Source organism: Teleopsis dalmanni, chromosome X (assembly GCF_002237135.1).
Source record: "Teleopsis dalmanni isolate 2A chromosome X, ASM223713v2, whole genome shotgun sequence".
NCBI classification, from domain to species: domain Eukaryota; kingdom Metazoa; phylum Arthropoda; class Insecta; order Diptera; family Diopsidae; genus Teleopsis; species Teleopsis dalmanni.
In genome coordinates, this window is record NC_051848.1 from 28,274,995 (window position 1) to 28,347,083 (window position 72,089).

Here is a 72,089-nt window from a genome sequence, read left to right on the forward strand (position 1 = left end):
TTGCCCAAGTCTGCACCAATTCTAGCATTTTCTGTCGCACATTCTCGTGCGGTGTTTGCTCCAAAAATTGACTGAACATTTCACAATTTTCTTTAGTGAAAATTTCCTCATGGACGGGTGTGCCGCAATTCTTTACGACACTCTCCAGTACCAAAAGTGCATAACACGCCGAATGCGGATTTGGTGAATTCATTTTCTTTTTGATTGCAGTAAATGCAGTTTTTGGATTCACATCTTTCTGATTGATTTCATCACAAATTGACAAAATTGTTGGCCAATCCGGTTCCAAACGTAAATGACTGGTGGCGTTATCTGCAAAATATATAAATCATTAAACGAATATCTTTACAACATATTATTAATAAAATCATTTAATAATTTGCCAATTTGTCAACAAAAGTATGAGGTTGGTGACTTTTGAAAATATTTTCTCTTTTGTGATTGTTTTTATCAGCTGCTATTATTTATTGATGATTCATATTCTTTCGAATTGTTTGATTTGCAAGAAAAAGCAACGAAAAAACGAAATTTGTTACTTTCATTTATATCATTTTATTAACTAACCTAAACTCTTTTCAAAATTTGATTTAAACATATTTTATATTAAAGAGTATTTAATCAACTGAAAATTTTATTATTTATTTCTTTATTAAAAATCTTTGCTTCTTCCAAGTTTCTTCACGAATACTCTACTGAAACTATTTGGAAAAGGAACAAAAACTGCTGTTCTATTGGAAATGTCAGCGCACTGGAATTTTGTACCACAATTGATTAGATAAGCACAGTTTGTAGCTTAAACACTCTTAACTCATTTCGGACCACACAGTTAGCTTTGAATATTTTTTAATAATCAAAGCATATTTTATATTTTTTAGGTAAAGATAAAGTAAGAATAATCTTTCAAATAAATATTAAACTTTTCTCATATACTTAAACTTGTTTTATTTTACTATTAACTATCTAAAATTGCCTGGTACTCAATGGGTTAAATTGAACTAACTACAAATATTCATTTCGCAGGACATAAAATTGTTTTTCTTGCATACGTATCTCAATTCTTTACAGACACATTCAATTATTATTACTATTAAGAAAATACTAATAGCATTTCTATGTAGTTTTTATACATGTTATATACATATTCCTCAACGTTGTGCAGTCATTTTTTATGAGCAACAACCTACACAAAAAAACATTTTACAACAGGTGTAAATACAACTGTCCAAAAAGAGACATAAACAAAAGGTCTCTTGTTGGCATATTGGCATCACTGTTGCAATCTGTCAATTATTAGGCACTTTAGCAACAAAATTGTTACTTTTTTCCGTATGGTACTATGGTACTCGTTCTAATAAAATGGTACTTTTTTTTACTTATTAGCGCAAACTTAATTGTAAATACGATTATATTATCCAATTAAATTTATTTATAGATGCAACTGTGCACTATGGAACTAATAATAATAATTTTATGTTTTTATATAGTAAAAATATTGAAACTGCAAAAAGTAAAAGAAAATTTCGATTGAAATGAATTTTAAAACTTTAAACAATATTATGTTATGCAAAGAACTATTTCATAAAAAAGGCAATAAAGTAATCCCGTTTAAAGAAAATAAAAATTAAATGTTTTTTATTTTTTAAAAAAGAATGTCATAAAATATTTACTTATATAAGTTAAATCAGCAGACTTAGTTGGTTTGTGTCAAAACTAAATGTGTGTGTCAGACTTGATCGGATTACGTATAGAATAAAGTTGAGAAGAAAAATATAATATAGTTTTTATTAACTGTAATAAATCGAAATAAATACATTACACACCAAACTCCAAAAATAGTGATTTAATAATAAACAGCTCTTACGTTTTATCAGTAAACTAATAACCATATTTAATTAAATTATTTGTTTATGGATGTTAGAATCTCCTTGTATCATATGGACTTTGCTATTATTTTAAAATGTCATCAAATTACATATTACACCCAACTCTTTTTTTACACGGTTTCTTTTTACACGGATTTGAAGTTACACGGTTGAAAAAAAAAATTTTTTTGTAAAAAATTTTTAATTTAGTACGGTCTCAAAATCACTGTCTTGTTTGATATTTGGCATTTTTTTTACACGGTTTTTTTTTACACGGAATTCTGAGGAACGTATCTACCGTGTAAAAAAAGAGTTGGGTGTATTTAAGTTATTATTGTTCTTCGTGATGTACTGTATACATTGAGATTTGCGTGAAAGTAACTCGACATTTAGTTCAAATCGTAATACTAGAAAGAGGATCTGCTTCATGTAAATTCATGTAAATAGCACATCTGTATGATTTGTCAAATATTAATCACCACAACGTTGGTGTTTTTCTTTACAAACGGAACTTCAATAGCATAATGACAAACAAAATTAAGATTTTCTATGTGAATAAGTTTTTAGCAAATACAGTTAAACGTATAAAATTATAATCAACACTGTGGTTACTTGTATTGTCTAGATACTCCATCTATATTTTTCTACACATTGTATTCTGACAAATCTATTATATTTTATATAACTCCAATAAAATAATTAAGGTACTCGTATGTAATTAAAAATTAATAATATAGCTTTTGCTATTTAGTAACATAATTGATACGTGACAAATTCAGTGTACCAAAGTGAACTAAACCAATCTACAAATTTCAGAGGAACCTCTAATAATCAATTATATTAAAATTATAAACACCTTTTCTAGTTAGCAAACCGACTTCTTATATACCTAAAATTGTTAAAAAGAAGTGCTGTTGTGAAGCATATTAAACCATTTTCATATACCACATTGATTACACAATGGTAACAAAAATTATGTAGTATTTCCTTACCTAATTTAATGGTTTTCATCTAATTAAATTTTCTACGATTTGAAACAGAAAGTCAGTTTTAAGCGCCAAAGAAGTTAAAGTATATAAAATTACTTCTGGATTAAAGAAATGATGAACTTAGTCAGCAAAACAAAATCTCTACATTCAGGATTTACATAGAATTAAGTACATGCTTCGTCCTATTAGTGTATGTAATTTATTTATTTTTTCAGCTCGGTGATGAAAGAGGCCTCGCAATTTTGATAACGCCGACGACTAAATTTGGCTTAGCTCCGCCACTAACTCAAATGAATGTTGTAAATGTGATTTGGTACTCAAATACAAGTCGACTTCAAAATTGAACGTCGGCGGTTCTCAAAATTACGGAATTCGAAATAAACTCCTTTTCAAGTTGTTTCAAAAATTTTTGTTTTTTGTAATTAATTATTTAAGTGCTTCAAGAGAATATTTTATAAATTGAATATAAATATATTTTGGAAGCTAAATGATTATTAATCAGGTTTAAGTTGAAATCTTATGTTAATATACTGGAATAATGCGTGAAGAGAATTCGAATATATGTATGTTTTCACCCCACTGAGTTCCATACGTAAAGGTCTCAATGAAATAATTTTTAAGTTATTTTGACATTTTGGATGTTTCTGCAATTGTATCTTTTTGGATGAATTTAAATAAATATTCATAATGATTAGCAATGGTTATCACGGATTATGCCGTGACCGTATCAAGGAGTGTATTCCATTTACTTTTGTAGCTAAAATTATTTAAATCTCGATCTAGACCTCATTAGTTTTTATTATCTACCTTGATATCTGTCAATATTATTTTAATATGCATATTTTATTGAACAATCAGTAAGTACTAAATTTTATAGACCAATTAATATTATAATATTCATATTAACATTTTAAACTGACAATGTAGTCGGAAAACGAAACTCTGGGCGTCCCTTATAATTCACTATTACGAGCATCTGAAGTAGATTTTGTATTATGCAAAATCGACAATTATAATTCAATAAATATTCAATAATTTTGAAAATAAAATTTCAAATGAAATTGTATTTTTATGTCTGCTATTTTACATGATACATTTTAAAAAAATTAAAAAATTTACCTAACAAAGTTTATTACCCTTATTTGATTTATATCCGCAATTAACTCCTTATATGGTATTTTGCAATAATATTTTTATTTCGAAATAAATAATTTCATTTTATTTTTGACGTTTTAAAAACAAAACGTATTCTAAAGTTAACTCAACGTGAATAAATTATTTTTTGATTTCATTGTATGATGAAAATCATTTGATTTATTGCATTAATAAAGAATAAATAATATATTTATGTATATGGGTGCTCTCTTTATTTAATAATGTTTATCACTAACTTCTGAGTTTAGATGAAAAAGAAGAATCATTGTTGTTATAAGTGACAACCCGATAACATCATCAGAACTTGTCCATGAATGTAGGTTGAATGTTATGTCGGTAGACACAAGAGCTTAACCTTTTAATTGGTTCCTGGCTATTTCAGCTTATAAAGAAGCAAAATTGCGGACTAACTTTTAAGCACAGATTGTAATAAGGTACCTTCTGAACCGCAAACATTTCTTGACTTAACTAAATTTGTTGTGAGACTACTTATTGGTGGTTGGATTCCAGTTAATCGTACAACAAATGACAAAACCATGATGCCTGAAAAAACTCAAATTGGTTCAACCTACAATCAGTAAAAAGGCTACATGGTTCTTCAATCACTGAGACTGTTAATTGTTAATTGGTGCAATAAGTGGCCACACTAATAGCGTCAAATGCATCTTTCTTCTTATTTTCGCTCACAACGATTATGCTACTGTCATTCTCTCTCCAGACTTAGCATTAGTTATTATGCTACTGTCATTCTCTCTCAAGACTTAGAATTAGACGACATAAGTACTTCTAATATTAGCTCCTTACCACTTTTAAATGCCCTCCACTTCTATAAAAGTTTCAAAAATTTTGTAACTATCGGCAGATTGTTCAAGAAACCTTCACAGTGTGAGAATGTTGGGTTTCTCCCTATAAATTATTTTTATTAGGTAAGTTTAGTGCTTTAAAATTTTATACGTTGAGTTTTGATAGTTTTCACCTACTAAAAAAAAAACTCTGAATTGACCTACACAGACGACTTAAATTTCTAATGGTATTTGCTAAACTCAAATTTCTTTCATTATATTTTATTAATTAATTTTTGAATTTATTTCTGCACCTGATTTTTTATTAATGTTCTTTATATACTTTATATTCGATTACAGACATTTCGACTCTCCTTGAAAGTTATCATCAGGGTAGGAACTAATAAATAAACATTATTTGATATTAATAAAATCTGTATCTATTCGATATGTTTTTGGTTCCGTTATCCAAATTTAATTTTTAGTTTATTTAACAAAAAGGTGACTGTTTCCGGATGTAAATTAAATAAAAAAAACATTATATATTAATAGAATATAAAAAATACATAAGGGACAGAGCCCTGAAGTTATATGCGAAAATTGACAGGCTATCCTACTTACCACTATCTAATCTTAGAGCAATCAGTCTCCGCACGGGGAGGTACGCAGATCTTAGATCAATCACTGAATGATTAGGAAGTTTATGAGTGATATACAATTTAATCAATGAGATGGGTGGGACCCTGTAGTACCCCCAGCTATCAAAGAGTAAAAGTGCCCAGTTGAGCTGACACGAAAAAAAGAATCAACAACATAAAGTTAACCACTTATTTAAAAGCTCTGATCTACGTAAGCGTTTATCATACAGAAAAATTTTCTGTATATATAATAAGTGGCGCCTATATAATTTAGGCCACAAGTCCTAGCAACCTTACAGTCCATACGATTAGTTCTTTAAATATACGCGACCTCAATGATTAATGCATCTATATTCTTAAACAATTTACACATTGGAATTTTTGTTGTCGTGTCGGTCGCATTTATATTAATTTCAAGGAGGCTTTATCTGATAGTACTTGATATAGTTGTACAGTAAGACCCCGATTTGCGTCGTTAATTAGGACCGACAAAATGCGATGCAAGTCGAAACAATGCAAATCGGTTCACATCTATCCATTTAATTTCCAAAAATATTTTAGTTTTCGATCACTTGTTGATGGAGAATTACTTTTTAACTCATTGAATATCGACAGAGCCTTATTCTGAAGTCCCATTTGGCTTAATGGCATTCTTCTTTGATTCTTCTTATTTTTTTTTTTTGGCAACACAATTCGAATCAAAGCAAGTCGGGGTATTAGTGTATATCTTTTCGAACCCAATTTTCTTTTTCTACTAAGAATCCTTTAAATCTACAAAATAATTAAAACAACAAATGCATATAAACGTTTTTATGAAAATTTTTATTACGCATATATAAATATTTGTTTTTTCTTTTATAAAATTGTATAATTATATTTACTTAGATTTCCAACTCCTCTCAAATCCCCACAAATAATGATTATATACAACTTTTTTTTTTACAACTTTTTGTTTTTTTGCTTTGTGAAATTCTTTTAAATTTTTACTTAAAATTAATACTCTACTAAATATTTGACTACAATATTTTATATATATAATATTATTATCCTAAATAAAACTTAACCACTTAAATTTGTTATAAGTACAATTATTTTATTGTAAATTAAAAAAATTATTTTTTAATTATTTTATCACGGCTACATTAACGTACAATTTGGATTGTCTTTGATAAAAGACTGCAAGCAAGAATAGGTGAAGCAGTATACGTAATACTTTTGTAATCGAAATATTATTAATTTTTAATTATAATTAATTAGAACTAATTAATTATTTTCTGTTTAGTACTATTATCTACTTGGCATACAAATCATTAAGATATTGTTTCTAATATGAAACAATAATATAAAACTTTTTACTATAAATATTTGCATATAGGACATCTAACAATATTCACAGGATAATGTCATATGTATAAAACTAATATTCTATATCACTTTTTGAAAACTTTTCACAACTTACAAAGTGGAAAACTTTATAGCAAATTACTGCGTTAATTTCCGTTTCAATGTGTAATAGGCGAGACTTTTGAAAAATGTCACTTGTAAAATAATCATTAAAATATTAAAACCGAAATTTCCATTTTCCATACCAAAACTTTTGAGAATTGTGGCAGCATTTCTAAATGAGAACACATAATATAATTAATTATTATATAGAATATAGAATATAGAAATAATTAACAGCGATCTAAAACAGTGATCGCAACTTACTTGAAATGACAATATATGACATTCTCCGGACAAATCGTGTCTTCTCGGTTATTCGCATAGACTGAAAGTATCATACCCTCAACTCCATATCTCAGTGGTGAAAAATAAGAAACAAATTTCATTAACTGTGACATATGCGTTAACAGTATTAGAACTCCGGAATATATAAGCATAAAGCAAGTTAGCACTGCGCCTACGAAAGTGCCATTCTAAAATTAAAATAAAAAACACATATTTAATTCTAATGAATTTTATTAAAAAGGTGTAAATATATATATATCTGAAGTGGATTTAGTTTAATTGAGATTTTAAATTTTTTATATACAATGCTATATACAACCACAGGTGTCGCCAGAAAGGAATTATTCTATCTATCTAAAAGTTGTTATCCCTTTGTTACACTCTTGCTACTGACGTTGATACTCAGTAATGACGTCAGAGATTTTTATAACTATAATGCCAATCTAGATAGCCAATCTAGATAATTAAATGTAAAGCAATATACATATTAATTTTGTTAATTATTTTCGTTCGTTATGTCTGTAATTTTTATTTATTGTTACTTTTCTTTTCACTAAACTGCGTAATTATACGAAACCACAACTTATTTTCATTAGGAAATATTTTATAATATGACTATTTTACGACTCAATGGATGTATGCTCACTTACAATTGGATTTAATATGGTGCCCAACAAAATACCCAAACTATCTGCGCAGATTGTGACCACAATCGCCGTCAGCATGCATTTCACGTAACGCTCTACTTCGAACGGTTGATCAGTTAAGAGGTAAGTAATTGTTATATAAACCATGGAAAATATTATCTAAAATACAAAGAAAATATTAAAAGAAAATTATATTTTATTGCATTTCTTTTATTTTTCAAAATAAATAACTTTTAACGAAACTTACATGAACCGGTGTGGATGTTATAATTGTGGCTAAGTAATACGTTTTCAGTTTGTACCAATTATTGAACGTTTCTTTTTTAATAATATTCATTTCTTGCGGAACTAGGAAGCGGATTAAATTTAGAGATTAAAAGTTAATAGAACTCTTGTTTGTTGTTGTATATTTATACTTACAACGCAGCACACCCGGCATCATTGTTGTATACCAGAGATAAACGCAATGTATAAGGAAGGAGGTGAGATTAGATACTTGTTTTGTCGCATTCGAACCCGAATCTCCATAAAGAAAACCAACAAGGATGGCACAAAGGATATGCATTATCAATTTTAAATAAGTAACTGTCTGTAATAAGAATTTAAGTATGTATTAAATATAATATATTAAAAATGTTAATAAACAATATTCATATACAAAAATAGAATAAATAAAAGTGTAAGGAATAGATAGCTCCGTAGTTTTTACATATGTGAGAGAAACTAATATCTGAAACTTAAATTTTAATCTTTGGCGTTTTGTGCTACAACCCGAAACAGTATAATCTAAATACTTATTCATCTATAAACTTATAATTTAAACTAGCTCCTAAAGCCGCTTTGTATCCCATACCTCGTTAGGGGGTACATGTGCAACGATTAATTCTCCCATTTCGACGGCTGGCATATGAATTTTGGGAGTGTCGAGTTTATGTTCAGCAAACGAAAATACAGCTGTTACCTTAAAAAGAGGTCCTTTAGATTTAAAAGAAATAATGCTGATAATAATTACAACTTTTACTATAATAAACCCAAAAAGTTGACTTTGATGAATACAGCTTCAATTATTGTTTCATTATATTGTTTTTATATGAAATTATATATTTTCACATATAACGTTTATAAAAATAAATAAAGCAAATAAACTAATAAATCGCTTTTTATTAAACAGTTGAGCTCGTGAGCTCTCGGCTCGTGAGACCTCATGATTAGCTCTTCAATATGAGCAACTTGAAGGCTAACACTAGTGAGCAGCTCTTCAATATGAGCCAATTATGGGCTCACGCTCATGAGCCAATTTTGGGCTCACATAAGAATTGGCTCTTGCTTATGAGCCTGAGCTGCTTATGAGTGAGCAAATACGAACCCTGCTTTTGACACAATTTTTGAGGACGTGTCGACTCATGCGTAGCTGGCCTAGGTTCAACCATAACTTAAAAGATTTTCATTTTAAAAACGTAGAGAGTTTGAAGATTATCCGTATAAACATGATCTATTTATTTTGATGATCAATTCACGTCATGAAAGCTTGAAATTAGACATACGGAAAATTTTTCGCTCAAGTAAGTCAAAAAATAAATAATGTATATGACTTATGATACTATTTTGGTAGAACCACAGAGCATCTACATCCATATCATTCCATTTTAGGTCAAGAATATATGTAATTATGTAGCTGTAGCAAATAAAATCAATGATTTGTATCACAGGACTATTTTTATAAAAAATATGTCACTCACATTCCCAGACTAAAACCTACTACAAGTATAGTAGTTACTTGTAGATTTTAACGCTCCCTAATGAGACAATTTCGATTGTTTATATACACGCCTGGGGAAAAAAGAGCATCATTATTGAAGATGTTGGAAATTGTCACCGGTTTGATACTAACTCATTCAAAGTAAATGGTAAATGATCTATATTTTAAAGTGGCGAAACTTGTTTAATATGTCGCAGTTATAGTACTACACAGTGAGAACTACTAAAAGAATAACCCCTTACCTATCTATTAAATTTGGATTATTTTTGACAATTATATTATAAAAACTCTGAATGATATAATCAATCAATTTTTCATATTCTTATCAATAGTATTTACAAACAAGGTTTTATGCTAAGTTTAATTCTATTGGTTAATAAACTGAAAGATAGATTTTTCTACACTTAGATAGCCAGACAGATGAATGAGTATCACTAAATCAATTTGTCCTCGTCAAACTCAAATAGAACATTTCATTCTAATAAAATTTATTTTTCTAATTGATTGATTATTTAATAAATTTTTATTAATTTTGTCATATTTTCCATTTGTCTCTTAACATCATTTCATCGTTTGATAATTTTACTTACCCAATCTCTAAAGAACAACACATGACATCGTCCTATTAAAATCCATAAACGCATCCATTCTGGCGGTGGGTATACATGCTGTGTAGAGTCCATTGGTGGGGTTAGAGAGATTTTATGATTTCGTACATCATTTACATTGGCCATTTGTACAATTTGGACATCATGGAAGAGATCGTTTTGTTCACAATTTTGATCGTTACGCCATTGGGGATTTTGTGCACTATCCGCTAAAGCCTGTGTATGGTTCCCATAATCACCATTTACACATTCAAGCACTAAAAAATAGTTCACATATGCAATTTATTAATATCATTCAAAATTATTATAACTACAAATTATATTAAATGGAAATTTATGACACTAGCTACCAGGTTTTGTTATTAGATAATGTAAATTAATTATACAGGAAAAGGATTATTTGGCACATTATTTTAATTGTGATTATTACTTGTTTAAGTAACTGATGATCAAGTAGTGATAAAGCGATTAAGTTACTCGAAGCTTATTAATTCCATTATTCTATCTCAGTGTTTATAGGAGGCAAGCAGTTGAACTGACAGCACTAAAAACTAATATACTATATACTTCATTATATGAGTGTATAATTATAATTTTTAATAACATAAGTACTTTAATTTATATTATAGTATATATATATATATATATAAATACTTGTATTTATTTAAATACGCAAAATTTATCCACAATAGAATAGCAACCGTTTATGGCTGTTATTATGAATATTGAAGTGTTTCCTTATCAAAGTTCACTGTGCTACAATATAAAGTAAAAATTTCTTATTTAATAGTAAAAATATTCAAATCAAAATGTTATATTTACAATAAATTTTAAAAAACAAGTTTGTGAACCGATTAGGAGTACTTTACAAAGACTATAATCGTAGCTTTGGATCAGAGTAGTTCGGCGTAATTCTTGCCGGAAACACATATGCACTCTGAATAATACTTTACATATAAGTTTTTTCCGGTACAATTCAAAGATTAAATAGCATTTCTCATCACCTCACATTATATAGCATTTTAAGCTTTGTCAAAGATTCAAGATGGTTTCAAATCTCTGAGTTTGTCTCCTATATGGTCACACAATAGGCGAATAAACCTAACTGAATCCTTTTGGATTACCAGTAGAACCTAACCTAACCTAATTAAGAGATAGTACCAGCGCCAAAAACTAGCCTCTTTACTTTTTCATTCAGTAATCGTCGAACTTTGTGCCTAAAAAAGAAGATTTGCGGTAAGCATTGTTTTTTTTTATTCCATCAAAAGAAAAGGCAGTTGAAAGTCACCGTTTGCTTTTGAACATCAAAATGAGAACAACTAGAACAATTTAGCACAATTAGAAAAGGTTTCTAACAACATTAGTGTGGTTTGAAATAAAAGTCTCTCTAGCTGCATTTAAGTCTTGGTATCAGTAGCACTACGGTATCTGTGCTGACGGGACACTGCGTAATAGAAAGGCACGCTATGAGACTGGGTCTCCCCTTTAACGACTTTTGTCGAGGTTGTGGCTCTGAGGATAAGGAGGAGACTGTACTCCATCTCATGTGTCAGTGCTCTTCCCTAGCCAGAAGAAGATTAAAAATCCTTGGATCTCCTTTTCTAACTGACCTGACTGAGTTGTCATCCTGTAATGTTAGGGACCTAGCCAAGTTCATAGAACTGTCAGGTTGGTTTTCCTTTACCTAATAGGGGAGTCGTTACCTTTCTTCGGCGTTAAATGTATACTGATTAAAATCTATATACAAATAACGTAACTCCTGTGGTACCACAATGGGCCTTTATTTGTGCTTAAGTGGGCTTTTTGGGATACAAGGCCGCCACTCCAACCTATACCTAGTCTTGGTACACTGATATGAAGTTATCAGTGTTGGTTTAAGTTACTATAAGTGAAGAGCTGATAATAAGATTTATGGAATCAGAATTTGTGTTGTTATATATAATTCCAAAATTTTTTAAACCTAAACTTCACCCACAAAAGCTGCATATTTGAATGCTATGGTAGCGGACTTAAGTTGCTAGAACCTAAATATTCAACATATAAAAGACATTCATAAAATTAATTTGACTCTGGCGCTGGACCTTATTTTCAATAGGATGAAAAAATTTCTCAGACCAAATTTGACAATAGTAAGACAACAGAAACAAGGTTCTTCTATAAAAATGGGATAAGATATTATTTTAAAACAAGTGAAACAGCATTAAAAATAATACAACCAACTGCAGGCTTTAGTAAAAATTTAATAAACATATTCTTAATATCCGTAGAATCTAGTATTATTTTGACGTAAAAATCTTGTTCATGGTTAGATGGAATTATCTACAAATAGATAATTCTGCTAAGATATTTGCACTGAAATGTGAATACGACTAATACTTGTTATTAACTTTAAATTGCGTTTATATAAAATTGAATTTAATAGATAATAGCAGGCATGTTAATATTAATGGCGTCTAAAATTATATATAATTAACATCAGAAAATAAATTAACTACCTTATATTGAATCATTACTATTATCATAAAATATCTAGTCACTTTTGCAGAAGATAGAGATGTTTGAAATTAATAACAGTCTTTAAAATACACTATCACAAACCGTAGTAATAGTTCAGGAGGCTATTTACTAATAGATATTATTAAAATCACATGTAAGTAATTTGAGGAAAGTATATAAGAATGTTCCAAGTTAATGGATTTCCAACCTATTTTCTTTTTTTTTAAATAAATCAAAGATTGAATTAATAGTTTGAGAATTTAAGTTAAGATCTGATGTTGAAAAAACTTCTAAAGTAAATATTAATCTATAAATTTTCACTTACAAAAATCGGCGGGATTATGATATGGTGGGCAATCCAAGTTAACTGACTTCAAAAACTCAATTGTATTATATGGTGTACCCTGATAAGTACAGTGACCTTGACTCATCACATAGATCTGATTGAACATATGATATATATTTGTTGAAGGCTGATGTATAGTACAAACAATGGTACGACCTTCATTGGCTAAGGTTTGCAGCAATTGTATTGTATCGCTTGACGATGAACTATCTAATCCACTGAAAATAATATATAAAATATTAAAGAAAATTTTCAACAATATACACATATATAAATTTGTTAGAATGAACTTACGTTGTGGGTTCGTCCAAAAATAGTACAGCTGGATTATCAATTAACTCTAAAGCTATAGATAGACGTTTCTTCTGACCACCAGACAATTTACTACAACGCGTTAATTTTGTCTTCGAGAGTTTCAGAGTATCTAAGATGTGTTCTATCTATAAAAGCCAAAAATTATTTTCAATTTATTTTAATCATTTGCTGATATAATAATTTATTTATAAAAATATTGATAGTCGTATATATATATATATATAACTAATAATTAAAAGCAAAGTTACTCAAGTGTTGTTAACCTACCAACATTTTCTTTTCCTTAAGATTCATTGAATTGTTTGATATTTTAAGTGTGGCAGCGAGCATCATCGTTTCTTCTACTGTAAAAAATGAATAGAAGTGATCGTCTTGCATTATATAACAGCAGAGCTTTCGTGATTTCAGTGCTTCCCCGAATTTTACTGTGCCGGTCACACCATTTTTACTGCAAAAACATACATAAGATATATTAATTTTTTTTAGTTGTTATATATGATATATAATATAGCATTAGATATAATTAGAAATAAGTAATTTATACACAATTTATATTTATATGTATGTATAATTGCTATCTTATATGAAATCGGTTTATTAGATTTGGATTTGTTATATTATTTGAATTCAATTATCTGATATTCGTATAGTTTTCTAATAACGCGATATATTTATCGGTATTTATAAAAGGATTCAAGAGTTTAATTCTTAATCCGATTATTTATGATTTTGTACTTTTGACTATTAGTACAAATTTTTTGTCATCTCCATACTTAATGGGGACATCTTTCCTCAAAATTCTGAATGTTAATAATTTCCTTTAGCACCATAGCACCTGAGCCGTGGTATATAGTACTCCTGCTAAGTAAATTCCTTTAGATCAGCGAATCTTATTTGCAATTTTTAAAAAAAATTAGATATATTCAATATATAGGTATTGATATATAGATTATATAGATTATTTTTTTAAAAGACTGAAAGCTGATCATAACAGCATTTAAAGTTTAGATGAGTTTTGTCTTAGAGATTAGATAAGTATAACAAATACATTTACAATCAAATAGGTAAGTTTATCTATATATGTCAATAGTATAAATATTTTAAAATAAATTAGTTATCATCTAAACATGTTGCTTTAAAATGAAGAGTGGAAGAGAAGTGATTATCTACTGGAGAGAACTGCAGATACGGTAATCTCTAACACTTGCAACGTTATTCAAACTAAAACACACGCAATCGATAAATCAATTAAATTAAATGCTTTCCTAGAAAATTTCTGGGTTCCTGGACATAGGAATATTGAAGAGAATGATTTAGTATATAGTTCTGAAGCGGTTCTGAAATGTAAATAAATCAAGAATAAGTCATCGGTACAAGTTAATATATGTGAACTATATGAACATTACGAACTCTACAAAAAATTCACCATTGTGGTAATAAATGACTTGTGGATAAGAAATAAAAACTGTGAGGTTACCAGAGTCGTATAGCCGAGATAGACATTCAATTTAATAGCCATTTAGGCTTAAGCAAGATTGTAGTTCGCGTAGTTACTACAATGTTAACATGGCACTATATCATTTCACCGATACATCAATGGTGGTGTTTGTTGACAAATAACGATTAGTGTCACTAGTATTTCCTAGCTAATTTTAAGCGCATCACAGAAGAGAAAGGTAAATTGCAACGTCCCTTCTGCACTTGTCCAGCTCTACTGAAATTCAGATAAAATTTTTTATCCATTTTTGTCTTAAGTTATTTTACAGAATCGCTTAGATTTAAAATAGCCAGCGTTTTATTAGACTCTCGAAATGGTTCCATAATTAACTAGCAATAACGGTCACATTTTAAGTTGTGGTATCGCAAGGGATCATAGGGTCTCATAGGGATCATATGACCAATTAAATTGACTGTTATAGTAACCTAACCCAACGTGTCTAAAGAACAGAGATATATATAAAATAATAATTAGGTTTATTATTAATGACATTATTTCTTTAAAAATGTAATAAAGTAAAGTAAAGTACTTACTAAAAGAAGAAAAGTAAAAGTAAAACTAATATAAAGACAAAAAATTATATATTCACTTACGTGAATCCGGTTAATATATTTAATAGACTTGATTTTCCTGCACCGGAAGGTCCCATAATTGCAGTTAACTGACCAGATTTGAAGCATCCCGAAATAGTTTTAAGTACGGTTTTCTTCTCTGAAAAAAAAAAAAATTATTTTTTTTTTATAAAATTATTAACAAAATATATAAAAATATTAAGTGCAAATATATAAAAAAATTGTTTAAATAAATACACTGTATAACTATAGTGAATTCCACACATTTCTCAAATATGAGGCAATCTACTTTTAAAAATGTTTAAATATTTTGTATAAACAAATGTTATAAATTAGTAATTTAATTTGTTTATCAATTTGTTTATGTGCGAAATATTAGTCAGTAATTTAGTCGAATTTACATTGTAAATATTTAGATAATAAATTTAGATAATGAGTAATGCACGAGAGAATAAAGTGTGAATATTATCTATTTTTTTCAATACACTTTTGAACATTCTGAAGTGAAGTAATTACATTATTTGGCATAAATAAGTATGGTTGAGGTTAAATCATTAATAATAATAAAAAATATTAATAATAATATAAACAGTTGTAGTTTACTTTACAAATCCATGTATCAAATTTCTAATAAACAATCAATTTCGTTGAATGGGTTATATTTTATGTTGAATAATAAATCGATGCGCCTCTCTGTGAATGCCCAGCTTTCGCGTCCAGAAGACATAGGTTCTTAGGAAGACACTTCTTTGATAGTTTATCACACTGTTCATCGGTGAAGTCGAAACACCTATTAAATTATTTAAATTCGGCGGTATGAATTCAACCTCTACTCTTCTATACTAGGGTTCTTGCGAGCGATATGGTAGCAAAATGGTGAAAGATCGCTAATTGAGGTACATGGAAGTTATCTAATGACCTGCCACTACAACCAACCAACCAAGTGGATGCAACTTTTAATTTTAAGGATTTCGTTAGATACAGTTGAAATTCCGAAAATTATAAGTTAAGTTATAATTAAAAAATAAAACTTTCGTGTCATGAGGTAAATTTATTATTATATATATGGGTCATTCTTAAACAAATCGGACAAATTATGGCAAAAAAATGTCCTGATCACCTGCGATTTGGTTGATATTTTTTTTATAAGCACATTTTATAAAATAAGAAGACCCGTATCTCGGGAAACATTTTTTTTAGGAGATTTGAAGCAATGGGGTTTTGAGAATTAGCTTTGTAGACACATTTTTAAATGGCTATATCTCAAGCTATATAAATGATAGAAATTTGAACATTTTTGTAGGGTTTAAGGATAATTTATTGAACTTTTAAGAAATAGTTTAAACAAATAAGATTGTTTATATTTAAGTACTAATAATAGCCGTTAAATTTCACAAAAAAAAATTTTCTCCAAATATATAAGAGAAATTTTCATTTTTTATATTTTATTAAGATTCAATTTTAAATTTTATTGCGAAATAAAAATTTTTAAGATGGCATTATGTTTTGAAATTTTTTAATATTTTTTTTCTGCCGCTGAACACCTCAAACATGCGTACTATATTTCTATTAAATGAATTTTCAAATAATATACAATAAAAATTTTTATATAATATTTTTGATTTCGATTAGTCATAAACTTCTACATTAAACTCAAAAATTTCCAGACAATAATGTCCTTAGAAATACTTCTTAAAAATTAATTCATCCTTCACATCACACCAACTACATACACATGGTTTCTTAGTAAAAAAAAAAGTACTTCTGATTTACATTAAGCAATAAATTTTTCTTAAAAAACAAATATTTTTAATGTGGCATAGCTTTTAGAAGTAATAAAAAAAAATTTATTTATCATGCGTCCTAAACGTTACTCATACGCACCATAGTAACATTATACCATATTATTTTTATTTCTGAATTGATTTATCATTATATTCTATATAAAAATGAAACTTTTTCGGAAGTTATTGTATTTAAAATTTTTAATATTCCTCCTGATGACTCTAACAACAATAAAGAAGATGACCCGCATCAATTTTAAAGGATCTACAGGATTTCGATGATCAATGAATAAATAAATCGATTTGATCAAAAACACTTGCGTATAAAAAGTTCATTGCATTTAAAAGCAATCAAGATGTGGTGGAAGATTTGCCTTTGAGAATTCTTGACTTTTCTAATAAACTGAAAAACTGTTTTAACATGTGACCTCTACTTGTAAATAAGGGTGCAAAATATTATATATACTGGTGGAACTAATGCCTAGAATTCCCTCAATCTCATAGTATGTCACATGACGACATACAGTTGTATTATCAGTTTTTGCACATCATCAATGTTTTCCGGCATAACACAACTGATTTTGGACAACCTTAACAAATTTGAGTGAGGTCAGTGAGCGAATTGCAGCCACGCTTAAAATCATTGTAGCAACATTTCACAGTAGCAAAGGATGGAGCTTCATCGTCAAATGTAGAAGTAAGTTGATCGAGTTAATCGATGCACTCTTGTATTGGTAATCCACGTCGAAAGCCATAATAAATCATAGCACGAAAATTTTCACGCGTTAATTTCATTTTTTCGCAAATACTCAATTTACAAAACACTATAAATACGAGTAACACAAATAACGCTCTTTTGATAAAAAGTCTAAGGTATATTGTGTTTAGGTTAGGTTAGGTTTGGTTATACTTCCGATCCCAGAGAGATTCACTTAGGCCTATAGGCTCATTGTGCTACCGTATTATTAAAAACCCAAGAGTTTAAATCATCTAGAGCCTTTGGAGGTCCTAAAGTTCGCATAGATCCTCAAAAAAGAAAGCCTCTAAAATGTTAAGGTGGCGTGGAGCATGTACCGGACAGGTGGAAGGTACTTTCATCATTTTCACCACAACTACGGCAGATATGGTTAAAAGGAAGATTTAGTCTCCTACCACGGTTACCTAGAATACAATGGCCTGTAAGTACACCAACTGCAAGACTGATGTCTTTACGAGGCATCTCTATGAGTGAGTTCGATTTTCTTGTATTGGTGTGCGGCCAACTTGCATACGTAGAGTCTTTTATTAAAAAGTTCAGCACAGGAAGAACTCAATAATAATAATGTCAAACTTTCGTATTGAAACGTCAGATAACACCTGACAACAATCAGTGCTACAAAGAATCAAAATATGAATAGTGACCTTTGTATAATCTTCAGTTTTAAATAAATTAAGCATACAATACATTTATCTACTATTGCAATAACATATTTTAGTACTAATGATCTAATTTCAAGATGACCCTTTTTTGTGGTAGACTTCAATTGTAATTTAAGGTAATTATCAACCGTTCACATATAATTTGTTAAGTCCTATTTGGAAACATGATGGTGAACAACTGATCAATTGATGGAATTGTTTACATCTACACTGATTTATATTGAAAGATACTGCATTTAAATAGACAGTTTAAAAATTAGTTTATGTTGAGCCTTTTCCGAGTTAGTGCATCTGGGCACTTTTATTCTATGATAACTGGGGGGTTACTGCAGAGTCACACCCATCTCACTGACTAATTTGAGTATTCCTCATAAATCATTAGAAAAAGTCTTGAACTGAATTTGCATTTAGATCAAATCTAGAACTGAAATGAAATTAAAGGAATGTGATAATTATCGCCAAGTGAATTATATCAGTTATATGTGCACAAAGCTAGATAATCTATAAATGTTTATAATTTATTTGGAATTTTTGTTAAAAAATTATTTCGAATTATTTGTCGGTATTTTTTTCGGATTTATTAAGTGGATTAACTGTAAATATTATTTTAAAATATTTAAGCGAATGTTTAATGTGAATTTACAAATTAATTGATTTAATTGCTCAAAAACTGTTTTGTTTAACTGATGGAGTAATAAAGTACTTAATAGACGTAATTAGTAACACTTTATTTAAAGAGAATTATATTGCTATAAAAAAGTTATTAAATGGCAAAATTGACAACAATAATTTACTATTTGATTAATTAACGTTTTAGAATTAACGTTGCAGCTGCTTCAGATGCTACTTAAAATTCATCAAAATTCATCAAAATTTTTTTTTGAGAAACAATTATTAATATTTTTCGATCACGATTTGCCATTTTTTTTCTATAATTTCTTATAATATAATAATTTACACCGTCCTCTAGATCGATTTCATGTCAAAATAATAGTTTTACCGAGATCAGAACCAATTGCAATTCGATCTAACAATATGAACATTACTAATACTTAATCAAGTTTTCACAATTTTGTTAAATAACAAAATTTAAAGTCCATCCTTGTCAGGATAAAAAAAAAAACTGCTCTTTTAATTGAATCCATCCTGTGTTATTATCTTGCTTAAACCGCAAATGGACGAAAGCCTCAATTTAAAACTGCTTAGTGATAACTATTGTAAATCCTACCATAAATATATAACTATATATAAACCTATAATTAACAATATAATTGTGTTCTAGGCTCTAGGAAAAAATATCAGTAGTTTACTTTAAAACCTACTATAAATATATAATTATATAAATAACCATATGTTATATATTACTATAATTTACAGTATAATTGTCTTCTAGGCTCTATGTTTTGGTAGCAGAAAAAGTACAAACTAGAAAAAAAATAACAGAAGTTTACTTTAAAACTGGCTTTGACTCTCATTTGTTTTCTCCATTAAACGTATATAAATTGTGGATTGACCCTCATTGTTCTAAAACGTTCCATTTTTTAACGTGCTCTGAAATAATACTTCCCCAAGTTGTTTGCAGTTTTAAACAAATTCTTGGAAGTTCCATAATAAAAACTCCATACTTCTTCCCACTATATCAAACGTCTCATCTTGGTACATGATCACATCCTCATAGTTTGCTCTACTGCAGTTTTTTATTAACCAATACAAGTTTAATAAAATTTTTATTTCGATTCAGTGCATTTGTTGGCACGATTCCGATTCCCTAGTCACACCTATTTAACAATAGATTTTAATAAAATCAGCTATTCTGAATAACTTTTTTTTATATGAAATATGTATTTCTCAATAAAGCCTACCTTTAGGAATGTTCGACTTTAAAGTAGAAGAGTTTACATATTGTCATCAGTTGCTCGTGTAATCAATGAACAACTGCATATGATAAGATATGATAAGTTTCAATGCCCCTATTTAGCATTAGATGACGTGTGTATTTTTTTGTTAGTATAATCTGAGTAAAAAGTTTACAATTTTAAACTTTGAAATCATGAAAAGCAAGCTATATCGGCATGTAATACCGTAGAAAAACCTGACATTATTATAATCCACTATTAAATGTGCGCAAAATCGGTCTATGATCTAGAAAATCTAAATTGCACCTATTTTACAAGTAAGTTTGAACAGTAGAGGCTATCATCAAACTAAAAACATGTTTTTCTATTACCTACTCTTCAATGTGGTGAATGAGTGTAAAGGTAATTGGACTTATAAACACAGTTCCAGTTGAGAGTATCCACTAAACAACAGATTATATTTTTACTGATATTATTTAGTACCCAAAAACCATCCACAGTTTTTTGATTTATCGGCGATGTCACCTCTTGTCTGTTATTAAGGCGTCTAAGCTCTTTTTTATGTGTGTGCAGTAAAATTTTTTTAGCAATAACACAGATCGTATCATTTGACACTGTTCTATAAAAGCAGACGACATGCAGCATACCTCATCTGTGAATCTGTGGACCTGTGCGGAATGTCATGTCTGCTTAGTTTTTTCTACTGTCCATTTAGATACGGCAAAGAATATGGTGGAGTCTATAACTACTATATTGACAGAATAAATTTCATTTTATTTTGAGAATGACTTCTCTTGAAGAAAATACACTTAAGCGCCACATACCGGTTTATATGTCTATAACTCTATTCAATATGTCTCTGATAGGTATTGCTAAGGATCCGGAAATCTATGTACGGAAACTTGATGTCATGACTGCTTAGTTTTTTGTACTGTCCATTTAGGTGCAGCATAAAATATGGTAGAGTCCACAATAACTATATTGACAGAATAAATTTCATTTTATTTTGAGAATGACTTATCTTGAAGAAAATACACTTAAGCGCCACATACCGGTTTATATGTCTATTACTCTATTAAATATAGGTATTTAAATATATGTATTGCTAAGGATCCGGAAGTCTATACACGGAAACTTGATGTCATAACTGCTAAGTTTTTTCTAATGTCCATTTAGGTGGAGCATAAAATATGGTGCAGTCCACAACTATTATATTCACAGAATATATCTCATTTTACTTTGAGAATGACTTATCTTGAAGAAAATACACTTAAGCGCCACATTGTGGTTTATATGTGTATAACTCTATTAAATACATATGTCTCTGATAGGTATTGCTAAGGATCCGGAAGTCTATGTACGGAAATTTGATGAGAACCAATGCTAAGTATCTAGCTACTATTTTACTTATGAAATATGAGTATGTAGAAAATCTGTAGTATATGAAATGAGTTTCAAGGTAAATCAGTTTGTGTTTAAATATTTAAGTATTGAAATAGTTTGAGTTATTTTCAATGATTTACTGATTATTAAATGTGTGGCAGTTAGGTTTCAACTAAACTAACTCTTTTTCAATATTTCATTACAAGTATTTTATATCAATGTTTTGTATGCTCGTAATATGCATATTAATTGATTAGTTAGCAATTATTTTACAAAAATTTAAATATTATGCCAATTAGTTGACAACAAATATTTTAATGATTTTTTATAACAAGACCTAGACCGGAGTATAAGCAGCAACTGAAGTGATTTCACATTATACACATTTGCATATAGTATAAATTCTAAGCGTTCGTATTTAGATATTACTGCCCAGATGTCACATGTAATGCATAAACAAATAAAATTCTTAGAATAACAAAAAAGTAAATAATTTATATAAATGAAGCCGTACTGAGCCATAGTTAGGTCAATAACTCCACTGGCTATTTATATTCCAAACAATGGCGAACAGTACAATACACTTTCGGTTTCTATGAAAATCACTTGCCATAAGTGAATAATAATAAAACTAATATAAATATAACAAAGATAAACATAGAGTATAAAAAAGATACAAAAAAATGAAATAAAAAGTGTTGATATAGACCTGCAAGTATTTTAAAATTCTAATAGCGTAAACAATCTAACACTATCTAGCAATGATATTGAAGTTTTTATTGATGGTTTTTTAATTGTCTGAATAGGAATTAATTGTCATTTAAAAAAAATTACACTGTGAACATATTTAATAAACTTTTAATATTTTCACATTAATAAAAACTTAACATATATGTGACTAAATAACCATAAACTAATCTGTAATTAAGATTTGAATAATAAGCTTTTAAATAATTATTGTGATTAAGCGAAGGAGCAGCACCTATAGAACAATATCACTTTAGTGCAGCCTTTAGTATAGCTAATAACTCAGAAAGCAAAGTCAAACTCAAGTGTTCTTATATATAATCGTAATCACATCATTATGTAAAACTGAAGCTTGATGAGAATATAGTTTCACAAAGGAATATCGGAAACATTACTAATTTACTTCAATTATAAAATGAGTTTTAATTAATAGGTAATGCCAAACAAAATCCAATTTTTAATTATAATTTAGTATTAAAATTTGTCAGAAAATATATTCCTATAAATTAGTACACGTAAATAAGCAAATTAATATGTCGAATCATGCAATGAATTTTCGAAATTTTCTGAAAGTCATATTGCAATGGAAATAACATAGTAGGTACGAGTATTTCATAAAGACTATACATTATACAACTGAAATTAGTAATTACCTGTTCCTATGTTTATTTCGTAACCAAGTAGTTTTAATTAAAATGGCATAGGTAATTAGAATTCCAGTGAAGCAAGACACAGTGACAGTATTTCATCATTCATATTGCCTCAGAACCGAACAGAACGTCTTCTATCTGCGTAAATATAACCAATGTATATTTTGTTGATTCGTATCTGATTACTAACGCACTCAAGACAACACCGTCTAATTATTTTTACACCTATTTAAACAGAGATGTACGTACCATCTGAAAACATAAATAATTCTCTTAGCTGAAATCGTAGCAATTAGAGAAGCCTGTCGGCAAATTGCAAGTCACATCGCGGACAGATGTAGCGTTGCCATTTTCATTGACAGCCAGGAAGCAATCAAAACCCTTGAATCTTTCATATCAAAATCAAAAATAGTAAAAATATGTAGAGAAGCAATTGACAAGATAAATCGGTTGACTGATATCATCTCCATCTGGGTTCCAAGACATAGGAACATCGAAGAGAACGAGAAAGCTGACAGTTTAGCCCGCTAAACCGCTATGGTTTATATTATCCTAGAGACCATTAAGAGAAGTACCTTCCTCTACTTTCTGCAACTTGCCAATAATAGATGGAAAGCACTTAAGTCAACTCTCAACTTCCAGGTTAACATGGCCCACTTATAATAAAAATATATCCTCGGAACTCATCACCGAATATTCGAAGATTCCGGATTTACAAAAAATCCAATTTTATTTTCAACTCCGAAGTTTTCGTTGAAATCCGATTAATCGAATAATCAGAGAACTTCAGTTTTTAAAATATCCAAATAATAAGAACAGCACTAGCAAGTATATAGTATAAGACTAATATTACTTTTAGACAAAACATCATTCTCTCATTTCAGACAGTCACATCTCGTTGATATGGTAGCATTGGCGAAAATATTACTACCTATTAGCCATTTGCTATTTCCATTGAAGCTGGTAATTCTGCAGTAGGAATATTTTGCATTGAGCTATCCTCACTGCGAAGAATTCTTTTAAGCTTTATGGATATGTCAACAAATAAACTTATTGCATCCGGAGCAGTAGAAATCCACAAGTAACTGTCGAAGCACTATTATATTCACAAGATATCACTATACAGTGTGGCATTTAGTCTTGACGGTGATAGGCCATCAATTCTGATCACTACAACCACATGATTACCAAGTTTCTTATGTCAAGAAATTTTAAATATGGATGTAAGAGACACGTGATTTGAACAGATCGATAACATATTTGACGTGAAATAGTCGATATGGATGTAAAAGCTATATAGTTTCAACAGGTAGCACAAAATGTCCGGGCTTGACTTTTATCTATTGGTGATGTGAACTCGCCAACAAGATGATATCATTTCTTTCCATGTTATGCAAATGATTGTATTTATATAGACAATCTTCAAATTTTCGAAGCAAGTTATGACCTACTAAAGCTAGATGTGTGCTATAAAGCTACTCAAAATAATCTAGTACTATAAGATGATACCTGGAGATGATACTTACTGACAAAATTCACGGATACATTGTTAAAAAAGTTTTTGTCTAAATTTTTACTATAAATTGTGTAACCGTAGTCTTGATACCATACTGGGTATAATAATATAGTATAGTGCTATCAGACAATAAAAAAAATTGTAGAAGTATCTTGGTTTTTGAATTATAAATTCCTGTTACTTTTTTCGCAGAATGGGACAAAGAGCTGTGTGAATTGTATTGAGCATATAAAGATCAAATGATTATTTAACTTTTTTAGAATATCCTCCATTTTATAGAAAAAAAACGGTTTAATCAATACTTGATTATTATGATCACTTCAGCATGCATATGTCTAATGAGTCATTGTAAAAACAAATTTAAGTTCGAATAATTTTTAAAACTATAATCAATATTAATTAAATTAAAGTATATCCATTTGACACTTTATTTATTTATTACATATTCTTTATTTTGTATATACTTATACCTATTTTGCATATAGAAAACTTTCTAGATAAAGACATGTACTTGCACTTTTGTAATAATGCCACTAAAGTAATAAGTGTTGTGTATATTTAAATGCAGATTTAATAAAGTAATTTTATTTTGTTATTCGGTATAATAAATCTAAAATTTGCTTTCTTTTTAAAAAAACATATAAATTCTTAAAATCTATTTTGCGATCTCTAGATTTTATCTAAAAGCTACCCTCCGATGCTAAATATTTAATGTATCTTTACATTTTATTATTTGCACATAAAAAACGCTATTTAATTAATATTTTATAATTTAAAAAATTTATATAAACATACCTTTTTGTTTTTGTACACTGACTACATAAGTTAGATCCTTGAAGGATATGTCAACAGGTCTCACGCGATTCTTAAGTAGTTTATTACTTGATTGAACATTCATTTTGTTAATTTCAATAAATATATTTTGATTAAGAATCAAACAAATTTATCATAAAAATTTAAATACTTTGCAAATAATTAAAAATAAACAAAAATTATAATTAAATAATTTTAGATAATTATTTTGCTTTTTTTAATCTAACGCATTACTACACCATTAGGCAGACCCAGTGAAAGCTGAAAAAAAAAATGTATTAATTAGTTTTTACAGAAATTTTTGGTTAAATACTAATATATAATATTAAAAATAAGTTTAACATAGGTAAAATTATTATTGGATAGGTTAAGCCAAGTTGTCGTAGTAATAACTGTACATTACATATATGATCCATAAGAATGATATAAATATTCACGTTATCATAAGAAATGTTTTTTTGCCTAATTTTATTTTTAATTTTGTACTTATAACAAGTGATAAAACTGCAATAATTTAATATATTTTCTAAAATATTTTAACTTAAGAACTTGTGTCTAAAGAATTCATTCGTGTGAATGTTTGATTAGAATTTGTCAAATAAGAGAAACCAAATTAGTTCCAACACCATATAAATTTGGTTGGACTACTTAATACTGCATCTGAATCAGTATGTCCAGCAACTTTAACGATATAGGTTTCAGTATTGAGTAATACTGATATTTAATGGTTTAAGTCATGGTTTAGTGAATCACCAAACCTACATTTTTTTGGGACACTGATCGTGTCCACCATTTTATTGCGTTAACTGTATCTTAACAATCACTGAGTTATTTACTACAACTGATTCAATTATTGCATCTATAATATATATTATAGATTCCTTTATTCCACACTCTATCACTCATATATTGCGATAATTTTATATTTCACTACCTATTCTACTTTCAAAATAAGAAAATTATATTATATTGTAATTAAAATTATTATTATACCAGAATTGTTCATTTGTTTATTCGACATAGCAAATCATGCACAAATATCCTCCATACAACAACAATGCAGTTTCTACTACATACTATCTCAAGAAGATGAAGTTATTTGAGATGGCAGAAAGCCGCCTCTTCCAAAAAAAGGATGAGGAAAGGGGGTATCAGTCTTGCAGTAGGTTTACTTATAGGTTATTGTATTCTAGGTAAACGTGCTAAGAGACTAAATCTCCCTTTCAACCATATCTGCCGTAGTTGTGGTGAGGATGAAGAAAGTACCTCCCACCTGCTTTGCTTCGGAACATGCACTTTTAGAAACCTCCCTTTAAATAGCTTGATAAGCTTTACCAGAGATGGTTTACTTTTAGATGGTTTTAACCTCTGGGTTTTTAGTAGTATGGTAGCACAATAAGCCTATAGGCCTAAGTGGATCCCCCTGAAATCGCTGGTACAACCTAACCTAAAAGCAGGCAACTAAGCCTACAACTCATGGGTTTTATAATAAAAATAGCTTTTATTCCGAAAAGATTCACAAAACTTTAATCATCTAGAAAATTGGTTGGCGTTCGTAAAAGAAATCTCGTTTTTTATGTTATTTTAAGGTTTAAGGTTAGTTGTGAAAGCGTGTATTGCAATGTAATTTTACTTCACTTCTAAGGTTTTAAGGTTTACTTATTTAACACATTTCTTAGTAAAATTATATGCTGAATCTAAAAAATTCAGCACAAACAAGCTTTTTAAAAATCACTATGATATATGCGTATAATACAAAAAAATTAATAACATATAATTCAAAGATTCCACTAGTTTTCACTAGATATTTATAGCATTTAATTAGGCATTGAGATTTATTACTTAAGTAGATAATTAAGTGAACTGCAGGTGTTCTTGTAGTTGTAGTAGGTTGTTGAGATTGTATCTACAAAACTGTACTAAGTTTACTATACAACTTTCATCCCTAATTGCCCATTGATAACAAGTTGAACACGTTTACAAAACACTATGGATACTTCCAGTATTCACTGCTCAGTTAAACATGTTTTAATCAATATCTAGAACACGCAAACCTACACCTGCTGCGACGGAAGATAATGTACTTTATTATGGTCCCAATATTATTCTTCGTCAATTTAAGGTACCTGTTTGCCCTGAAATAACTCATATAAGGAATGAGAAACTCGTAGTTGTTATGAGTAAAAGAAACTTCCGACGGTTGCTTATAGTTTATGTATTTATTTTACGTTTTACAAATCTAAATCTAAATATTTTACAAAATCAATTTAAATAATTGATAATTAATGATTAATAAGTTTGAGATAGGTTTGATATTGGGTTTTTTTTTGTTTTTTTGCATATACTCGTCGAAATTAAAAGGTGCACTTTGTATACTTAATGTAATTGCTACAATTTTGAATAGAATTATCATTAATTAAATTGACAACAACAACTGTACGACAACATTAACATTTGCGGACGATACTGCCATTCTCAGCCATAGTGACGACCCATTCGCAGCCACAAAATCAGTTTAAGACCACCTCAACAAACTGCAAAAATGGCTCGATCTCTGGAGAATAAAAGTTATCGAATCGAAAAGTGTACACATAACTTTCACTTTACGACGAGATACCTGCCCTGCCCTTCGTATTAATGGAAAAGTAATACCACAATGCAATGACACAAAATACTTAGGAATGCATCTCGACCGAAGGCTTACGTGGAAAAAGCATATAGAAACCAAAGTAACCCAAATTAAACTCAAACAACAAGAACTAAACTGGCTGATAAGCAAAAATTCTAAACTTAATCTCACCTATAAAGTGCAACTTTGCAATACAATGATAAAACCCATATGGACCTACGGAATTGAAATGTGGAGCTCTGCTTTTCCATCAAACATTGAAAAACTCCAAAGAACTCAATCAAAAATCCTCCGGCAAATAGTCGGTGCCCCCTGGTATATAAAAAATGCAAATATTCATAGAGATCTTCGAATTGACACAGTCACAGATGTAATTATCAGCAACACAGAAAAGTACAAAATCAAACTCAGGAACCATCAAAATCCACTTGCAAGCAACCTTACCGAAAGCGCTGGTACTCAGCGACTCAAAATAAACTATATAAACCCGGCTATTCAAGAATAATCCCCGACATGTTAACGAAATTGGACGAAGCTTTGGCTAAGGACAATTAATTATCTATTTTTCTTTTTTTTCAAATATTTTAATACAGCAATTAGCAGCGAAAATTTATTGTTAGTTCTAAGTTGATTTTTAGAAGATTCAATAAAAATCAAAATCAAATTTAAAAAAAAAAAAAAAAAAATTAAATTGAAAATAATTAACACGAGTAATGTTTTGACTTTACAAAGCCTATATTATTTTAAATATACATGAATCAAAATATTTTTATCAAAACTTGCATATTTAATCAAACCTGATTGCAATTATTTCAGTCTCCGCATGTCATAAATATGATATCCATTAAACATTTAATATGCAAATTTCTGCATATTAATAGACTTTTAAAATTATACGTTATAAATATTTATACTGATAAAAATTTATTCTTGATTCAAATCTAATACACACAATTAATAATCAAAAGTATTTCTAACTTAGTTTTTTTTTAATTACAATCAGCCCACTTTCCCTTTTGTGACCAAAATAGATTCTACCTTGAAAATTTTAATCTATAACACATAGAACATATAACCTCTTTGAAAACACAAGAACTTCTATTGAACAACAAACTACAAAAAGAGTTTTCAAAGAATTTTCGATATGAAACCGATTTACCGATTTGCGGGGAACGACCATATAACAACGTATTTTAATAAAGTTCGCTGTTCTGAACCAGTTTTTCTACAAAGCCTTACTTCAAATATCGAAAACTACCAACAAGAAGCATCTATTCGTCATCTGGTATTTAAATTGCAAGTATGTAACTTTTGTTAGTGTAAAAAATATATAATATAAGTATATTATATATTTCAAGTATGTTAGTCGTTTATACCTTCAGACCTTTATGTCTCAGAAAATAGGCTATAGAAGTATATGGTGTGGTGCAAAAAATTTGCTCAAAACAGCTCATATCAAAACGGAATAGTTCTAATAAAAAGGGTCGTGCACGGTTAATCGAAATCTTACCGAATTTACCAATTACCAGAAACTGTTTTTCTTATAATCGATCTTTTAAATAACTTCCTATAATATTTTACAAAAAAAAACATTTGATATTTGATATTATACATTAATAGTTATAGGCAGTACCAAATTAATTTATTTCTAGTGAAAAAGCAGTAGATCACTCGCTGCAGAGAACGATTACTGGAATATGATACAGTATATACCATATATATATTATGTTGTGTATGTATTGTAAAAATATTGTATATGATCCACTACAAATTTCATTCCCAACAATTAACTTAGGACAAACACTTTATTTGAAAACTTCAATAACTTTTTATAAAAGCACTACGGAAGTGGACGGATTCAATCAGGTGATATCAACAAACTGTAACGCCAAACAGATTTTCGTTAGCAATTATATACGGCCCAATTTTCGAATAATATTTAGGACATGTGCGAGTTAGGCTAAGTTGCGTTCTAAATGAGGGAAATTCTAAGATGAGCCGATAATGTAGTGATGGGTCGATACGTGTTGATAAATGGCTAAATGTGTGCAGTGCACAAAATCCCAAAAAATCTCCCATTTGGTTTAGCATCAACTTTGCCTAACTCGCACACGACCTTAGTACAGCATTTAAATTCAATAATGGAGTAATAAAAGACGCCATCAAATAAATCAGATATATTAACAAAAATATTCACGCCTTAAAATTAGTTTCAATGCTGTTACATATAGTAGTTCAAAAATTTTACGAGTTAATAAGTTGTATTTTAATGCTATATTATTATTTATTATTATTATTATTATGACATGTTCTATAAATTACAATTAATTTATAGAATTAAAATTCTATAAATTTATTTACATATCCAGAGACCCCTATTACGCGCTAATACTCTAAGCTCGCTAAATAATTTGTTAGTTTCCCTGTTTATGGATCTTCTCCATGTGCTTTTCGACCGTTCACAATTCCTTCTACTTTGTGGGTTCTATTTTTATGCTAAGTGTGCAATTTCACTAACCGGTTTACGCAGTATATGTCCCAACCAGCCATATTTCCGTTTCATTATCTGCTTTTCAATCGGCTGCTGATTTGTAATTTCCCATAGCCGATTATTACTTATGGCTCTCGACCACCAAATGTTTAGAATCTGACGAAGGCTTCTGTTAACGTATGCCTGCAGTTTTTGTGGTGCTATACAGCACCATTTAAGTAATCTCTAATAAGACATCAAATAGAAATTAAGGTCAATCTTTCGAAAGATGTAAAATAAATCCAATTATTAATAAAAATCTATTAAAAATATATTCTAACAAACTTTAATATATACATTTAAATTATTTTGTTTTTACTAAATATTAAAATAATGAATTGTTCTTACATAAAGACCAGAAATTATAGTTTAAAATAAATTAAAAAAATTATTTCCAACTTTTTAATTAAACTTACTAAATGCGTTTAAATAATTTTTACAATATTTTGAAAACATTTATTTAAAAACTTTATTCATTATTATTACTCAACTAAATACTCAACTTTTATTAATTATTTAATCAACTCAATTCATTTAGAAAATCTTAATTTAAGCGCCTGCCATGCAATTTGAGTTTATAGATGTCGCTGCACTCATAGTTGGCTTCTTGCCATTCTTATCAGAAATTAAGTAATCAAAACAAACCACCAGAGACGATAGTTTTTTTTGCTGTATCGTTTATACATAATAGTAAAAATTTTTTTTATATATTTAATCAGAAGTCAGAGCTTATCTACATTTTATTTCCAACAGTCACATATGCATGAACTAATTACTAGGAATTAGTACTCAAGATGTGATGCACGACATTTTTATCAGTAATTTATTTTTAAACTTTCAATTTTTAATCAATATTTAACTACCAATCCAGACTTCATAAACTAGTTTTAAATACTAAATAAGTCACATAAACACTAAGCATAATATTGTGGGCATAATAATATTAATAAGGCAGTAATTAACTCGCTTGAGAGACCTATAATAAACAAACGGTGCGTGTTAGAAGGAAATTTGTTTTGCACAAAATTTTCATATGATAAAAAGATATTAAAAAACGATATCCAAATACCCGAATATTTTGAATCATTTTCCAAAAACATCGGCGCTGGGAACGCCGATCTCAGTTTACTTCTCGAGATGTCAATATCTCGAAAACTAATCTATATTGATATAAAACAAAGTAAAAAAATATTTGACTCTACTAAAATCCATTACCAATTGTGAGTGCCTACACCATAAATAAAGTCATACTAAAAATTAAACCAATTTAACAAATAAAAATAACTATTATTAATTAAATTAATCAGTCTATAAATGGTTTATAATTTTGTTCTACTATAACAAAGCAAGTAAATTTATTAATAAAACTTTTACAATAAATTAACAAAACTTCAAGTTAGAACATACAACAGAAGTACGGCTTTGGGTCAGTTGGATAAGTAACACTGGCTCTGAGTTTTAAATTTGGCAGGGTATGAGTTCAACCCTTGGCATTTGCAGTCTTAAAATGTTATTTACCAATAATTATATACATGACATATTTCAAAAAGACCACTGATAATAAGTATTTGGCAATACTCGAAACAGCTCGAAATAAATAATAAATAAAAAATGTTTGTTGTTGTGATTTACAACTGTTCAAAGTACCTCCCTATTAAAGCAATTGTTTATATTAAGAAAGAAACATGGTTTCTTTCGTCATAATTGACTTTAAAAATCAAATTAAATAAACCACTTTAAGTTTAAAATTAAAATTAAATACAAACTTAATATATATATTTAAATAAAATTAATCAATAAAAATAAAAGATATTATTTAATTAATATATTTATTATATAATTAAAATTTAAGATATATATAAAATGAAATTAATAGACTAATATTTTAGGAATAAATTGACATCGTTTGTTTCGATATATTGTATATTGATATTGAATATTTTATACACTACTGGTGGCTTTACAATAACAACAAATAACCATTTGCAGCTAACCTTTTATCCTCATCAGTCACAAAAACTATGAAATCACATCTAATTTATAAAATATAGTGAATGCAATAATAAAAATAATAAAATAAAACCCGTTTAAATATAATAAGTAATGCGAAATCTATTATGCGAAACATTAGGTCATGATACTTCGTACATACGAAGTACGAATGAACAACCCTCTTATACATTTTTATATGGATCTAATTTTTAATCATTTAGCACCCATTCCATAAAAAGACTCACTAATTTCTTTCCTACTTACATTTCCTTTGTTCTTGCATAGATTTTATACATAGTATATCTTAAATAAATATATAATTATATATGTTATTAAAAGGATACACTTTTTCCACGATGCCTTAAACTTTTCCAAACAATAATAGGCTCTCTAAATTGTAAATTATATGAATGTTCTAAACCAGTGCTGTCCAAAGCACGGCCCAAAAACACGGTTTAATGTTTGAGCTGGCCGTAATATGTTTTTAATCTACTACAATTACGCAAATTTTACCGGTGTACCGGTGAAATTGCATTATTTTATTTATATAGTATACCACACAAATTAATTTAAGTTCATAAATTATTAAAACTAAATTAATCATTATAATTATTTATCATAATTATATGAACTATGAACTATTGGCCCGCGATCGCATCTGGTCTGAACAGCCCTGTTCTGAAATACTAATTTATGGCGGATATTATCTCTTCAGTTTTTAAAATTTGTTGATCCCTTAGCCAAACTTTCGACTTTATAAACGAATAATTAGCATTAGAAACCATTTCTAGAGAATAAAGTTTATTTGTTTATATTACTAAATGAATTTATGAATCCCAATTACCAAAGTATGGGTCAATGGACCACCATGCTGTACTAAAACGAAAAATTTAAAAAAAATGTTCACACATGAAACTTTTATTTTATCTAATAATATTGCTTATACTTTACTATAGCACAGTCTTCGCCTTCATCTTCTTCTACGGTCTTTCAGATGTTTTAATCTGAAATCTGTGCCTAATACTTGAAACACTCTGCGTATTTTCTGAGGAACAATTTTGTAATCATATGAGTTATAGTTTTAAACTAAACCAACTATTTTTGTAGTTATAAACTATTTTATAATACGTGTTATTTGATAACGATTATTATCTTAAATATAGATCGCAATTACCTACGAGTAAACTCTTTTTTAATTAAAATTTTTCTTAAGAATATTAAGGTCTAAATCTAAACAGAAAACGGGTTCCAAAAAAAAAATTTGTTTACCAAAATTCTTTGGTCTTTGCGGAAGGTCAGTGCAATGGAGCAAGCCGTTTTAAATCTTTATCAGTTAGGTTTTAATATGTAATTACAAATCTTGTTCACGTCAGTCACAAACGTACTACGTGTTATTTTCGTCACATAACCTCAAATGCAAATGCAATTTACCTCGCAAATTTTAAACCGTTTCTTAATTTTAAATTCTTTCTCAGTCTCTTGCAGTTTTTGTTTTTTTTCATAATTTATTTATTTAATTTTCGCAAATTATTAATAAAATTTAAAGATTAAAAAGATTTTGAAATCGCAACTAGAGTTTCAACCAGTAAATTTTGATGGCGATTGAAAGATTTGATTTAGAAGACGACCTTAGCCAGCAAACGAAGTCATTTTTTTGTCTGACTCAAACTGGAAATTTTTTCAAAAATTAGTTCCACTGTTTTCGAGAAACGAAAAAGAATTCGAATAAAGCCGTTGTAGTTAATTTTGTTACTAATTTATTTTATAAGGGCGACAAGGTGCGAGCAAAATATATAATGCCAGTTGAGCATTTATAGTGTGCCCATGAGATTATGTTTTATACTTAATGTAGACATAAATCGATATGAATATATGTATGAACATCGATAAATCGGAATTCATACCAAGCTATATACTCCAGTAAAATTGGCGCAAATTAAATTAAATTAAATTGAATATACAAACAATATTCTTAGAACTGCAACGACGTCATAAAAACAATTAAATCCAAACAATAAACGATACGTACGTACGTACGATACGATACGTATATACACTAAGTGACTATATTACGTTTTTTTTAAGCTTAATTAACATACATTAGCATTCGAAGTTTATATGACTTTTAAACAAGTTGTGTTATTTATAAGCTCCGACCTACTAGAGTCGTACAACACTTTGACAACGAATTACATCTTTTTTTGTAGAGTATCGAAACTATGAAATAAGCTTTGGTCAAAGAAAATAAAAATTATTTAATTTAATCACAAATTTTTTAAAATTTAATACACTTATTTTTTCGAACCCAATAAACAATTTCTCTAAATGGTCTGATCGTATAAGCTCTTTATTAGAACTTTTCTTTTATTACAGTTTTTACACATAGGTATCTACTACAGGTTTTGCTCTCGCTAATCCAAAACTATTATAAAATAAGAAGACCTATAATTTGAGGAAATATTGTAAAATGTTTTTTTAGGAGTTACGGGCCCATGATATTTTGAGAAATTGCATTTTAGGCTAATATTCTAATAACTATATTCCAGGCTCCGTAAATGGCAGGAACTTAAAGTTAACTGATTTAAAAGATGATTGATTCTATATTTTATAAACCGTTTTTACAGTTGAAAGTGTTTGCATGTAAGTCTTAATATTAAACATTAGCTACGAAAATGATTTTCTCAAAGACTGCATTTTCAGAACTAATCAAAAAATTAAATCAAATTTTAAAAAAATACTAAAAAAATTTACTAAAAAAATAATTGATGGAGTACCTCATATCAAATGAATATATACTACATTTGCCTTGAATGAAATTTAGTGTTTTACAACAAAAAAAATGTATTCCTTATAATACTGAATTCAAGAAGTACTCTCATTACAAATTTAAATATAAAAAGTGTAAAGCCACAAATATCTTTAATTTACTTACAGACTGGCTATTGTTGGATAGGTTTACAACTAAATCTTCGGTATGATTGTTTATTATGGTATTATTATAATTGATATATTCAGAAATAATGTTTATGAACTTAGTCTAAACACAAGAGATTTCCAATAGCTCACTAAATGATTTGCACGTTTCTTTATTGATGGTTCTTCTCCATGTTCGGGATTTATTCTTCCCTGCGTATGCAACTCGAGTGCAGCATGAACAATTTCGGTGTTTGATTTGCGGAGAGTACACCCCAACCATCCGTATTTCTTGTAAATCATTTCTTTATCAATTGGCTGTTAGTTAGTTCGTGTCATGAGGGGTTCACTATTAATAGTTCGTGACCACCATATTCCTATAATCTGACACAGATATCTATTTAGAAACATGTTGAAACTTATGAGTGATAGCTATACTCACATACCACGTCTCAGATCTATGTAACAAAACAGATTAAACGCAGGTGTTTAAAATTTTGGTATTCGTTTTAGGATGGATACTGGATAATTTCAAAACATTTTTAAGATTGGCGAAGGTCCCGTCGCTTTACAAAGCCATGTAGAAACATCATTAATTAAAAAATTAAAAAATAATACTAAACCCAGTTTATTAATTTTGTCAACTTTAAAGAAACACAAAATCGCTTTACTTAACCAGTCAGTTTGAATATAATGAAGTATTACGGATCCGTGGCGTATAAAATTAGTTTTTTTAGTCTTGGAAAGAATATTGAAATAAGTCTACATTATCAAAAGTTTACTGAAAGTTTGAAATATTGTAGTACATTATAAATCTCTTTTAAATCCAACTTTCATTATATTAAATTTTAGATGAATTTTAAATAAACGGCCTTGCTCTGACAAGGTCGTTTATTATCGTATCAACAATTTTTAAAAGTATCTAAGTACTTATACTAGCAAAGATCTTCTTGAAACTAGAACGTTTTTGAGATTTCAAAAGAATATTACTAGTAGACTGATAGAGAAGCCAGTTTATTTGGATTGGATTATTTCTGTGATAGTCTTCTCTTAGTCCTGTTTTGCGAATATATTAGATTGTTTAATAAATTCTCGTAAAATAAATAAAAAAAAAAGGTTTACTTTTTTTCTTTAATCAAACCATTAAGAAATTTACTTAATAAAAGTGCTTGAAAGTATCTCACTTTTGCTTCTTATTTACTCAAATTTCTTAACAGATTTTTAGTATTTAAAAAGTTGTCAACAATTTTGAAAGCGTGTTCTTTTAATAGTTTATGTTATAACTTTCTGTACGTTAAGATGAGGTTGTGTTAGAGACTGTTAATAATACAGACTTCAGATATAGAATCTCTTAGAAGTGTTTGAATACTACATTCTCAATATTTTCGCTATATGTGTATATTATAGAAAACATGTTTTGTAAGTCCTTTAAACCGCATAGGACCAATAAAGCTATACTAATTTGTTCATAATTTAAAATATATATATTTACAAACAAATAAATATACTAAAGTTATAGGGTCATTTTATCTGCTGTCATATGTGCTTTTTGACCCAACCGAAACATGTATTATAATTACGAACAGATGCCTCACTATAAATATATTTTTTTAATGTCTTGTTTACTTGGCCTATAAACCTGCACAATACTGAAATGTTTAGTTGAAATGAGATAAAGTGATCATTTTAAGATACTTATTTCTAATTTCATGAATTTTGCAAATTATTTTACTAATTTTTGATGAATTCGTACATTTTACGGTGTGTCAGTAAAATATCTCTCTATGTTTAAAAAGATATATATGTACTTTAAAATGCTCCTTACAAATATAAACTCCTTTAGCGCACAAGACAATATCGTTGTTGATGCAATTTTGTTTTTGTTGCTTTTCGCACGTAATTTTACACTTGTATTTTTATTCTTTCAACTTTCTTCACTTTATACTATACTATTAATATACTATATCTTTTGTTGAATTTAGTTGATTAGTTATAGTAGCAGGATTGTAGACTCTTATTATTCCTTGAAAAAAAATATAAAAAGTTAAAATATAAACCCATATCATTGAATATAGGTTACTTAACAGATCAATAGTCCCTGCCACTGAAGAATCCGACAAACTGTTAAAAAAGTATTTTTCTGAAAATTCAATTCTTCTAGAAAACAGAAATGGGCAGCCATAAACACAATTCTTAATTGATTTTTTTTCTATAAGTTTTTACAACTTCTAAAATAAGTATTAATTGGTATGAGTATAATATTAATATACTTACTTTACTAACAGTTAATAAAATTAATAGTAATCTGAAGCCAACAACTCCAGCAAGTCAATACTTGCTGTACAGATTTGCAAAAAAAAATTACCAATGGACTCAACAGGCCATACAACTGTTTTGAGTATCACCAAACACCCATCCTTAAATATTTTTGAAAATAATTGTTGATTTTATTAGTTTACATGTAATTGTTAGAATTCAAATGTCAGGTTTTTAACATTGCATCTGTCAACTTAGAAGAATATTATCGCTGTCAATACTTTTAAAATTAATGTCATATTGTTATTATAAATGTGAAATATTAACAAATTTAAAGTGGTACAACCAAGAACCATCTATTCGAATTTAAATCTGTAGCCTCAAAAAATTATAAAAGAAAACTTTTTGGGGGGTCAGTGTTTGTTGCTCCTTAATAAGAAATATACGGATTACAAAAATCCTTTGTCCATAGGCCGATTAAAAGTTTACATATTATAACAAGAACCATTGGCTAATACAACTCACCCATAGGTTGCCCACCTGAAATCATATCATAGAATCACTATTTAGAATCACTATTATCACTAATGTAATAAACAAAAGTTTAAAATTATTCAAAAATATGTAATGAACTTAAACAGAATTTTAAAAATATTTAAAAATCACAATAATAACATCATACAGCTTCAATTTATTATCATAATATATATAATAATTGTAGTTGACTACTACCTTCAACCATTACATGGAATTTTTCTCAAAAACAATAATTTTAAGTAAATTTAGAGATTCTAGTTAAATGTCAATTAAATTTAATTATAAACGCGAACTTTTTACAACAACAACAACAACAATTGAAAACAGTTTAGAACTTTGGTTTATAATTTATTGACAAAGGTTAGAGAAATACTTTTGAGATATATTGCACAACATTTTAAACGTAATTTAAAAGAAAAAATAATAAAATTAATATGAAAATTTTTGTAACGAATCAAGACGAATTTTATATTGAATTGATTTTTTAAAATAATTAAGACTTTTTGAGTTTTTTTTTGTATATTCGAACCTTTTTATATGAACTTCTTTATAGGGATATATCTCCGTAATGAAGTCTTTTCAAATACACGCACAAATGTTTTTATATAGAATTATGTTTCCATTATTCTATAATGTATTTTCAAAAATAGATTATTTGCATCACATTTAACCGAAACTGCAACAATAAAATATATATAAAAACTTTAAAAATTACATATAATAAAAGGATCAATTTTGAACTCCTCGAATTGCTTTTACATATAATATACTATTTATATTTATATATTATTATATATATATATTATTATTATATATATATATATTATAATATGTATGTTATTATTATATATTATTATATTTTTGTTGTTATATATGTAATTTACAGACATATGTACTTAGTTTTAAATACCGTGAAACCTCTCCATAACAAAGTATTTCGTGTCCCGCCGATTTTATTTAAATCTTTTGTGAAATCATTCAAAAAAAAATTTTTTTATTATTTAAAAAATTTGTAATTTTATATTAGTTGATTACAAAAATAATTTAAAATAAAACCAAAATATTTATTTTAATATTATGTATAATATGTAGGTTTAAAGAAAAACCATAAAAAAGTAATCAACACACACCATCTATATGTCGATTCAAATCGCTTCTGATACTACGACTAGTAGCACTTTTTGAATTCACTAGAAGCTATATCCGAATTCATCAAAACTTATACGATATGAGAAATAACGCTAAGCACCTCCGCCAGCTCCGTTAGATTTGGAAAGAATCTCTGGAACTGTTTGATATCAAAAGAGGTTTCAGACAGGGTAACTCCTTTTCGTGTGACTAATTCTATCTTATGTTGGAAATAATAATCTGAGCCCCAGATTCGAACCATATTGGCACAATATTTTACAAAAGTGTGATGCTACATGCGTTGATTATACCAACTTAAAAATACAAATAAAGCAAATGCGTCTTGTTTCCTAACTATTTCCTGAGTAATTCTGTTAATCGAATTAATTTTTTTAAATTATTTATAATAATAATAAACAAAAAAATTTTTTCTCACATATTCAAATACTAGACGGTGAAGTTTAATAATTACAACTAGTATATATATTTATATACATACATATATATTTATACATACATATATATACTCTCTCAACCAATTTTATTTAAATGAATAAAATTTTAAGAAAGTATATAAAAACTGTGATTAACAAAAAAGGAAAAAAAATTATTAAATTAAAAAAAATATATCATAATCGATAATTATAATTAATTATAAAATAAATGTTTGCATTTTATATTTATTATATAAAAATTAAAGCAAAAATAATTACCGTCACGATTAAAATAATGATTAAGAATAGTTTTAATTAGAAACTGTTTTATTTATGTTAATTTTTTTTAAAATTTAACACAAACCACAATATTAAAAAAAGTTCATTAAACTTTTTTTTTCTTTTCAATTTTTATTACAGTTAAAAACATTAAATTCTATAGGCATATTTTTTTTTTTCATATCAATTTGTTATAATAAATAACAAATCTGAACAAACACTTGTAAAAAATTACGAAAATTTACGATTTACAATTTATGGCTTAACGACGGCTTAAGCCAAACTTTGAACATCCTACCGGGTCACCGTTGCGTCAAAAACTGCGGAAGCATATCAAAATTTTTTTGCTGAAACCAGACAAACCTACTTCATTTGAAAAGAAGCAAAACAAAAACAAAACAAAAACAAAAAAAATAAGAAAAAGCACAATCAAAGGCACTAATAATACAACAACAAAAACAACAACAGTAAACAAATTCAAATTTGCCGATGCAAAACGTGTCGCTCAACCAAATAAAAAAATTATAAATCAGCAGAAAATTAATAATAAAATAAATTGTATTGAAAAATACAAACTACAAAATAAAAACAGAGACAAAAACAAAAAAAAACAAAAAGAAATAAAAATAGTGTACTTTATATACCATATTCAATCACAATAAAAACACCAACAATTAATAATGCAATTTTTTCAGAACACATTAAAATATTATAAAACGTATATAAACAATATAACATATATACACAATATATGTATGTATGTAAATTAGAAAATAATCAAATTTTATTTTTAGGCCGTGTGAGAGTCCGATTAAGGTAAATTGAGGTAAAGTAAATTGAAATTTCCTAGGGATTTTTTGCACTGCACTTATGTAAATATTTATTTATTTATTTATTGTACTTACTTATTATTTTTGGTTAAAAGTTTTCAAATTTATTTATTTATTTATTAAACATCTTATAAAATTTTCACAAAGTTAATACCTAATTTACCTAATTTTTATCTAATTTATTCTAATTAAAATTCTGGTAAATACCAACATTCGCTGCCATACCGGTATAATTTACAATTTCCCTCAATTTGCGATCAATTTACTCGAACTCGCACACGGCCTTAATGCTTATTGCAGGTTCTTAACTTACACCAAATATTCCATTAAAGGTTTTTCAAGCAACAGTAAAAACTTAAACGATTAAAAATAACTTAAAAATATATAAAATCATAAATAAGCGATCAACCTTCAATGTGCAAGGTAACAAAAAGACTTAGACTCCACATGAAAAACTAAAATATATATGTATGTATGTTAAATCAAAATTTAAACTGAAATCGATGTTTAAGCTTTAATGAAAAGCAATCAAAATATAAAAACTACAACAACAAAAAACAATACCTCATAAAAATTTTGTATAACGACAATCTGGCATACATGACGTATAACAACAACACCGACAACAGTGCTGTAATGTTAAGATAATTATGAAGTCTCTAACAAACAGAAAAAAATTCTAAATATTTATTGCTAAAAGCCGAAAATAACAACAAAAAATAATAACAACAATAAACATAAACAGAAGTACAGAAAAATGGGTAACAGCAAAAATTAAGTTTACAACTTCGTGCAAACCAAAAAACAAAATTACAAAAAAAATATATATAAAATACGTAACAAAGCTTGTACACCTGCGCAGCAGAACAGCCTTCAATGCGTGCCGGCATAATAACGAAAAATGATCATGGAAGTAAAAAAGCTGTTCTCTTTCAAAACAAATAGGAAATTATGCGCACAAAGCACATATAAACACGAACAGTTTTGAATGCTGCGGTTCAAACGACTTAGCTTTTAAAATGGTTTTGTATTGGAGTCAGTGAGAGAGAAAGAGACAAAAAGCGTTAAAGAGATAGGGAGAGGAGTATCTGGTTAATATTAAAAGAAAAAAATATAAATGTGACCTTAACATTGAAATTTTTTTGGGTTGATAAACTTACGTACTGCTAAATACAGATATGTATATACATAAATATACCTTCACTTAATTTGATAATGTATTTTATATACATATGTATACTTAAATATGCAAGCATAAAATGCCTTAAATGATTATATATGTATATGTATATTTATGCTTTTTATTTGCATATTATATATGATATTATGAAAAAACGCTTAAGACTGATTTTACTACTGCCATTAAAATATTACTATTATAATAGATAATAATACCAAATATGTGTACGCATATTTTAACTATTTATTTATTTTTAAATAAAATGCAATGGTTAATGAGATCAAAAAAAACTCATTTTTGTTGTCAAGGTTAAAAATATATTAAAAAAAAATATATTAAAAAAAATTTATTTAAAAAAATATATTAAAAAAAATTTATTTAAAAAAAATATATTAAAAAAATAAATTAAAATAATGATATACATATAAAACAATTTTAAATCTATGCAGAGAGTCGAGGGGATGACATGGTGACATGTGATTTAGGATTTTTTAATAATTTGGAACAGGTCCGCGATAGAAATATGTTGTTATAAGGAATTCATATAAATGATTTCTTTTTTTTTTCTCAATTTACTTTTATTAGAAATTTTAATAAAGCAAAAAACCGCTGTAGAAACTAAATTATATGTTAATGACATGCATACTAGAATACAGAATTTTAAATAAATTGTTTAAATTTTTTTTGCAGATAGCAACAGCGGCAAATCAATGTCGCTTCAATATTTTTAATATTGAAAATTTATATATATAAGAATTTATAAGTCAGTTTTTCTATTCTGCACTTGCATGGTTGTTGAATTTGTTCTTTATGACTTTTTATCTTGTTCTTTTACATCACTAATAGAGTTATGGAGCACAAACTCATTGTTCTATTTTAATGCAGAGCCAATAAAATGCAGAACAATAAAAAAAAACCAAATTTTGCAACAAAAACAACGTTGTCTTGTATAGTTTAAGCGCTTTTTTTTCGTATGCATAAAATGCATTTAAACGAAATAAAATTTTGTAAGTTAATTAATTAATAATATGCTATATAATAACTTATATGAAAATGATATCAGAAATTTTATATAATAAATCAGAGACAATAAATTTTGTTTGAAATTAAAATATAGTCTAAAAACACAAAAAAAAATTGTTTAAAATATTTGTGGAGTTATTTAAAATATATAATAATGGTAACAAAAGTGTTTTGTAAACATTTTCATTTAATTTTTATACTCCTAACATTTAAAAGTAATTATATATATTCACATATTCAATGTTATTACGAGAATATTTATGTGCAGTAATACGTGTTCATACCAATAATTATTTATAGTTGATCAATTAATTATAAATAATATTAATAGCTTATGTTATTTATGTTATTTATTTTACTATTTTATTTTTCACACATAAATTTATTAAACCAACTAACTTAAGCTATCACCATATATTATTGACTAAATAAATTATTGCACAATGTAATAATTATAGCTATAATGTAATATAGTGCATAGTATCGGTGGCTTCGGAAATTGATTAAAAGCTATACATTTGTATATAACTTTTACAATATATTAGCATTATTGCTAATAGAGCAAGACTAACATCGAAGTTAAGAAAGCAAAAGTACACCATTGAACTAAGATGTGAAAGAACTTTGTGTTTTACTCACATATTTCCCATTCACTCCTATAACATAAATCTTTTAATGTGATTTTTGAGCTGATCACGCTAAGTTTTCTGTAACAAAACTACTTTGAAACTAGCTTGGCTTAGGCTTATACATATATTAGTTGCTCAATAAGCAATAAAAAATATGAACAATAAACTTTCGGTATCAAAACCTACAGATAAAATCTTTGTTGTTATAAATAAACCGGTGGTTTATTGAATTTCTAAATTTCCTTATAAATACTTTAAATATTCTTAATGTATAAATATGTGTTAATATAATTATGTGAAATTGATCAAAGAAAACGTGTATTGTTATTATTAAACTTGTACATATTTAATTTATTAATTAACGTAATACATGTTCTTTACTGTTTATGTTTTCAATTAAATACATTTTTTTTAGATGTTTATGGAATTTTCGATGGTTACGCATACGCAAAAACCTAATGACTTACACGTTACTTACTCATAATTTGAAACTGACAAGTGAATGGCGGTATTATATGTAATATATATTATTACTGACAAAAATATAAACTCAAAATATTAACGCGGTAAGAAGGTTGTTCTGAAGGCTGTTGAGGTTTTTTACCGCAAAAAATACATCTTGACAATTAAATGATTGAATATATACACCGACATACATTAAGACCGAAAAGTTTTCGGAAATTCTCATTTAAAATTCGCGCGCTGTATATTTTTCGATATTTTAAGTTTATGTAGTTTGGCAGCACTGTCCTTAATTACTATGCCAAAAATGAGCGCGATCTGTCAGACAGTTCGTTTACGGCAGCTGTTGAAACCAGTTCACCTCAGTAGTGCGTTGCGAAAAAAACAATGGAAAAAAATATTGAACAAAGAGTTTGCATCAAATTTTGTGTTTCGAACGAAATTTCGTGTGCAGAATCGTTGCGAATGCTACAAAAGGCTTATGGGGAATCAGTTTTATCGAAAACTCAAGTTTATGAGTGGTACAAAGCCTTCCAGGACGGTCGTACGACCGTCGAAGACATTTCGCAACGCACTACTGAGGTGAACTGGTTTCAACAGCTGCCGTAAACGAACTGTCTGACAGATCGCGCTCATTTTTGGCATAGTAATTAAGGACAGTGCTGCCAAACTACATAAACTTAAAATATCGAAAAATATACAGCGCGCGAATTTTAAATGAGAATTTCCGAAAACTTTTCAGTCTTAATGTACAAACATTGATTTAAAAACAGTTGAAATGGTCTGAAGAAGAATTTTTAAAAATAAAAATTATTTATTCAGTTTTCATGGGAAGTACATTAATAAAATAATTTAAATTCAGTAAATACTTTTAAGGAATACTTTCATTGTTGACAATTACCATTAATTGATTTTTAATTAAAGGCAAATAATTTTTTTAACTAATTTCCTTAAATAAAAAAAAATATTTCTAACGCCTTAAGCAAAATTTACAGTATTACTTATATATAAAATTATAATTTATATATATATAGATCTTAATATAATATATATAGATCTTAAGTTTAAGATGGTGACCATAATTATGTCAAGCTTAGATCTGAATATTGATTTTGATCAAAAAAAAAATCCCAATTGGTACACCAATATACTGAAATACAAATCATTCTGTCTAATAATTCACTGAGGTTAAATAACATTGTAAAGTTGGATAGACATCATCAAAACTCTTTAATCACTTTTAAATCATATCAATATTATTTATTTATAATATCATTACAATAATCACTACTGATGTTACAAACAAAGATTATTCTCAATATTAACATCAATGATTTTTTAATTTTGTTTGCTAATTTTCATTGTCTTTCAGTTATGCAACCTTATATTTCTCAGTCCATTGCACCTTCCCCATTGCTTAGTTTAAAAACTATTCTAAATATCTTTATAAGGTCCATAATTCATAAAATTTGTGTCTTTCAGAGCGATGCTGATTTCAACTAAAAGCTGTCAAAGATAATTTGTAACATAAATTTGACAATGATATACTGATTAATACACCATATAAAATAGTTTCAATAACTTTTTTAAATGCTGATTCCTCTTGACTTAGTACAATTAGAGATATCTCCCATTTTAATCACTTTAGCCAAACGACTAGTTCTCCAACTGTTCAGTCGCTTCTTTCATAATACTTTGCATAATAGGTCAATAACCATTTGGTGCTAAAACTAGCACTATTTTTCCTAGATGCTTTAATGTTTTTGAGTTCATTAAGTACAGATTTTGCTTTTACTATAATTAATCGTTCTACATTTGTGGATCGAAAGTGCAGTTAATAATATTGGTATTAGCTTTGCAATAACAATTCTAAACACAAAAACAGTATCAGAACTCACATAAAATTTTGAGGTCTATTATTATAGTACAGAAGAACTTATCTGCCTATATTTTCACTCAAGTCTAATAAACCATATAAAATAGTTTCAATATTTTTTCAAATTGCACATAACAAATCAGCTAAACCAAGTCTTACCAAATCTTCAAAGAAATTATTGAAAATCACTTAAGATTAGGAACTATAGAGCTAAATCCTGAATTAAAAAAAAATGTGTTGAAAAAATTCCTTTAGAATTATACAAAAATAACTATGTAATTCATTGTAATGTATATACATATATATTTATATTGGTACTAGCAGTCTTAAAAATTATTTACGTATAATTCAATATAAGAAATAATCCCAAGACCACTGATGATGAGTATTTGGCAATACTCGAAACAACTGTATGGTCAGCCAAAAATTCAATTAATTCATAAATAATAAAACTTTTGTTCTTGTAATTCACTACTGTTCAAAATATCTTTGTATTGAAAACAATAGTTTATATTAAGAATTTATTTCTTTCGTCAAAATTGACGTTAAAAATCACATATATAAATATGATATGATATATATATGAAACTGAATATGATAAAATTGTTGTTCACTGCACCAGTACCAGAACAATCTGAAGTATATGAAACGAAATTGAAAGAATAGTGTAAGTGAACAAAGAATGTATATTTTGTCTTTCTGATAAAACTTAAAATAAAGTGACTTATAAAAGTTGATAATAAAATAAAAAAAAATATTAACAAATAAGATATAATTTGTAATGCAAAAAACAATCTACAGAATTTTAATTGCAAATTAAATGAAATATTGTGTGAGAGCAAAAAATCAATAAACAAAGTCGATTCATATTACTCATCTCCATTAACCCATTAAGTACCAGGCTAGTTCAAACTTGGAACATTATAGTGAAATTTCCACAGTAAGTAGTAAAATAACACAAGTTTAAGTAAATGAGAATCATTTAAATTTAAGTATCTTTATCATTATCTAACGACTTCATCATTATAGTACTAAGGGACTCAATGTGTGGTTAACCACACGCCGTTTTTCGCCGGCGTCTGGTGGCAAGTATGTGTTACTATGGCGCCGGCAAAAATCACGAAAATTATATTTATATATATAAAAAACATTGAATTAATTACTTTTATATATTTTTGAAAAATATTCGAAGCTAGCCGTGTGATGACAAACACGGTAATCTGAAATAGGTTAAGCTTGATCCTATAAGATTTAAATAAATTAAATGCACATAGTTACAAATGCATTTTATTTTGATTTTTAATAGATCTAAATGCATTTTATGTTAATACATAGTGCCCTATAGGCTTATTTATAAGACGGTTTTTTATTTAAACTTGAATAAATAAAATTAAAGAATGACTTAAATCAGACAAAGTTCATTATTTTGAATAAATCGCGTTAGTCATTCTGCAATTATTTTTTTATTTAAATACAGTTTTTATGTAAAAATCATCAATTCAGTAACGACGTTTTAAGTTAAACAAAAATTCCATCCAATTAATCATGAACTAATAAAAACATGTTTCTTTAGAATTCAAGTAGTTTTGAAGAAAAACATGTTATGAAAATAGAAAATTGAATAATTAGAACTATTAATTGAATGGGATAATGTTATTAAATTTCAAATCATATAAGCACAAAACATACAGATCAATCTCCATCTCCATCAAGACAATGCGAATGCTCACTTAACTGGTCTAACAACCGACTATTTGACAATCGATATTTAAAAAATCTAATTGATGGGTTAACCACCATACAGTTCTGATTTGACACCCAATGACTTCTTCGTGTTCCCGAACGTAAGGAATAAATAGTGTGGACAAGGATTTTTTTGAAGGAAGCAGAAGAATCCGTTGCTGCATTTACGAATAAAAACCATGCTTTGAAGGTGTCTGAAGAAGATTAGAAAAAATACTTTAACAAATGAATCGAACGTATGCAAAAGTATACGAGTATTAATCATAAAGTAGAATACTTTGTGACACAATAAAGCAATTTTCAAAGATAAGTTAGTATTTTTTCATTATTAGGCGCAAAATATATATAGTGACCCTTGTTCTATATTCTCTAGAATAGTTTCTTTTATATACGAGACAAAATAAGTTAGCATCCAACTTATTATACAATAAGTCTAAAAATCATTATTCCTATTAAGAAATTTTTAAAGACAAAAGCAGATTTGGCTGACTATTAAATTAGTTGAATTAATGAACATTACAACATTCCACATTCCTTTTATCTACTGTTAGAGACATGTGCACCTCATCCAATATCAAACTGTTTATATCAAATGATATAAAATTATCATACTTATAATTCCATCAATGTGAAATTTTTTATCATGATACATTATCATACAACCATTACACTAATTAACGACTTTATATGATATGGCATTTTATTAAAAAATTTAAATAAAAATGTTTATCGTCAATATGGTGCGGTAAATGTTTTATAAATAATCCAACCATTTTCATGCTGTTGTGGTTTTGGAAGCCTTGTGCTTGACATAAATGCACCGGTTGACCTCACTTCCTCCAGTAATTAAACGATCGCGAATACGGTTTCATAGACATGTGCGCAAAGTTTTCGTTTTGTTCCAAGAAAATACTACCAAGCTAACAAAAAATAGTGTAAAGTATTTCATTTTATTTTTTATTATAATAATACATTGGTTAAAGTAATCAATCTGGAGCTGTGAATAATTAATTAAGTGCTAAAAGATATACGATAATAACAAATGCATTAAAAGTTATATGAGTGCAAAAGCTGTAAATATCATAATTAAAATGCCACAAAAATTTGAATAATTATATGAAAAGTTAACAAAAAGAGCAGCAAGAACAATGTCTAACGTCTTTCTAATATTCGATTTATTTACAATGTATATTATACATTAATTTCAAATATATAATAAATATTTAAATAAGTCTTACAAATATTTACATCCTAACAACCGGATTTCGATAAGTATAATTGGGCATTTATCGATTATTAATTACCGTAGATATAGATATAAATCAATTAGACACATATAACGCAGTAACTAAGTAAAACGACATCATCTAAATGAACGATACTATAACAATGGAATGACTACAGTGATATAGTAAACACACTTTTAACGAACACTCCTCTTGGGAGTACAATTACTCGGAAAAATTTTTTTATCGTTATTGGTAACAAGAAAACATTCTTTGGCCGAACACTCCTCTTGATGGAACACACATTGGCTGATGATGAGTGACCGCCGAAATTAGGTTTCTTTGTATATAAAAAAAAACACATCAAATTAAAAGTAACATACTCTGGATAATATAATATCATTAATAATAATGATATTATTTATTATTATTATTTAAAAAGAAGGGATAGTGCACTGCGACCTAAAAGATCTATTAGAGTGTTTCTAAAAGTTCAATTTTTTTCATGAAATACAGTATATAGCCTATTTTTTCTAGTCTTGGATCCTTATGATCCAAGAAATACCGTCCTAGGTGTTTCTTCCGCTTGTTTCTCTCTCTATTTTATAGTATCTGCAGTTTAAGTTGGATTGAAATCCTAACTTCAATAATAATAATATATTTTAATAAAATTATAAAATTAACACTTGAGAGAAAAATTACATATCATTTATAATATACCAGCAAGTCTTTAATCACGAAAAAACTGAGTTGTGAAACTATAAACTCCATATTATTGACTTTGAGATTTTTTTATTCACTCAAATTTTAATTATCATAATTTTTAAAACAGTTTTTCAAATGTTTTTTTTTTGTTTGATGAATGAGAAACGTTTTATTAACAATTATTACAAAGCAAACCAATGTATGACCAAAATGGTTTACCAGTTTTCGTTCTGGAAATTTGAATATGCTAGCTACTCCTCACTGTCGGTATCCTATCAGTGAAATTATGAGTAAGGTTGAAGTGAGCTAACAAATGAAAAATCATAACATCTTTAAGAAATTTTGGTGAACCATAATAAAGTTTCAAACCAATAACAAAAAGTTGATTACGAAAAGTACCTTGAAGTTTAAGTATCACAGGTGGGTTCAATTTATTTGGGTACCTAGTTATAGGGATATCTCGGGTAATTGCAGGGCGAATGAGCTTAACATGGCAGGGGCTCTTCTTTCTGACATTCACTACTCAGGTATTGGCATTTCACGTGCAACAACTACAACAACTAAACTGGCAATGAAACAAAAATATCTAAAAATAGCCAAACAACAATGAGCTGATTAATCCAATTGTCAGATTTCTAGATCGATTTAGTCTAATTTGGACAAAAAATGTACCAGTCAGCAGATTCAACTAAAACGGAATCTGCTCAGCACTACGGTATTGGTGCTGACGGATAACTGCACAATAGAGTAGCATGCTATGAGACTAGGTCTTCTTTATAAAGACTTTTGACGCGGCTGTGGGTCTGGGGACGAGGAGAAAAATATGTTTTGTCTCATAAGTCACTGCCTATCTTTAGCTAGGAGAAGATTAATAATCTTGGGGATCCCTTTTCTTACCGATCTAATTAAGCTGTCATTCTGCAATATTACAGATTTTGCCAGATTTATAGATTTATAGGTTGGTTTAAATTCTTTTAATGGGGGAGTCGTTGCCTTCTTCGGCGTTGGTCGAATACTGACCACCTAGCTTATGTACGAACTATCACTATTCCTGTAGTACCACAACGGGTCATTATTTAGGCTCAAATGGACTTTTTTGGTACATAAAGCCGCCACTCCCATCTAACGTAACCTAACCATGGATGTCTCATAATTATAGTGGAAAAAAATTGTTTAACCGAATTTTCATGCTCAAATCGTTGTTGAAAGAGAACGAAACCGAGACAAAAAACCAAGTATTAAAATTGGTTCATAATCGATAATATATAGTATTTCAGAACGCTTAAGTAAGCACGATTAGTTTGAATATACTTAAATTCGGATTCGTTAAATTATGGAGTCAGTAGACAGATACACTGCCATTATATTGAATAATATAGAAGACCTTGTATATTAATAGATACAGCTATCATACTAAAATTGTCTCTACATCATATCTCAAAATTAATCGCATCTCACTAATAATTAAATACACATATGACTAGCTGTAAACATAATCATATTCGTTGTTACTTTAAAAACAAAGTATCGCAAAGTATTAAATGACTTTTGAACAACGAAAACAACACAGTTTGATGCCATTTACACTATGACCCATAACACGTTAGATAATACTAGGAAAATATGAATAAAAACACGGAAATTAGCTTAAACGCATAGTTAGCATGTCTTAAAGTTTAAAAGATTAAAACGTTGCGATAAGCTAAATTAAAAATGTTTTTTATGCAAGCCATAAATTAAAGTAATTTAATTATTATTTTTATTTAGGTGAAATAGCTAAGTAGCAGGCATCAGTTTTTTTCTCTATGTTTTTATTAATTGAAGATAATAGCTAGCAAGATGACAAGATTAGTCGATAGACAAAATATTATCATAGACTTTGTAGATTTAAAATTATAATTAGTTGTGAAAACAATTTCAAGTACAGTCTCATTTCAATTTTTTTAAACATTAAAAACGTGACAATTATTTTTTTTTTTATTGTTTAATTGTGCACATGCCAATTTGCCATTAGTATTTACTTAATGGCAAATTGTGTCTGTCAGTAATTCACGTTAATTTTGACATATTTTAATATACAATGAAAGAATGCAAAATATTTTCAATTATAAGAAATTTTTAAAACAAACGGATACTTCTCTCAAATATTTGATGGATTATATGGATATTATATGGATTATATCTAATGTGTGTGTGTGTGTGACACAAACGATATAATACTGAATAAATATATAGTATTCTAATTCCTATTTTTTGTCATATTACCCAATCATTAATATTTATTTTTCCCTTTTATTCTTTTAATTATATACAGTATATAAGCAGCTTATACTACTTCTCTAAGTGTCTCGGAAATATCTATAATATAATAACAGAGCATATAAAGACCAATAGTTACGTTCAACTTTGAACGTAAATCGCAATATTGACTGAAAGCCAAGCAGTTATAATGGCACTCCAACCAGGTAATATCTAAACTGGTATGGGAGTGCATTGACAAGCAGAACATACTCGGCTGGAATAATCAGATGCATCTAATATGGATTCCGGGACATGTTAGCATCCAAGGTAATGAAATGGTGGACAAACTTGCAAGAAGAGACGTGACTTCAATAATGATAGGCCCATAACCATTATGTGGTCTCGGCAAAGGAACTTTATCCCTTCTGGATAAAGGCATAGAAATGCCTTTGGAATTAAAAATTTTTATAAACAATTTTAATTTAAATATAAAAAGCATTAAAAATAATTCCACACAAAAATACATATAATTTTAAAAAAAAAAATTTTTAATATATAAAATAAAATAAAATAAAATAAAATAAAATAAAATAAAATAAAATAATATTAAGGCCGTGTGCGAGTTCGAGTAAATTGAGGGAAAGTAAATTAAAATTTCCTAGGGATTTTTTGCACTGCACTTATGTAAATATTTATTTATTTATTTATTACACTTATTTAATATTTTTGGTTAAAAGTTTTTAAATTTACTTATTTATTTATAAAAAATCTTATAAAAGTTTCACAACGGTAATACCAAATTTACTTAATTTTTATATAATTTACCCTTTTCGAAATTACAACATTTGCTGTCATACCGACATAATTTACTACTTCCCTCAATTTACCATCAATTATTCGAACTCGCATATGGCCTAAATGAAATAATATTAAATGAAATAATATTAAATAATATAAAGTAAAATAAAATAAAACAAAACACAATAAAATTAAATTAAATTAAATAAAATAAGAATGCAAATGCTCTTAGAATTAAAAATTTTTAAATATAATTTTAATTTCAGAATAAAAAATCATTAAAAATAATTTCAAATAAAATTATATTTAATTTTGAAAGTAAAATAACACTTTCAATAAATTTGAAAGTGAAAGTAATATTAAATGAAATAATACTAAGTGAAACAATATTAAATAAAATGAAGTAAAAAAAATTAAAACAAAACGTAATAAAATAAAATTAAATAAAATAAAATAAAATAAGATTGCAATATAAAAAATATAAAAAACATTAAAAAATAGTTTCACATAAAAATATATTTAATTTTGAAACTAAAACTTTTAATATATAAAATTAAATAAAATAATATTAAATGCAATAATATTATATGAAATAATAATTAATAAAATGGAGTAAAATAAACTAAAACAAAACATAATAAAATAATATTAAATTAAATTAAATTAAATTAAATTAAATTAAATTAAATTAAATTAAATTAAATTAAATTAAATTAAATTAAATAAATTAAATTAAATTAAATTAAATTAAATTAAATTAAATTAAATTAAATTAAATTAAATTAAATTAAAATAAATAAATTAAATAAATAAATTAAATTAAATTAAATTAAATTAAATTAAATTAAATTAAATTAAATTAAATTAAATTAAATTAAATTAAATTAAATTAAATTAAATTAAATAAGAATGTAAGTGCCTTTAGAATTAAAAATTTGTATATATAATTTTAATATAAAAAAACTTTAAAAATAATTTCAAATAAAAATATATTTAATTTTGAAAGTAAAATTTTAATAACATTAAATAAAATGAAATAAAATAAAATAAAATAAAATAAAATAAAATAAAATAAAACGAAACCCAATAAAATAAAATTAAATTGTATAAAATTAAATTAAATAAAAATGCAAATGCAATTCAGAATTAAACATTTTTATGTAAAATTTTAATTTCAATATAATAAACATTAAAAATAATTTCACACAAAAATATAATTAATTTTGAAACTTAAATTTTTAATGTATGTATAATACAATGAAATTGCCTTGGAGTTTTTTAATTGAAAAATAATATAAAAACTAAAATCACATAAAAAGATTGAACATCAAATTAAGTTGATAAATAAAACTAGCAACTTCCTCAGTCTTAAAATGTAAGACAATTTGATTGTGTTGACGTAGACAATGCCTCAAAATTCCACTTCGCTAATGTCTCTTGGATGAAAGTGAATCCTTGAACAATTGAACGAACGAAGCCACTTGAAACCTTTTCCGTACTATTTTTGTTGCTCGTGTGTTGAGAGGCAAACAAAGTATGCACTTAAAACTTTTGAAACAGTTTTATTCTTGTGCAAAGTTTCTTAAGAGTTTTATTTCTATGAAAAGTTGAAACTAAAGACTTTCATAACTTTTATATTTAAAGTTCAATAATTTTCACTGCTGTTGTGGTATTGCATACAATATTCTTATGATAACTTTTTGTATGATGCTCTGTTAAATCATAAAATAAAATCAGTAAATAATCAATAGAGAAGTTTAAATCGTATTGTATATTAAAACTTCCCTTCTTATAAAGTCTGTCCATCCCGCAAACAGAAAGATAATTTTAGTGAACGTATAAATAAAATAAAACTGATTTATTTTACTTCAATTTTAAAATATTCGTATATATTTAAATTTGAATTTGAATTTGAATTTTATAATATAAATAAGTGCGAATACATTTAACAGTCAATGGAGCCACATTTTAAGATGTTGCTTTGCCACGCTCTTGCCGGTTTGTTTCAATTATTTATGCAATTCACTTTTTGGCAGTGACGGGTTAAATATTGAGAGGTGAACTAACCAAACAAGTAAATTGTAAAAAAAAACTGAAAAACTGAAAAACATAAACAAAACAAGTTGCCATGTGCTGTAATTTCCTTGAACTTGTTGCTCAAAAACAAAACGCCATGAGAAACAAAATCTAAACAAAATATAAACAATAATATAAACAAAAATATAAACAAAATAATAATAAAAAATAAATAAAATTATACTTAGCAAAACAAAAATGATTTATGTTTCTAGTTATTTAACATAAAAAACATGTAGTTTTTAACATAAAATTATATGGAAACAGGCAGTTAAATTTAATTAGTTGAATTCAAACATCAACAAAAAAATATTTACCATTTATAGAATATTTTGCGATATCAACAAATTTTATTAACACTTTTTATTACATTATTATTACTCATAGTTTTTTTTTGTTTTTATTTGTTTATGTTTATTTATTTTTCTCTTATTATTTACCGAAAAAGTCTTTGTATTTTATTTGAAAAGCGCCGACATTGCACTAATAAGAAGCAAACAATTTTAATTCAAATTTAAATAAATTTTTTTTGGTTTGATATTTAGTGTTTACACTGTAGGGAACGTTTGAATCAAAACAGAGTATGAATATAAATGTTGACTTGCCAAAGAGAGCGAAAGAGATCTGCTGCTATTATGGATACAATAATGAGAATGCAATTATCTGAATGCATTGCATGCTGTCGTGTTGTTGCATTGTGGGTAAATTCACATATAAACATTACTATTACGCTTTGTATATGCTATTGTGTGTTTGTAACAAATATGATGACACAATTAAATTTTGCAAATAAAATAACAGAAAATACTGGAATAGTTAGAAGATAACAAAGAAAAGAAATATGAAATCTCAATTTGCAGTGCCCAATAGGAAATTGCATATAATATGCAAATGACATACGCGAGTAAAGACTTCGTAGCCTTCGTTCACAGCCCATCAAAAAAGCTTGGAATATGTGTACATACATAGACGAATTTAATAAAAAAATGCTAAACGATTTTGAGAAACTAGATCTTGATGTTGATAAAATAAACTTTGCATTCAAAGAAATGTACATAAATCACTTTTCTTTAACTTTTTACAAACTATCAAAACAGATCAGAATAAATATCCATAGACAGATGTGTACGTATATAGAATATGTAATTTAATTCGGTTAGCATAATCGATAAAAGATAATCCAAATAAATTTGTTGTCGCAAAATCACAAATAACATAGCATATACGGCACTAACCTGGAATCTGCAAGTCAATAGAATCCGAAAGGACGACTACGCAATTCTTGACATATAACCATAAACAATGAAACAAATAAATCGATAGGTGAAATGAGATATATCGATCTCGAAATAGGAAAAATTAGAAGACATTTGTATAAACTCTTTGTGAATAGGCTAAGTTTATACAATCAAATATAGTACAGAGCATGTCATAATAATAATATAGCGTAGTAAGAAAAAGTGTTGAGAAAAGCTAACCCCACTAAGTTTCTTTGTTATAGTACAATTAAATAAAATGCATTAAATACATACATAAGCATATCTTCAATAATTTAGTAAGATTGTAAATATTCGTATTTCACTACACATTTCACTACACATTGTTGTATTGAAGCCTCATTATAGAGTTTTATTTCTTCATTCGATATACATCGATGTTCAACTAAATACTTCTATGGGTTGTGCATCAGAGTCGGGCAAACTTTAGCACACTCTTTGCGGTCTCTTCATCTTCCCTAAAAACATTTCGTTAGAAACAATTGTTATCTTGCCATGCCCTGTCAGAATTCCTGTCATGATTCTTTAATGATTTCAGCTTAGTTGCCTACAATCCTGAAACACTATATGTATAATGCAAATATCTATACAATATATGTATATATATATATATATATACATATATGTGTCTGTATATACACCAGACAACCAGTAGCTCGATTTAACTTGTACATAATTAAGAGGAGAAAAAGTTACTGTAATAGATAGGAATTAGTGCTAATGATATTTCCAATAAAATCTCAATAGTTGGCAAAAACATATGATAAAATAATGAAATAAAAAAATTTTGAAAAAAAAAATTGTTGTTGTAGTCATAACAAATGATAATAAAGGACTTATCAAGGATCTAATAAAAGCAAAAAGAACTAAAGTTTATAGATTTTATTAAAAATTTTCTAAAATTTCAAACAAAAGTTGATAAATCTAAATAAAGGTTTTATAAAAAGCATACGAATTAATACTTAACATACGCACGTTCAACAAATTAACTGACCCATGGAACACTTATAAATTATAGTTTAATCAACAATTAGAAATAACAATATTTTTATATTAATAATACATAGAATTCAAAAACATTAGTTATAGATTTTTTCTTGAACGATAGTGTTATCTTAAGCTCGTAGACGTCAAGCATTAGAATTTTGAATTCCTAATGCTAGCTAACCAACTTTATTTTTGATTTTATAATTTTTTAATAAATGGTGAAAAATTGGAAATGTCATTTCTATGAAAATTTTCCAAAAAAAAATTAAGTTCAATGACATGAATTTCTAGTTTTCCATATTATTTATACCTACTAATGGCGTTTTCGTTTAGAAAATCTAAGGTGACTTTTTTACTCGAGATTAAGTTTTAGTATAATTTTCATTTTCAATTTGTTATTCTCAGACAAAATGTATTACTTTCAAAATTAATTTATAACACTCCAGATATTTTGCCAGAGTAAAAAAATTACCCTAATAATAACAGCTGTATAATATTTTTTGACAATTTAAATAAAAAAACAAAATTAAAGCAAAAACTAACAAATCGAGACCAAATCTAAAAGGACAAAATAGATTTTTACTTGATTGAATACCAATTAATGGAACCTGTTTCAATTAATTTTATTATTTTTAATTTTAAAATGATTAAAAAATAATATTAATAAAATAATTGTAATAATTATTTGATGTGCTTAAATTTCCGATTCGTAGTTATTTGAAAAATACCTATTATATGCAAATATATACACCTACCGAAAACATGACGACAACTTGACTTAATTAGCTTTGACTTTTGACTAAGGGTTGTTAAAAAATTGAATACCGTAGCCAGATAAATTTACTCACAATATATGAAATTCAAAAAACTTAACTAAACTTAACTTATAATTTCAATTGAAATAAAGCTATATTATTTAAAGAAATAAATTTTATACCAAGCTTGACCTAAGTAATTATATTATAGTATTAAAAGGTATGTATATTTTACTTACATATTATATTAAATAAGGTCTCAACTTGGTTGCAGATGTCGCTGATAATTACTATTATTTTAATAGTGTAAGTCTGAAAATAAAAAATAGACTAAAATGTATTTTAACTACAAATTATTTTCATTTATAATAGACAATTTGTTCGATTTTGCTTTAGACATACAGTTTATAGCAAGGCGAAATATTATTTAAAAATCATAAAAAAATTAATTATAATGTAAACACTTAAAAAAATTAACAACCACTTATTAACAGTTGTGGATCCCGAAAATATTTTAACATCCAAATATATAATAAAAACTCTTTATTACTCATTAAAATCGAAAATCTTATAAAATAAGTAATTTTAACTGAAAGTGAAGCAAAAATGAGAAGAATACATTTTAGGCGATGTGTGTCACAAGCTTCAATACTTAAAGAATACAAATATCTCAAACATTTCTTAAGGATATATTAGCAAATATTAGACGATACTACTACTCATAAGCAAAAATTTTACTTTTTAATTAAAAAGTGCTATACTGATGCATACAAAATGCATGCGAATGTTGCATATATGACGATCTTGACGAACTTCAGGATCTCTCTTTAATAGCATCATAAGTTTTGCCAAAGATTCTAGATGGTTTTAATCCTTCGGTTTTTAGTAAAACGGTAGCACAATAGGCATAAGTGGATTCCCCTAGAATCGCCAGTATAACCTAACCTAACCTAATGTTGCATATCTTAATTTAAAATTTGATTTCAACTATATAAAAGCTATTAGCTTTTTATATATTGTTAGAGATTCCATAAAATCGGTATAGTACATTAATATTACAAAATTATTTAGAAGTGTTCTACCGGTGGTGTTTGCAATATTGACGAGGATAATAGCTACACTTTAAAGAATACTGATTATATAAAAAAATATATATATTTATCTATTATTTAGTAATATAATATATAACTGTATTGCTACATTGAGTATATTGACATACTGAGTAGTGGGAAAAGGTATGCAAAATCGGTAACATCACTAAAGTCATTTCTCACACAGTACAATTAATAAATAGTTTGTTTTATTCTTAGGAAATGACTTTAGTGGGGTACCTATTTTAAACACCTTTTTCCACTACCCTTTATCTCAATATAGCTTAGATTCTGTGATTCATATAAAAACTATATGTTCTAGTTGACATTAGGTGGCGTGTGTATTTTTTACTAGTCTAACCAGAATAAACATTTTACATCTTTAACTCTCAATATATTAAGAAATAAATCATATATGTATATAGAGTAGCGAAAAAGGTTATTAAAAATAGTTCACTTGAATATAATCCATTGTCAAATCTGAATGCTGAAGACTTTGGAGCCCCGCCGTTATTATTTTTCCTATTCTAACTTTTTTCAATTTTTTTTTTAGATTACGATATAAGAATTCATAGTTGTAAACAGAGTTGTAGTTAGATATGTATGAAAAAATAGAGATGTTGAAGTTGAAAAACGATAGCTAAATTATTACTCGAATAACAAGAAAACAGTTTTTTCAAAGTACAGTTGCTAACGATAAAAGCTAGTTTTATTTTGATAACCCAAAGTATAAACCAACGTTTATAGAACGTAGTGAACCAATTCAATAAGATAATGCACCACATTTATTAATAACAGAAACATGTGGTGTATGATAAACTGCTGAACTAAAATGACACCATCAGTGACGACCACTAATGATGAACTGCTGAAGTAAAATGACACCATCTGAGGCGAATCCTAATAAAAATAATCAAATAAATACAATATATTAAAACTTCAGTTTGACAATTTTGGTCATGTAGTATTATACTTATTCATACTAATTGAGAAGACATAAAGACATTCTAACATTTCTATCATATTTACCATACATTACTTCATCAGACTGTCACCTGTTTGCTGAGCAAAAGTTCAGCAATTTTGAAGAAGACGATTATGAACACTGAAGGGAATAGTGTCTGAAAGTTGGAATAAGGGTATAACTTCTAGTGGCCAATATTTTGAATAATGAGATATATATTTACTAAAGATAAACAACCACTTTTTTTAAAACAAAGACTAGAGCTTTAGTCACATATCAAATACTAAATTGTATATAAGAAAACTTTTAATAAAATTTCGAAAAGTGCATTTTTAATATCGTTTTGCAACATCCATACAGTAAACCCGAAAGGAATTATTATTTTTTTGGATAACTGTTTATCAGAGATTTAGTAGTAATAAAACAGTTAATTAACGTAAGGAAGTTTCTAAAATACCTTCATTATACTATAATATTTCTTTAGTATATTTTACTTTTTATAAGCCGAGTAAACAATTAAAAAACAAGTTCCTCAGTTTACACTTTATCTTTTTTAAAATGTTGAATTTAAGATTTTGACTTTTTTATTATATATAAAATTTTTAAAAGCAATATATTTTTCTTAAAGAATTGAAAAGTTTTAAATTTTGTTAAATTTTCTCATTTTATTAATGGTCCCAAATATTTATCTTTAACATATTAAAATTATATGAAATCATCCATACTAGAAATCACGCAATTTCTTAAAAATTCACCAGTAACTTTACGGTAAAAAAAAATTTATAAAAAAGATTACTTAAAACTAATATAATTAACATCAAATACATTTGTTGTCTTTACATTAATAATTACTTCAAAAATTAAATGTATTGCTCATAACAATTTGAAACTTCCTATAACTAAGTTCATGTGACAAACGATGATAAAATAAAAAATTTAGAAAAAATAATTAAAATGTAATATAATTTTTTTTTATTTTTTTATTAAGAATTAAAATTACAAAAAATTAACTATAAACTTTATAGTTTTAATTTTTTTTTGTAAAAATTTACGACTACTAAAAACGGATCAAAATGTAATATAATTTTTTTTTATCTTTTTAGGAAGAATTAAAAGTTTAATTTGAAGAAACAATTAATTATAAACTTTATAGTTTTATTTTAAAGAAATAAATTATTTATAAAATTTATAGTTTTAATTTTTCTTAATAAAAATTTACGAAACAAATCAAAATTTAGTACAGTTTAGTATTTTTTTATGAATTAAAATTTAAATTTAAAGAAAACAATTAATTATAAACTTAGTAGTTTTAATTTAAAGAAAAAAATTAATATAAACTTCAATGTTTTAATTTTTCTTTATAAAAATTTACGGCTATTGAGAAAAAAACCAATCAAAATGTAATATAATTTTTTTCTTTATCTTTTTAAAAAGATTAAAATTTTAATTAAAAGAAAAACATAAATTGCAAACTTTATAGTTTTTTAATTTTACTTTATAAAATTTTACGACTATTGAAAAAAACCAATAGTATAGTATAATGTAGTATTGTTTTTATCTTTCTATAAAGAATTAAAATTTTGATTTAAAGAAAAAAATTTTTATAAACTTTATAGTTTTAATTTTTCTTTGCAAAAATTTACGGCTACTGACAAAAACCAATCAAAATGCAGTATAAAACAGTTTTTGCACCTTTTTAATCATAAACAAAATTAATAAATATTGTTTATTTGGTGTAAATAAATAAACATTAAAAAGATATAGCGAAGCAGAACAAGATAAATATGACAAATCATTAGTATATATGTTACTTAAATAATTATTTCTATCCACTTAATAGATTAATTATGATTCTATGAACATTAGGCAATGCATATATCCATAATAATAACAATGATGTATGCAAATTGCTGAAGTCAATTAACACTTAATTGCTGCATAATAAACATCATTTGTACTTTTTCTAGAGGGTTGCAAAGTGAACGTCGTGAATTGCCAGTAGCTTTTCGTATTTGCCTTTTGTGTCTTTGTATTTGTTGGCTTTGTTACTGCCACCTTCAGTTTTCCTTAAAGCGCTTCTTTTCTTGCTTCTGCGTTTCGTTATCATAAGTTTGGTATGCAAATAGAGAGGGCAAGGTCCAAGTCAATTAGCAGTATCATGTGTCATAATGATGACACCAGCAAGGGCCGGACGCATATGTATGTACATACTTAAGCGCTTGTAAAAAATCAATATTTTCACATACATATCTCGCAGTAACAACATGACCTTTATGCTGTGTAATACGAGTAGATCATCAGCAACTGAACTAGATTGTCACTTGAGTGGTTTGCAGGCGTCGGAATTTAATGAAGAAACTTATTGCTGTGCAATTTACGTCCTTTTCAAATAGTAATCAATATGTCAAATGGCACAATACTAACATTAATTAATTGTAATTTGCTATTCATTCCGTCACAATAAATAAAAATGAAATAATATATAAATATAACAATATTCGACGTCTATGTTTCACATTCACAGATCAAATTTATCGATTAATTGGATATACATACCTCTATAATAGTCTAAATTAAATGTTTACTATATGAAATTAAATTCTAATTAAATATATAACTATGAAAGTTAGTTTTTAATTACTAACTCAACATTTTTATTAATTAATAGAGTATTAGGAAGAGAAGACATGTGATCTTAACATACAATAGATTAGGAATATGGTTACTGAATAAAAAGCATTTAACCAGTTTAACGAAGGCCAGTGTTCTTCTTCTTTCAGAATTTAATTTTCGACAATGCATAGTACAAATTATTTGTCGTAATCCGCGATCCGCAGTCTTGCCACTCGTCATCTTTCCAAACAAAGGTCAATGAATAATCTATTAATTTAGTGAGAAACTTTTCTGATTTGCTATTTCTTCGACAATGCGTGCCTATTGTCGTGACTATAATATTATTATTTTAGTAAAACCGATTTTTATGTGAAGTTTCTTAAACACATGGGAATTGGTCCTGTAAACAGTCCATGGAATACTTAATATTTTTTATAATACACACTATATAAGGACTCAAACTTTTAATAATAATTCAAACTTTTAACTGACTATTTGAAACTTTAATGTATATATTATAAAATATATTTTAGTTTTATAAATTCACTTATGTCTCTTTTTCATTTAAAATTTTTTAGAGTGCAATTTTTCGCCATTGTAATACGTTTGTTATGAGGGAACCCTAATAATTAAATTTATCAACACTTCATAGCTTGCTATCATCTTCTCAATTGTGAAATAAAAATCAGAAGCCTTTCAAAGGTGCTCCGTTTGATAAATATTATACCATATGTTGGTTATCACGATCTGTGTGCTCACTAAACTTAAGCCAAACACTATAATGATTTGAAAGAAGATAAAGGCAAAGATTATGCTATCAGTTATATGTAAACATATATGTCAAAAAAAAGAAAGAACTTGTTATAGATGTATCAAGCAAAGAAAGCGAAAGTACCAACTATTAAACACGTCCCAGAAACTTTTAAGATTCTATTAAAAATCTTCTCCCGTTTTTTTAAAACAAATTTATTTGACAAGACGAATTCAAAAAAATAAACGGTCATTGGCAAGTTTTGAAGGTCGATTTTTAACCAACTTATGACCTTTATTCAGAATAAACGTGATACAGTAACTAGTACGTCGACCTTTCATGCAAAGCAATGCATACTTGCATGAACGAAATTATATATAATATAATATGTAATAATATGTAAATAATATATATATATATATATATATGTATGTAAAATTATACGTACTTATACGTACTTATCGTACCTATTATTGAAAAGACTATTTTATGTCAACAAAAAGAATTAAATGTCTTTTATATGATATTAATAACAGAGCTATGCTGGCGAGTGCAAGCGATTCATCTGAAGCATTGGGGCAGGCAGACAGACCTGCCCCAAAATTAAACTTAATAATATGATAATTCCGCAATCACACAGCACAAAATATCTGAGCCTGCATTTGGATAAACGTCTGACATGGAAAATATATATTTTTAAAACAAAATTCCTTGGGATTCAATGACGAAAAATGTTTGGCTACTCAATAAAAAATCTTCAATAACCCTAAAAAACCAGTGTGGACATATGGACCTATGGTCTTCAACTATGGGGAACAGCCTCAACATCCATTCTCTTCAGAGATTTCAGTCTAAAACTTTACGAGAAAAGGTAAACATATGTCCATGGTATGTAGCTAACATCGTGAAATATCATGTGAAATTAGGTATGAACCTATTAATTTAAATATATTCAGTAATTTACAAAAAATAGTAGTACAGTAGTGTTTAAAACTCAAACAATTTCTTTTATAAAAACAAAAATTTAATTCAAACACAAATTTACAACATCAACTATGTTGCCTTCTGTAGTTTTATAGTAGCGTGATTTTTTTTTAAATATCTATACTTGTACATAAGCTTGTGTTAGTGAGCTTTATCTACATGCATGAGTGAAGTGAAAGGGTTCACTTCGCAATTAATAAAAATTAAATTAAATACATACTGTAATCCATTTGCAGATTTACATGATGTAATAATATGAATCGACATATATGTACTTGTCATAACAAATATATCGTATTGTGTTATTTTTGTTGTAATATTTGGTTGTATAAGTACATGTGCAAAAAATTTTAATATCAAAATTATTATGGATTCTCAAACTTTTATTTTAACTCTTTTCATTTAATTGTATTAATTAAAAAATAAAAAAGTTGTGTAATTTTTTAAATTTGAACAATAGAAAAATTTAAATATAAAATAACATTAAAATAAAATTAAAACAAAAATGACTGAAAATGGCATTCGAACCTAGGGTTTCGTAATATGGACGTTTCTAATCTGTGATTTAAGTTTTTTAGCAAATTATGTGTCTAATGATAAAATATGTATTTAATGATGAAAGTTTGACTTTTTGTCATTTCAACATTTTTCACAATCAATCACAAAATAATAGATATTACGAAATAATATTTATTTAGTTTTTGGTACATTTCAACATAGATAAGTTCAAAAATTTAATATGCAATTATGACAATATTGTACAAATACAATTAGTTTTTATTTTAAGTTCTTTTGAATTAAAGTTAATTTTAAGCAAGTTTCTTAGTTTTCAAATAACTATCAATCAAATAACTAAAAAAATATACACACTTCAAAAAAAATGCTTGAGAATAGCTTACTAATGCTTCATATTGTATAAAATTCATATGGCTTGAAAATAGCTTACTAATGCTTCATATTGCATTAAATTTAGTTTTTACTATATAAGAATGGTCTAACTATATTATTTTGTTGAAGATTCAGTGGAATCTCAATTATATATTAATATAATTAAATAATAAATATGTAGTCCTGCGATGTTGTTGACAATATTGACGTTCGTAACCGATAATGTCGGTTAAGCATAGTATTGGTTTTAGCTTTTAATATTTAGCAATTATTTAACCTATTTGAGTCAAAAACACATTTAAATAATTTAAAAAAAAATTATAATTATTTTTTTTTGCTTTTATTTCATTTTTGTTTTGTTTTTTTTGTTTTTATTTATTTTTTATTACTTTTTTTTATTATTATTTTTTTTATTTATTTTTTATTATTTTTATTTATTTATTTTTTATTATTTTTTATTATTTATTATTTTTTTTATTTTTTATATTATATCAAAACAAATTTGTTCATAAATACTCATTCAAGCTGTGTGCGAGTTCGAGTAAATGAGGTAAAGTAATTTAAAATTTCGTGGGGATTTATTGCACTGCACTTATGTAAATATTTATTTATTTATTTATTACACTTATTTATTATTTTTAGTTAAAATGTTTTAAATTTATTTATTAATTTATTAAACATCTTATAAAATCTTCGCAGTGATATTATCTAATTTTTATCTAATTTACCCTATTCGGAATTCTGGTTAATACCAACATTCGCTGCCATACCGACATAATTTACTATTTCTCTGAATTTATCATCAATTTACTCGAACTCGCACACGGTCTTAGTGGCAAATTTATGAATTTGTAGGTTTCTGTTGAACTTTAAAGACCGATTACAAGAAAATATGCATGGTGCATAGAAAATTATTCACTTTTCTTTGACACTCCGTATTTTAGTTAGAACATGTTAAAAATAAATAACAACAACTCTATTAAAGTAGAATAACCAATTAGGTATTAAGTTAAAGTTTATTTAGTGGACTAAAAACTGGTATAAGACTTAAGCTTCTGTGACGAATCATTACACGACATTATCCATTTTTTGATTGAAATTTATTTTAGATAGATTTTCTTATACACCTCGTTCCTTAGTTATATTAAAAAATTAGTAAAAAAAATTCTAGTATATTAAAAAAACCAATTAGGCATTAAGTTAAAGTATATATAATGGACTAAAAACTGGTATAAAACTTAAGCTTGTGTGAAGAATCATTATACGATAGAGAAATTTTTCGTATACACCTCGTTTCTTAGTTATATTAAAAAATTAGTAAAAAAAACTCTAGTATAGTAAAAAAACCTATTAGGCATTAAGTTAAATTATATATAATGGACTAAAAACTAATATAAGATTTAGATTTTTTGAAAAATGACCCGCGTTATTGAGCCTTTTTTGAATAAATTTATTTTAAAAAAGTTTTTTATTCGACACCTTATACCTTAGTTAAAATTCGAAACTGATGACAACTAGACAGTATAAAGCTGGAATATAAGTGTTCTACAGATATTCTTAATTAATGATGAAATTACTTCCTTTTTATTATTTAACTGAGTTTGAAGATTCTTTTAAAACAACAATAAGGACGAATATGAGAACATCGTAGGATGTTTGTATAAATACTGTTAATATTCTAATCAATATTGAGAATTTCATTTATGAAATTAATTCCAAATGTGAATATATTACAGCCTTTCACATATACTAGAGATCTATATATACTAGAGATCAACTGTTTTTCATATAATAAACACATATAGTAGTACGAAATATACTTAGTCATCTCTATCTAATCTATTTTAATAACTATCTACTATTTATACATTTTATTGTTTTTATATATATAAAGTTGACAACAACAACAATTAATCTAAATATTTAAGATTTACTTTATTTCTTTTTTTATTTTTGTGGAATAATTTTTAATGAATTTAATTGAGCAGATTAATTTTAACTAATTATATGTATGTAATATAAAGCAAATAATACTAGTAAATTTTATTGCAATTATTGATAATATATTTCGAAATAATTTTCTATAATCTGTTAACCTGAGTTAACCTGTACCGGAAGCAATTTACAAAGTTTTAATATTATTTATTATAAAATAAAAAAAATAAATTTAAGTTTTAAACTTTATACTTTCAAGTTTGTATTAAAAATGTTTATTTTTTTTTTGCATTTTAATTTTACGTCCTTTTGTCACAGCTGTTTTTACTTGTGCTTGATGGAGTTGCGAAGAAAGCATACGAAGGAAAGGTACAAGGTATTGTATGGAGCCCAGTGACACCGAACATAAAGCTACAGTGTTTGGATTATGCTGATGACAAATACGAGTTGTCACACCTCCTTAATAATATGCGATTTAATGACCTGTCTTTAGAGTCCTGCATAGTCGGACTGAAAATCAATATACTGAAAACAAAAGTCAGAATAAACTATCGAGTTGATGAATTTTAGAAATCGGAAACGGAGAAATTGAACGCGTAAATGTAACATATTCCAGGATCTGAGGAGTATTGTGTCAGAAAATGGAGGTACAGCGAAAATGTGATAAGTAGAATAAAGTAAACCCTGGGCGCATATACGAGACTTCATAAAGTGTGAGGCTTCAACAACTATAGTGTACGCACAGAGATAAAAATCTTTAAAGCACACGTTTTCTCAGTTCTCTCGTATGGTTGCGAAACCTGGTTTGTTACGGAAAACATACAAAACGAACTGAGAGTATTTGTCAATCACTGACTCCGTAGATTTTTGTTCTTTTTCTGGTCAAACAAAATATCTTAACAAGACCTTTGGGCTAAAACAAATGTGAGAGATGTCAAGGCCCATCCCGAAATTTGTCAGCATGCGTTCATATACAACCCACAAGGCAGTTGAAGAGACCGTAGGTTAACTTTTAATGAAATAAATACCGTTTTGCAGCCCCTAGAAAGACGAATAAGCAACATTATTGATATAAAGGAATTAGTGTTGATATAGACAGCCTATGCCCAGTATAAGACATCATTCATGTCGAGCAAGGTTTATTATTATATACGCCACTTCGTGCGCAGTAAAAGAAAATAAATCGAAAAACTATTATAGTAATAATCATAATTTTAAAAATAGCTTTTAATGAATATATCAATGTTATAGCAATTATAGTACAATATTAATCATTAGGGGCGTATAATTGACAACTATTTGATAATATTTAATTCAATAGACTTAACACGAATGTATTTTTGAACATGTGTTTGTTCTCATATAATTTAACCATAATACTGAAAATCAATAAACAAATATTTAACAGTTATTAAGTGGAAAAACGTATTAATAATTACTTTTAATTATTTAATTTAAGTGAAATTGTTAAATTGGTCGGTAATAAATTGTTAAATATAGCCAATTTCCGATACTATCATATTCATAAAAATGGCTTGATTAGCAAACTTGAAAGCGTTTTGTCTAAAGTTCTTCATTAAAAAATTGATTTAATTATTTAATTATGTAATATAATAGTTTTATTCTATATGATAGGCTGGGTGGATAGTCTTTGACTTAACTGGATGTATATAGTATATAGATATCGGATTATATAGATTGTACTTAAATGTTTTTACATTTGCTTTGATCACAAGTGTTAACCACATTTGCGTAAGTCATGTTAAGGAAAACGATTATTTATGTTAGAAAGCTTCAAATAGAAATGAAAAGACAACAACAGAAATTTTAGTTAATTTATTAAAATTTTTGTTGTTGTCTTTTCATTTCTATTCGAACCGTTCTAACTTTTAAATAGTTTCTTCTCGTCATGAGACGCGTCACTTTAGTCAAAAAAAATTTAATATTAATAAATTATTTATCTCCAAGTTAGGTTAGGTTAGAATAACAGAGTTTAGTAAGAAAGGCGGGTATAGCAAGCGTGATGTTACAGCTGCTTTTACTGGCTTAATGGTGAATGAGGGCAAAACATGGTATATGTCGACCACAGGTTTAAAAGTGCGCCGCACGGACGCTCGGTGACGACTTAGGAATCTGTCAAGGATTTCATCTACCTTGGCACCTTTTTAACGAAAACAACGATATCAGTCTAGAGATCAGATTCACTATTGCCAATAGGTGCTACTATATCCATAAACGGGCTTACAAAAAAACAAAAATTACGCTGTATAGATTGCTTATCCTACCTGTGCTTTTGTATGGCGCAGAGGCATGGACGTTATCACATAATGATGAAGCAGCACTTGGAAACTTGGAAATTGGAGCTGTACGAGCCCTATCATGACATTGATATAATTCAGCTAATTAACATCCAGCAGCATCGCTGGTTTGATCATGTCATAAGAGTCGATGAAAATGCTTTAGCCAAAAAGTTGTTTGAAGCGATAGTTGGGTGAAGAAGACGTAGATGACACCGAAAAAGTGATAAATTTGAGAGAACACTAATTGGAGAAGGCGCGCACGCAGCAGAGTTGCCTTAAGAGATATACTGGGTCAGACCAAAATCCGGTAACAGGATGTTATAATCAAATAAGTACGTCAGTAAGTGAGCAAAGCACAAAAAAATAGGCGTTGTAAAACTGAGAATAAAACGTTGCTTATACGCTGACCGAAAACATCCATCAAAGTGGATATAAAGATTGAAGTAGTCGGCACAACTCGAGAAGAATAAACTTAACAACTTACGTTTCACAAACATAACTCTTCTAAGCAAAATTAAATTGGCTCCCTATTGGACCACAAACGCAATCATGCAAATGTTTCTACGCCACTATTACGAATAGAACGATTCAGGTAATACAAGGTGAACGTCTATACTCGTTTCATAACTGTTTATGAAAAGCGAATCCACCGCAACACTTCGAAGAACGAAAATGCGTCAATCAATCAATGAGTTGATTACATATGAGGAAAGATCACGAAGAAGGTGAATACTGTTCTGTTGTAATGACGTATAGATGATTGATTATCACGATAATGGACACATAAAAACGAAACGAACTATGTAATAGTACTAGATAAATTAAACATCACACAACTCATAACTGGGAAACGTTTCCATTTGCAAAGAAAAGTGGTTTTGAAATGCAATTAATTGCAGCAAAAAAATTTAATATATATCAAATATGTACTTATTATTAGATATCTTCAGAAATATTCGTTGATTTCAGAGCACTGATGATGAGTATTTGGCAACATTCTTCTTCTGTTAGCCAAAAAATTCGATTATTTAACATATATATTAAAATTTTCGTGCTTCTATTTATTGCAATTAAATAAAAAAAATGTTGTTTTTTATCACAGTTTAAATTGACTTAAAAAATAAATTTTTTTTAGAAAAAAATTTAATTTATAAATATAATAATACAGTTCAGCAATTCGCTGTAGTTGAAATTCACAAACTGCGTGCCGAGTAGCTATTTTTAATTACCAAAGTTGAAAGCCTTAGATCAAAGGTCCAAGACTCTCATCAAATTTAGAAGTGTTTTCTGGTATATCATGAAATATTATGAAAACCTTAACGTAATGTATTATTTCTAGAGAGTTAAGAAATATCAGTCATTAGATCTGGCGTCCAGTACCTATTTTTAATTAATAAAGTTAAAAACCTTAGGTTGAGGTCCAAGACTCTCGTCAAATGCAGAAGTGTTTTCGGTATATCATGAAATATCATGAAACCTTAACGTAATGTATTATTTCTAGAGAGTTAAGAAATATCAATCATTAGATCTGGCACCCAGTAACTATTTTTAATTACTAAAATTAAAAACCTTAGGATGGAGGTCCAAGACTCTCGTCAAATGCAGAAGTATTTTCGGTACATCATGAAATATTATGAAAACCTTGACGTAATGTATTATTTCTAGAGAGTTAAGAAATATCAATCATTAGATCTGGCACCCAGTAACTATTTTTAATTACTAAAGTTAAAAACCTTAGGTTGGAGGTCCAAGACTCTCGTCAAATTTCCGGCATAATGTAATATATTATTTCTAGAGAGTTAAAAAATATCACAATCATTGAAAAGAAAATGTGTCGAGGTCGACAGACGAACTATTTATTATTTATTTATTTATTTATTCATAAATTTATAAATAATTTTGTTTTTCTTTATCAAGGATCTATGTCCGTACTTGTGTTTAAAGAACGCAGTATTTATCTAGTTATATTCAAAAGCTGGTTATATTAATGGAAATAAATAACAAGTTTTTAAATTAAATAACATATTATTAAATGTGTGTTTAAACGATCTGTTGTTACTTTAATTAATCATTGAAACATTTATTTAACTTAAAATCACTTATATGCACTAATTTTTTCCTTTGCAGCAATTAGTATTATATAGCGATCATATTTTAGTATTAATTAAGAAGCTATAAAAAAAAATATATATAATAATACGAAGTGTCTGTATATTAGAATTTATGAATACGAATTCTACTGATTCAAAGTAGTCTTAAAAACTAGTTCTAGGTATGTACATAGTTAATTATAATATTATTATAATTATTGTAATATAAAACAAGTAAAGTAATTAGCTTTGGCTGCACCGAAGCAAAAGTTACTCTTTACCCAAGAATTTAAATCTACATTGAGGCCCTCCATTTGACCTCACATTTATGTAATTATACATTCATAATAAAAAATATATAATAATATATATGTTATATAGTATAAAATAGTACAAAAAAG

At 27.3% G+C, this 72,089-nt stretch overlaps 2 protein-coding genes across 2 annotated transcripts in view; both read right to left on the minus strand.

Annotated features, from left to right (window-relative positions):
- Positions 1 to 621, minus strand: part of LOC119687911 (hepatocyte growth factor-regulated tyrosine kinase substrate) — a 4,676-nt gene extending 4,055 nt beyond the window's left edge. The window contains exons 1-2 of the mRNA XM_038102459.1: positions 565 to 621; positions 1 to 312 (exon numbers count right to left, since the gene is read on the minus strand). The exon at positions 1 to 312 is cut by the window's left edge and continues 38 nt beyond it. Of these exons, the coding sequence (XP_037958387.1) occupies positions 1 to 312; positions 565 to 595 (343 nt within the window). The 5' untranslated portion in view covers positions 596 to 621. The remainder of the gene's footprint in view (positions 313 to 564) is intronic.
- A 5,918-nt stretch (positions 622 to 6,539) lies between these two features.
- On the minus strand, positions 6,540 to 25,717 carry LOC119689812 (ATP-binding cassette sub-family G member 1). Its single transcript, XM_038104721.1, has 11 exons — positions 25,549 to 25,717; positions 15,420 to 15,537; positions 13,596 to 13,776; positions 13,308 to 13,453; positions 12,993 to 13,231; positions 10,154 to 10,428; positions 8,225 to 8,393; positions 8,052 to 8,152; positions 7,808 to 7,963; positions 7,137 to 7,345; positions 6,540 to 7,044 (listed from the first exon to the last, which is right to left on the minus strand). The coding sequence occupies exons 1-11, from the start codon at positions 25,649 to 25,651 to the stop codon at positions 6,909 to 6,911; spliced, it is 1,833 nt and encodes a 610-aa protein (XP_037960649.1). The 5' UTR covers positions 25,652 to 25,717; the 3' UTR covers positions 6,540 to 6,908.
- Positions 25,718 to 72,089: the final 46,372 nt, after the last annotated feature.

Coding starts and splice junctions, on each gene's coding strand:
- LOC119689812 (XM_038104721.1), bottom strand. CDS start 25,651: ATGAATGTTCAATCAAGTAATAAACTACTTAAGAATCGCGTGAGACCT. Junction 15,538..25,548: donor CAGTGTACAAAAACAAAAAG/GTATGTTTATAT, acceptor TTTTTTTTTCAG/AGAAGAAAACCGTACTTAAA. Junction 10,429..12,992: donor TCATAATCCCGCCGATTTTT/GTAAGTGAAAAT, acceptor ACTATTTTTTAG/TGCTTGAATGTGTAAATGGT.